The sequence below is a fragment of the Epinephelus lanceolatus genome, chromosome 4 (assembly GCF_041903045.1).
Source record: "Epinephelus lanceolatus isolate andai-2023 chromosome 4, ASM4190304v1, whole genome shotgun sequence".
Lineage (NCBI taxonomy): Eukaryota > Metazoa > Chordata > Actinopteri > Perciformes > Serranidae > Epinephelus > Epinephelus lanceolatus.
In genome coordinates, this window is record NC_135737.1 from 48,740,130 (window position 1) to 48,810,923 (window position 70,794).

The 70,794-nt window shown below is 40.3% G+C and overlaps 7 protein-coding genes and 2 pseudogenes across 7 annotated transcripts; all 9 read left to right on the forward strand.

The window, feature by feature from the left end:
* Window positions 1–8,961: 8,961 nt before the first annotated feature.
* Window positions 8,962–9,909, forward strand: LOC117259242 (olfactory receptor 52K1-like). Its single transcript, XM_033630489.2, has one exon. It carries the CDS (start codon window positions 8,962–8,964, stop codon window positions 9,907–9,909), a length of 948 nt encoding a protein of 315 aa, XP_033486380.2.
* Window positions 9,910–15,167: 5,258 nt separating this feature from the next.
* LOC117259240 (olfactory receptor 52E4-like) lies at window positions 15,168–16,303 on the forward strand. Its single transcript, XM_033630485.2, has one exon. It carries the CDS (start codon window positions 15,356–15,358, stop codon window positions 16,301–16,303), a length of 948 nt encoding a protein of 315 aa, XP_033486376.1. The 5' UTR covers window positions 15,168–15,355.
* Window positions 16,304–21,392: 5,089 nt separating this feature from the next.
* On the forward strand, window positions 21,393–24,904 carry LOC117259239 (olfactory receptor 52K1-like). Its single transcript, XM_033630484.2, has 2 exons — window positions 21,393–21,401; window positions 23,957–24,904. The coding sequence occupies exon 2, from the start codon at window positions 23,957–23,959 to the stop codon at window positions 24,902–24,904; it is 948 nt and encodes a 315-aa protein (XP_033486375.2). The 5' UTR covers window positions 21,393–21,401.
* Window positions 24,905–28,029: 3,125 nt separating this feature from the next.
* LOC144462694 (olfactory receptor 52K2-like) lies at window positions 28,030–28,710 on the forward strand. Its single transcript, XM_078166813.1, has one exon. It carries the CDS (start codon window positions 28,030–28,032, stop codon window positions 28,708–28,710), a length of 681 nt encoding a protein of 226 aa, XP_078022939.1.
* A 4,111-nt stretch (window positions 28,711–32,821) lies between these two features.
* On the forward strand, window positions 32,822–33,769 carry LOC144462695 (olfactory receptor 52E8-like). Its single transcript, XM_078166814.1, has one exon. It carries the CDS (start codon window positions 32,822–32,824, stop codon window positions 33,767–33,769), a length of 948 nt encoding a protein of 315 aa, XP_078022940.1.
* Window positions 33,770–35,326: 1,557 nt separating this feature from the next.
* Window positions 35,327–39,390, forward strand: LOC144462696 (olfactory receptor 51F2-like; annotated as a pseudogene).
* A 4,010-nt stretch (window positions 39,391–43,400) lies between these two features.
* On the forward strand, window positions 43,401–44,348 carry LOC144462697 (olfactory receptor 52K1-like). The gene has a single exon (XM_078166815.1). It carries the CDS (start codon window positions 43,401–43,403, stop codon window positions 44,346–44,348), a length of 948 nt encoding a protein of 315 aa, XP_078022941.1.
* Window positions 44,349–45,920: 1,572 nt separating this feature from the next.
* LOC144462698 (olfactory receptor 52N2-like) lies at window positions 45,921–49,917 on the forward strand (annotated as a pseudogene).
* A 1,571-nt stretch (window positions 49,918–51,488) lies between these two features.
* LOC117259272 (olfactory receptor 52K1-like) lies at window positions 51,489–53,943 on the forward strand. The gene is given in 2 exon segments (XM_078166816.1): window positions 51,489–51,497; window positions 52,984–53,943. A coding segment is annotated over 1 exon segment (960 nt). The 5' UTR covers window positions 51,489–51,497.
* The last annotated feature ends 16,851 nt before the right edge of the window (window positions 53,944–70,794 follow it).

Genomic DNA, 70,794 nt, shown 5'->3' on the forward strand with positions numbered 1-70,794 from the left:
ACACCCTGAAATAATGCAGCTGTAGCCAGCTAAATGTGACACACCTTATTTTACACATTTGTCTAGATCCAAAACTATACAGTTCATAAGCTTAAATCATTTATAGGATATGAATTAATGTTTAACTGGGGAAATGTGACTCCTGAAATTGACGTTAAGCGATCAGCTCGAGAGAAGACCTATCAATGTGCTGGAGTTGTGGGAACTACAAAAACACACGACTGTACAGGTGTTACAGAGTGGAGCTTCTTCTCTCACAAATGATCTTTGGCTGTGTACAAACAAACTGACCACAGAAAAGTTTGCTTTTGGCATGTTGTTTAGTAACTCGCTGATATGACATGCCATTGGCAACGTTTGCCATTTTAAGCGGAGGAAGCGGCTGTCTGTGCTGGCTAAAAATGAGAAGCTATTATTTGAGTGCTCGGTATACTGCTCTTTGCTAAAAAAGAAGAGAGATAACAGATTTGTTAATGATTAGTTACAATCCATGTTTTGCCAACCCGGGTGTCATAGTAATTTTTCACATTCACACATTCTAATTTTCACTCAAATATACAAGCAAAATCCTCACAAGCTGCTGTAAAGGACAGCAGCATTGTAACACTAGCAAGCTGAGGTGGACAAAACAAAGTAGAGCACAGTAAAGAAAAGATCATACTGATCCATTAAAATAGGTTCCTATCAGCTCCTGTACTGATCCTTTGGATCTGCTCAGGACATTCCTATAATGTACCTGAGAGTATGCCTTTAAGATGGAAGAGATCTTCTGGGCACATCGACCAGATTTTCCCTGCATCTCTTTGGCTATAGCCAGCAAACGATCTGTGTGTTGATCCAATGCAGCATACAGTTCAACTCTCAGCTGCTGGTTGGTGATGCGTTGGTATTCTGCGCGAACCTGATAAAAACAAAGTGACCTCAACCACTCCCCCTTAACATCAAAAACATACCAATAATATTTCAGTCTGTGTATCTCAGATGATTGCTAGCTACAACACACAATGTGACAAATACATGAGAAAACACAGTGTGACAAGTACAAAAACTAACAATCAAATGAACTACATTCCATAGCTCTAATACACTTTAAGTACCTGGTGTTCCAGGAAAAGAGCTGGCCATCTTTCCTGAACATGCTCCACAGAGGGACTTGAATTTACAATCTCCAGCCTTCTTGCAGCAAAGGTCTTGCTCATGCTGGCGTCTATCACTGAGAAATCTATGCTGTCTTTATCCGTTTTCTCCATTTCCATCAACATGTTGACTATGAGCACTTCCAAAGTGTCCAGCGTTTCCCCCTGAGGAAGCTGCGGCACATAATTGACATGTTGCTTGGTTTGAATTAGTTTATAGAAGAAATTTCAACACAGACTATTTACATTATTTACAGTAAATAAGTGAGAATTGTTTTAACCTGCTAATGGTAATTATGTAATATTACTATGGACAGTGCAATAACTGCTTTTATTTTGAAGTTGAAATTGTTAGTTTGATATTACCTCCGGTGAAAAAGTCCGTTTGTTTAACATTACCTTGTGCTTTTAAAACCTGCAACATACTGGCAGGTTAAATGTTCCGTTTGAATGACACCCGTTTGATTATTACTCGAAGCTTCCACTACACAACACTCATTAGCCTCGAGTAACACGTTATCACTTCACCTGGTTCGCTGTCGCTTTGTGTGTGTGTCGGACGGTGAAACTCCGACACAGAGAGCAGACGAGAGGACAGAGGCAGCGCGACCACAAATGACAGTAAAACGTGTCTCAGCTAGTTTAGCTAACGTTAGCAGCTTCAGTTCATTAACTTATAGTGGACGCGCTCTGCTGCATGCATGCCAAGGCAGCTGTGTGGCGCCGCGTCCATGTCCCATGTATTTCGTGTTCATCATGATTTTGATTCACAAAGCACATTCTAACCTACTAACTATTCTCTGTATATCTGTGCGCCTTACACATGCAACAACACTTGAAACACTTGCTAGCATTCGTCAAGTTAGCACAGCGTCAAAGGGGCTAACGTTAGTTTGAGGTCAAGAAACTAAGTTTAGCCATACACTGTAATCAATTTAAAACATAATTATAGCAACCTTACCGTTTTCCACGATGAGAGAGCCTCTCCCCCTCTGGCAGAATCTACAATGATCGCGCCGAAATGTCAACGTCGGTTAACGATCGTGTCCTGCTGGCTCTGATTGGCTGGCAGCGGCAGGATCAGACCTTTCGTCATCAGCCTCCTCGGTTACCTATTGGTGCTTGGCTGAAACTTGAACTTTAGAAGAATGCGCGGCTTTCCTTAGAAAAATAACCTATTTCCATGTAATATCTAACGTTACATTGCATATTATGCATAATAAATGACATGAACATTATGTTCTATTATGTTTGGTAGTTGAAAGTTACTTTCACAGAGTTTGTACATTCATTTAGATATAGTCTGGCTCAGTCTGTTTTTATGCAGGGTCTTCTCAATGCCAACCACATTATTTCCAATAAAGTAGATCATTTTTAGTGGAGTGGAGTTCACAGAAAATACCACCTCACATGCACATATCAAAAATTCCTATAGGCTAGTCCATACTGTATCCATACTGTATCTATTTGTTATTTCATGAATCAGAATCAGAATCAGAATCAGCTTTATTGGCCAAGTATGTGAACACATACAAGGAATTTGACTCAGTTTTTTTACTTCGCTCACAATGTACAGACGTAAACATGAACATAATCATAACATAACAAACATTCAACTTGAAGAACAAAAGAGTGGTATAAAAAATTAAATAAGTAAGTAAAGTGTCAAGTGTTCAGAGGCCCTGTCTATTATAAATATGTATTTAAGTATATATACAATATGTTATTTACAGTGTGGCTTTGTAGTGCAATTTAGTCTGTATGTAAAAGTCTGTGGGTGGATGGAGTCAGGGGGTCAGGGGGTTACTGACACTGGGTGACTGATATAGTGTTCATCAGTGTGACGGCCTGGGGGAAGAAACTGTTCTTGTGTCTGGCTGTTTTGGCGTACAGTGTTCTGTAGCGCCTGCCAGAGGGGAGAAGTTCAAACAGATTGTGTCCAGGGTGTGATGGGTCTGCAGAGATGTTTCCTGCCCGTTTCCTGACTCTGGATGAGTATAGGTCCTGGATGGTGGGCAGTTTAGCACCAATGATTTTTTCTGCAGTCCTGATTGTCCGTTTCAGTCTGTTCCTGTCCTGTTTGGTGGCTGATTGTTATTTCATCAGGTTTAATAATATTCTCATCTCAGCCTCATTCAGCCCACTGTCAACATTAACTGTCATCATCATGTTGGCTGTTATAGACTATAAACAATACTATGCCCTTAAATTCACACATTCTTATGTTACTACTCAGATGGTTACTGCTTTCATTCACCAAATTATTTTTGTCCTGTCCATAACTGTCAACTTACTGACATATTGACAGTATGCTTATTACCTATTCACAGTATGTTATACTTACTTATATCATAATCAACACTTATGTTGACTATCCCACATCGACATCCTCCTGGATCCATATTTTTCATGTCTACATACTATCTATAATTTTGTCACCCATGATTGTCCACTGTGATTTTATGTTGGTCTATTCTGTACATGCAACAGTCGTTATAGTTTTTGATGCTTGTCGTGTTTGTGGCAAATGTGCTTACTTGCAGCCATAGCGGAAGATTGTTTTGGTTTGTGTTATGCGATGTACTGTATGGTCAGCCTACCTGCTTACCTTTTGTTATAATTGGTTAAGGTCAGTAATATTCGATGTTTTTCAGAATCACGAGAGAAAATTGAAACACAGCCTCCAACTCACCAACAGAAAGGCAGTGGGTCCTCACAACATGGTGCATTACCACCCAAAATTTAACATTGCCTGATGTCAACTTCACATTCTCTATAGATTACGCTTAAAAATATGATCCAAACTAAAATTAACTAAAACTTACAACAACATAAAATATGTATGTTAATTGAAATGACAAATGCTGATCATTAAATGTATTCAGCTCATTTTTGCTAATGTTATGTACCAAAAAGTTGTCAGTTATGACAATAAAAATCTGAAATACTAGTATCTTATTCTAATGGTGATATATGAAATAACACCTTAAAGATACTGAATGTTTAACATGAGTTTAGTATTTATTGGCACTATTTTTGTTACATTAATTAATTACATTAATATAGGAATATAAGTGACAGTCAACCCATATACATTAAGTGGCTTTAAAAAATGTTTCAAGTCCAACGAACCATTAAATTGTATGCTCTGCGCACAATTTGTTTGTTGTTTACAATATACATTATTTTGACATTAAAAATTTAGGTCATGTTGCCATAAACATTGTAACACAAATTTGGGTATAAACAACTATTAAAATGTATACATAGTGCACAATTTCTATGCTGTCCATTGAGCTTAACAATATATGCCATTTCAGCATTACATATCTAAGTTGTATTGACATAAACAGTATAACACAAATGTAGGTTTTGTTTCTACTCAAAGATTTTAAGTTACACAAACAAAGAAATGGAAGTTGTACTCAACCTTTAAATTTAACATTGCTTTGACTAATTTTTACTAAATTATGTGTACTAGAAAATAATAAGTTGGTAAAAACACAGCAAATTGTGGCAGTTTTATGTTAAGACAGCAAAAAATTTTTGTGTTCACCATAACTGTGAAACTCTTGTTGATATTACATGTTTTTGTTATGTAAAGTGAACACACATTTTTCATTTTATTGAACAAGAAAGTGACTGCTTGTCATATCAACATAAAAACATTGAATACATATTTTTACAACCATTTGCAAGTTCATTCAACTACTAAAATGTATATGTAGTGCACAATGTCTATGTTGTCCACTGAGCTTAACAATATATGCCATTTCAACATCAAATATTTAAGTTGTATTCATATAAACAGTATAACACAAATTTAGGTTTTGTTTCGACTCAAAGATTTTAAGTTACACAAACAAAGACATGGAAGTTGTACTCAACCTTTAAATTTAACATTGCTTTGACTAATTTTTACTAAATTATGTGTACTAGAAAATAATAAGTTGGTAAAAACACAGTAAATTGTGGCAGTTTTATGTTAAGACAGAAAAACATTTTTGTGTTCAGCATAACTGTGCAACTCTTGTTGATATTACATGTTTTTGTTATGTAAAGTGAACACACATTTTTCATTTTATTGAACAAGAAAGTGACTGCTTGTCATATGAACATAAAAACATTGAGTTCATATTTTTACAACCATTTTTTAGTTCATTCAACTTTCAAAATATATGCTAAGTACACAAAGTATGTGTTGTTAATTGGCCTTAAAATAAATAGGCTACATCGGCTTTATAAATTTAAGCGAAATTAACTCAAAAATCAAAAATTGCTGACTTAACATAAAAAAATTATGTTGTGCTCACAAGGGATGAGTGTTTGTGTCAAGTGAACATAAAGTTTTTATGTCATTTTGACAGTTCTGAACATTTGTGTGGACTTTACAATAAAATTTTGTGTCATGGATGGATTGGGGTTTACAGTGCTCCCATGAAGCCAGATGACACTTGAATGTGAAGCAATGTGAAGAAATGTGGTAAATGTTGTGGTGTTTCTGTTAGAAGTCTTTTTTCAACACAGACATCCTCACAAACAGAATAACAATTAGCGCCCTCTGTCCTTGGACCCCAGATTAGGATCAGGAAACACTCAACCTTTTTTCCTGTTAAAGGATTTAACCTAGGAAGAGCAACAGAGCAGGGTTCCCTCCACCAGGATATCGTCTCCACAAAATAGACAGATGGAGCATGAATACAATCACATTATGGAGAAACACAAAGTGAGTGTTTGGTAAATAGTAATAATTTAAAGAGTTTTAGGAAGAGTGTTTGTAAAAGTTTTTAGAGTGAAGACTGTGAGTCAGAGAACACCAGAACATGGCCCCAAAAACAGGATCAGGCAACATCACCAAAAGGTACCGACAGACTTTAAATGACAAGATAATCCTTATGAGTTTGGGTCTTATGATATCGCAGACCTGTTAGTTTTTCTGCTGAATACGTCCAGAATTTTGGCAGGTGTCACAGCCGTGCCTCGCTCTCTGTTTTTGCTAATTAAAACTACAGAACTACAGCTAATGCTGAATTGTTTGAAGAGTAGTAAGCTTATTGTTTCAGCTAAGCTTTGGGCCAAATAAAAGTTGCAAAGGCTTTTGTTAAAAAAAAATTGTTGGTCACATAATAGGCAGCTGAGCTGCAAGGACGGTGAGGAGGAAGTTTAGATATAAAATCCATGATCCAAATATTAAAAATCAACAGGTCATCAATGCAACACAAAAGATTTCATTATAGCAAGTGAAAAAAAATCTTCAAAACATGACCTTAAAACCAAGTAAGTCAAATCAGCAGGCTGACTATGACTGAGCATGAACATCATCTGTATTGAAATGGGACAGATTTATACCCATTACAGCGATTGTTTTAAACGTTTTAAATATTTTTTCTTTTTTTTATTTATTTATTTTTTTTTGACGCAGTAAAACACAAAATGATTGTGATTGAATGAATGCAATGTGATTTCCTAAACAAAAAAACAGACCTTGAAAAGGTCACTTGGCTATGTGCCTGCTAAAATGTTACAGTTCTATTCATATAATGACACAAGACATTATAAATGAAAAGTCACCATTATGTGATTATGTATTTAAATGTATTTCTTTACTCAACATTGTAATTCTAGGACTGGTCCAGCTGTCTGCTCTGTAAAGACAATATCAATGCTCAGTCAAGGAATACAGACTGTTGTTCATTTTACATGATAGTGTTAGTGTTGGCAGTAGCAAAATTAACAACAGTCACTGACTATGTCTACATGCACACTAATATTACTGCTATTATTCTAAATAATTTTCTGAATTTGATACAGGTCTTGTAAAAAGAAATATTCTGCTTAGCGATTCTAAATTAGGATTTATTTAGAATGTAGCATTTTCCAGTTAAGACATGCAAGATATGCTGATATTATTCAGGCTTTAACAGTGTTCTTTGGACATCTTTACTGTATAATGAATTCAGAATATGTTTCTTAGGTGGTGTTTTTACTGTGACACACGGCCTCTTGTCTGTTTCCTGTCAGCCCTAAATCACAAACTAACTCACCAACAGTTTTTCAGGCTTGTGAAGAAATGCATGGTCGGAAGAAAAGCCCACATATCTGACTGGAAAAAGAAATGCACCTACTTTTAAACATGATGAAAGACTTGGATAGTAACAGGTTTCTGGGTATGTGCACATATCAAAGCGCCAACCTTTTGGAGAAGATGGTCGGAGGCTGCATTCACACAGTCCAACAAGTTCACCACCTGTGGAAAACTGAAAAAATCCTATTTTGATACAAAGAAGCAGAATGACACAAGTGGCTTCAGCTTTTCCACTTTACTATAGTTTGATGTGACAAACGACATTTTAGGACATGTTAATCAGAGTATGTACAGCTGCATACAAACAGGAATATTAGTGGAATATTCACTTACACGGCTTTACAGTTAAGTAGGAATGTTACCTTTTTCAGAATAAGGGCAACAAAACAATAATTTGTGCATGCAAATGTAGTCAGTGAAACTTGTTAGGGAGCTGCAGGTGAATCTGTGGCTTCAGCTGTGTGTGAGACACATTCAGGAAAATTGTCACGTCAGTGTCAATCAACTGAAAGTTACATGTTATTTATGTTGGATTGACACGAAAAGCACAGGTGTCGTCACAGAGCTCAGGTCCACTCCAGGAAGCAGGTTTAACAAATTCTGAGTCTAACCCTGAACCCTGAGATGGAAAACTCAGTTTTCAGTTTCATAACAGCTGATCTTGTTCAGTTTGGTCTCTGAGTATGGTGACTCTGAGTTAAGCTTGTGCACGGTGAAAAAGAAAAGCTATCATCAGTGGAGCTCCGATTCTAAGATTCAGCATGGCAGCGGGTCAATAACAGGCAGAGCCTCCATTTTAATCCAGACCACATAGTGATATTAATAACTGGGATCGCAAGCTCCATTGCTGGAGCTTGGCAGAATTATGATGAATTTGACATATATTTGTCAGCAGATATACAGACTGTGCACATTTATCTTTTTTTTTCTTTTTAAACTGAGTCAGAATGCAGAAAAGTGTCGATAAATAAGAACAATAAAGTTAGATTCCGTGTCCATTAATTCATCATTTAGGCTTCAGGCTACATTATATCTTAAATCTTTAAGTTCAGCTTTAATTTGACGGGGACAAAACACAGGGGCAGAAACTGAAGATGGCAAAAATGGTAAAAAGTTTTAAAAAACATATAAATCAAAGACACAGAGACATATTTATAACCGGGTCCAGGATATAATGTGGTTGATGATTTGTAATTGAGGAACAGGATACAGTAGAGCCTTTGGCTACTACAACAGATGTAGTAAATGTCAACATTTAAATGAAATGCTTCTAAAACATATTCAGACTATAAACGCAATCTATTTAACAAAACCTCACATTCATATTCTGCAACTGCGCCACCATCCTGCTCACTCAGAAATAGCCTGTTAACATATGATGTTCATCATTAGTGATGAAGAGAATTATTAATTGATCCGATGTGTCAGAAGCTTCTTACCGATTTTTACAGTTCAAACTAAGATGACAAATTATGTGCAATAAACACTTTAGTGTAACAGCTTTACCAAACTGACAACTAACTCAGAGTTTCCCTTATCTCAGGGTTAACTAACTCAGAGTTTTTACTGAACCCGCTTTCTGGAATACACCCCTGGACATGTTAATGTTTGAATGTGTATTTTGTTTATATTCAGATTACAGACTGTGTCTTTGAAGAGGTGACAGAACTTTGAGAAATGTTTCTCTGATTCCAGGTAATCCAACTAAAACCCTGAACAAGGAGTAATGAGGAGGGGAGGATGGAGAACGTCTCTTCACACAAACATTTCGTCCTCGATGGCTTCAATGAACTCGGAGTTCTGAGGCCCGTCCTCTTCATCCCGTTCTTCATCATGTTTGTTGTGGCGCTGTCGGCCAACTCCATGCTGCTGTACGTCGTCATTTTACAGAGAAGTCTCCACTCGCCGATGTACATCCTCATTGCCGGTATGGCATGTGTGGACCTAAGCGTCCCACTGGTCATTGTCCCCAACATGCTGCTGAGCTTCCTGTTTGACTGGAGGGGAATCTCTCTGATTGGCTGCCTGGTTCAGATGCACTTCATTCACTTTGTTGCATCTTTTCAGTCCACATTGCTGGTGTGGATGGCACTGGACCGCTACTTTGCCATCTGTACGCCTCTCTACTATCATGAACGCATGGCGCTACCACAATTCCTCAAGTTTATCATCCCGCTTGTGGTCAGAAATGTCTTTTTGGTCACACTGTTTGTGTGTCTGGCAGGATCGTTGTCATTCTGCGCTTCAAATGTAATGAACCACTGTTTCTGTGAGCACATGGCCTTAGTGGAGCTGGCCTGTGGAAGCACCGCCATCAACAACCTGGCTGGTTTACTGACCATATTTCTCAACCCTGTGGCCGACTTTGTCTTTATCGCAGCTTCCTATGTGGTCATATTCAGCTCTGTGCTCAAGTCCAACAGGTCTGGGGTCAAAGCACTTCACACCTGCATCACCCACATCGTGGTCATCACCGTCAGCCTTACCATCGCACTTGTTGCTTTCCTGTCTTATCGTATCAGAAATGGACTTCCTGCCGCCATTCGGGTTTTCTTTAGTACCATGTACGTGTTGTTCCCGAGTTGTTTCAACCCGATCATCTATGGCATCAGAACTGCAGAGATCCGACAGTACATCCTGAAGACCCTGACGTGCTGTCGCTTTGTCCAAACTGTTCCCCATTCCTAAGGAACGATTAAAAATCTGTAATGTAAAATGTATCATATCATCATATTTTTGTCACATGGAATTAATACAAGGTACAATTCCAATAAAATATCATCCTTTGACTTGTGCACTGTGATTTAGTTCTTTTTTATGTTTTCTTACATTGTTATCTGCTGCCTTATTCTCCAGGATTCTGCATGGTTTCTGGTTGTGGACTAATTTAACTGTCCACAAATCTCAACCTCAACAAGATGATGCGCATGGTCACTTCCACTGAACACGGCAGTGCTGCTCCGCAGTGATCTCCACACTGTGAAATATTATGATGGTTATCCATGGCAGAAACAGGACAGCACCTCACATTCCCGCCAACACACCACTCCTTATACGGCATAAAACTCACTCCTCCTCTCCATCTCTCATCAGAGTCCTCTGCTTCGTCGGATCTGCATATAGAAAGGAAGCCACCTGGTTGAACAGAGCTGTACAGGATTTAGCCAAGTTTCAGTCAATCAAAGGATATTACAATTCCTGATTAACCCCTGTACAGTGGCTGGCAGGATGTTAGTTCAGCTGGTGCTAATCTACATCTTTTCCTCAATGCTTATTGACGTTTACATTTGGAAACATGGACTTGGCTAGCTAGCAGCTAGAAGTCAGCAGGAGGAAAGTTTACAGACTGGTGAGTTGATTTCCTCATCCTGATGAGGACCTACAGCTACACGCCATTAACTAAGGCCAAATGGCTTACAGGACAAAATGGCTGACCAGAGACAACTACAAAGATGTCCAAATCAAAGCAGGGAGGGTTCTTCCTCACCACATGAGATCATTCAGAATAGAGCATGTGAGAGTGGAAACTATAGGCTCCCTCTCTACATGTGTAGCTGCCTGTAAAAGCCAAACTGGTATGTATATTTGTGATCTGTGCTGTACATGTTTAGTTGCATGTAAGACTGTCTGTGTGAAGCGTTGGCTAACTAACATCAGCTTAGCTTTGGCAAAGCCAGATAACCAATGACCTGAGTACAAAGAGATCACAACAAGACACTCATTGGAAAACATTAAATCAACATGTGTTACGCATACATTGACAAAATCTAACAGTCCTATTTAGCTTGCACTGCTGAACCAAAGCTGAGCCCAGTTGTTACGTTACCAGTCCATTAATGGAGTGAGAGTTGATTGTTGTGATGCTTCTTAGTCGGCAGTTATCTCTTTTGATGAGCCTTGTTTAGATGAGTTTTGGTTCCAGTGCTGTCATTGCTGTGCTGTATGCCAATGGTGCAGATCACAGGAATTGAATTGCACTGTGTCTCCTTACAGAGTTAACAATTTGTCACTAACTCGGCTTTGTTCTGCTTTGCTTGGAAAGTTAGCCAGTAAACTTTGTGTCTGTTTTGAGCAATAACTCGTCTGGTCTCTTCTATCATCCAAAAGAGTTTTTGTGTCTTTTTGAGCCAAGTTCAGAGAGCTATTGTTTGATGCTTCATATAGCAGAGGTGGGAAGAAGTGGGGGATGGGCGTAGAAACTCTATTAACTGTGGACTTCAAGTCCTGACAGGGTGGAGTTTGTGCCGTGAAATGCTGAAATACTGGAGTGCAATGTACAACTAGTGAAAAAAGGCCGATTCACTAAAGCCAGACTGTTCTCATAGACTGTTCTTACATATGCTATGAGAAGTAATGCACCTGAATTCGTATATGACCTACCTAATCAGGTAGGCTGCAGTCAGGTGACCACTGTGCTGATGGAAGTAAAGAAAGTTGGAGTGGGGGATGGGTCAAACGAACACAGGACTTTCCCCCAGGAGACCTGTGGTCATGTCCTGTGAAACCAAGTGAACTCTGAGTTATTTTAAGGTTCGTCATCACCATCTTTCTCTCTAAACCTTTACGTTTAGTATGTGACTTTACATTAAGTGCGAAACATGGGGCCCTAATTCATTCATATGAACAGCTATATGAGGATATGGTGCTAAACTACAATGGCTCGCACTCACTATCACTTAGTACCGTACACAGCAGAGTCAGAGAAACTGACTCCCTTGTGTGATGTCATTTGATGGGGTGAGGGCCAAAAAGCATTTTTAAGAGCATTGCTCACCCTCTTTGTCATCTGAATTGCTGCCCTTATGTCTTGCAAAAAAAAAATAAAATAAAATAAATAAATAAATAAATAAATGCCTGGATTCTCTGTTTAAAAGGAAATTTTCAAGAAACTTTACATTTATTTAAAGAATTCGACTTGTAAGTTTGTCTGTGTGATGCTGCTGCACTCTGGGATTTTCAGTCCGTCACACCAACAGCATGACTAGGTGTTGGACCTCGACTCTGTAGCCAATGACCCTCAGCCAGAGGGTATTAAAGTGCTGAGTCAGCGTTCAGCAGAGACAGATGGATGGAGGAGAGTCAGCGGCTGACATCATCAACCTACAGACAAGATTTACTGACGAACTCCCAAACACCAAGAACAAGTTAAACCTGCTAATATGTTTGGTTCAGAGCTGAACTGTCAGCAGCTCATGTTTGAGTCCTGAAATCAGATTTCTTCAAAGCAGCAGAACAATCACAGCAGGGGGAGATCATTTAACCTCAGCTTGTTTTCAGAGGTTTTCTAAAATAATGTTAATATCATATATCTGGATTCTTATGTGTATGTTGCGGGGGCCTGGTGTTCTCTTTTACTTTTTGATGCTGACATCTCTGGAAAACCCTTTAAACGAGAGAACCTGAACTGAGCACAAGTTGAATTATTTCACTCCATTTACTACATTTTTCTTCACTTCAGTGTGTTTTCAGTTTTCTCTTCGATGTGAAACCGTGAAGAGTGAAGAGCCACCTCCGCTCTTTGTCAGGTTTGTTTGCTGTAATAACTAATGGTCCTGGTGTGATTTTTCCCTGACAAATATTTGCTGTGAAATATTTCAAAGCTTCCATGTACGGACTGGTGAATGTTAGTGCTGTGTTTGTGGTCGACATGATTTCTCAGCCTCCTCTGTGTCACCTCCTCTGTGTCTGTTGTTCTCATGTTGCTCATAGTTTTCTTCCACTAATGTTTCCACAGTTGTTTGTGGCCGCTCATGTTGGTTATTCAAACTTCAAAAATAATCCTGCAAAGTAAGGTGAGCTTTCAGGTGGGGGTCAAATCTAGAAAGTGGACTCATTTAATGTCACATAAATGTCCTTTAAATGCTACTTTGCTGATTTAAAAAATACAAGGGGAGATAAAAGATCATAATGTTGGAGGTTAGTTAACCTCAAACTGGATTTCCCACAGTCAGAACCAACCTGAGCTGTGAGGTACAGTCTCAGAGGTAGTAGTACTAGTGTTAGTAGTAGTGGTGTTACCAGCAGTCAGTGAGGCCTGTTAGGTGAGATAGAGAGCTGCGTGTCCGGAGCTTTTTCTCATCAGTGTCAGTCAACTAAAAGTTCCATTTTATTTCTGTTGGATTGATGCCAAAATCACAGGAGTCCTCACAGAGCAGAGCATCAAAACTGTGATACTGTTTTTTTTTTTTAAGCGCCTGAGCCTTTATTTGAATTAAATGTTACACTTGTGTTAATATTCATGAGGGAAATTATTTAGAGAAGCAAATTTATTAAAGTAGGAATTTACTGCATTGCGATACCCAGAATAGGTCTCCCAGTACACAGTCTCATTCAGTGGTTCCTAAACTTTTCCCTTTAGGGACCTTTTACTAAGTGACATATTTTATGGATATTTCATATTAAATTCAATGCACAACAATAACAGTACAAAATAACCGATATACTGTGAAATTAACAGAAGAAGTGAATGCATAACTGCACAGTGTTTGTGTAAAACAAGCAATTTGGATGCATTTTGAGTTTTCCTGATATTTTTAGAAATGTTTTAAACAATTCTTTCTGTTTATTGTGTTTTGTTTTTCAGCAACCATACTCGATATGTTTCCTGTTTTTTTTTGACAAATTCATAGTTTTTTTCTCCCTGATGCTCGGCCATTGCTCTATCAGGTCTTTGGTTGTTGTAACTGTTTTAACTTTCCTGATGCAGGACACTTATATCTTGGAAGTTTACATCTTGAATAATAACCTAAACTTTAAAAAACAAGTTCATTTTATTTTGTTCACAAAAGCGAATAAAATACTGAGATGTAGGCACACTGTATTTTGAATTATATATATGATTTTATATATATATAAGGCCTCATGACCCCCACTGTAGCTTTGGGGACCCCTCCCTGGGGGTTGGGACTCCCAGGTTGGGAACCAGTGGTCTAATAACTTTTATTCAATTTTTCTCTGCAATGTTCATCCTTGTTTTCAAACCTTTTTGGACTTTACATATGCTTGTAATTTATATGAAGTTATTGTTTAATGTTCCGTCATGTGTTCGGCTCCATTATTCTGCCCTAACAATATTAACCACAGTAAGTACACTGAAATTGAGGACAAATGGCTTAAAGATGTTTGACTGTTCAGACAAACATGTTATAGGTAGAAAAGTGATAATTCACTAATTACATATGTGTTTATAAAGTAATTTTTATGCCTAAAAACTATGATTGATAATTTGTCCTATGACCCAAAAAATTAACCAAAGCAGATGTTGCTGCACTCTGCCTGTGTATGACCTTAACCAGCTGTATGGGTAATACAAAAGCAAAGAACAGAAACTACAATTTGAAAGACTTATTTTTTCATGATGAAGAAAATGATTTTCATGTCTACTTATTCATGTTTTCACTTTTTTTTTAATCAACATCTGTTTTAAAAAGTGACAGAAACTTTTAAGCAACCCTCAAGTATTACTTTGTGATTGTATTTACTTTGTAAAGTTTAACCTTAAATAAGATTACTTGACATCATCATCATCTTCATCACTGATCTTGCTATGGTTATTGTGATGTTATTGTTTTGTTGTTGACATCCTCCTCATTCTCACATTGACCGATCGCTGTCACATATTCCCTGAGGTTTTCCCGACAGAATCCCAAATCTCTGGGAACACAAGGCAGAGTGTCGTCATGACACTTACTACAGTTTTGGTTCATTTTTGTTGTTACTCCTTTTTTTTTTTTTTTTTTTTTTTTTTACACCATATTTCCTCTAAAAAAGAACAAGACTGAACCAGAAATTCTGTCGGAAGAAAAGTTTTAATTTTTTAATGTCATCACTCAGTTTTGACCAAAGTTGCAGTGACTGCTGTTAGTCTTTGTAGGGCAGTATTGTTTTTGTACTTTTGGTGGTGGGTCTGCTCTTTTGTTAATGTTTAGATGCGGATGTACCTTTAAGAATAAAAGATAAATGTAGTGTGGGTCCTCAAAGCAAGCAGAATAATTTCTAAAGTGTCTGTGTGCAACTTCAACATACCTTACAGAAATTCACTTTGGAAAAGTGACTGAAGTATTTAAATCTTTGTCTCTGTTTTCAGGTTGATCAAAGTAAAACCCTGAAGAGGACATTTTAAGAGGAGGGGAGGATGGAGAACGTCTCTTTACACACACATTTCATCCTCGATGGCTTCAATGAACTCGGAGTTCTGAGGCCCGTCCTCTTCATCCCGTTCTTCATCATGTTTGTTGTGGCGCTGTCAGCCAACTCCATGCTGCTGTACGTCGTCATTTCACAGAGAAGCCTCCACTCACCGATGTACATCCTCATGGCCAGCATGGCATGTGTGGACCTGAGCGTCCCGTTGTTCTTCGTCCCCAACATGCTGCTGAGCTTCCTGTTTGACTGGAGGGGAATCTCTCTGATTGGCTGCCTGGTTCAGATGCACTTCATTCACTTTGTTGGAACTTTTCACTCGACTCTATTGGTGTGGATGGCACTGGACCGCTACTTTGCCATCTGTACACCTCTCTACTATCATGAACGCATGGTGTTACCACGATTCCTCAAGTTTATCATCCCGCTTGTGGTCAGAAATATCCTCTTGATCACACCATTTGTGGGTCTGGCAGGATCATTATCATTCTGTGCATCAAATGTGATGAACCACTGTTTCTGTGAGCACATGGCCTTAGTGGAGCTGGCCTGTGGAAGCACTGCAATGAACAGCCTGGTGGGGCTCTTGGGTGTGTTTCTCATCCCTGTGGCAGACTTCATCTTTATCTCTTCTTCCTATGTGGTCATATTTACCTCCGTGCTGAGGTCAGGTAGGTCTGGGATCAAAGCACTCCACACCTGTGTCACACACATTGTGGTAATGACTGTCAGCCTGATCTTTGCACTTGTTGCTTTACTGTCTTATCGGATCCGAAACGGTCTTCCTGCCGCCATTCGGGTTTTTTTCAGCACCATGTACCTGTTGTTTCCAAGCTGTTTCAACCCGATCATCTACGGCATGAGAACCACTGAGATTCGACAGCACATTGTAAAGACCTTGACATGTTGCCACTTTGTCCGAACTGTTCCCCATTCTTAAAAGAAACTGTAATCTGTCATGTAAAATGTCATTTTCATGAGGAAAACAAAAATAGATCGGCTTTCCATGCCTCCAAAAAATATGCCCTATTCATTCAGTGTTTACCCAACACACTCAATACATGGACATGCAATGACAATTTGTCATTAACTTATTACGTTGTAAAAAACGATGAAAATATGGCCTTACCCATGTTTAAAATGACCTGTTGAAGTGAAAAAACGAGTACTGACGGGAACAGACGAGTGTAGTCGATGTTTAACCGGCGCGAAGAGTGCAGGAGAAATGCACTGCCTGTGTGGACAGTCAAGCGCCTGCGAGTACACTCGCAGGACTTCCGCGGCACTAACGCGCTCGGTGTGTCCTTAGCGTTAATTATAACAGCCAACTTATTGAAAAATGTCGGGTTTAAATCGGGCTCGGGCCCATAATTACAGTTAATTGGACAGGCCAGTCCCGGACATAACGTGCACGGGCTCGGGCTGGGTCGGGCTGAATTTTTTGGGCCTGATCTAAGCTCTAGTTGAGTTGGATAAGGTGGTGGGGGAGGCTGCCAGACGGACCTGGTAAACTCAAATGTCTTATAAGGGTGAGTTCCTCCAATTCTCCAACACCATCTCTGGAAGATTTTTCCCTTAATCTTTGGGAAGGCTAGAGATATGGAATCAGATTGGTCAATGTTTTAACTCTCCACTGTGAAGGAAGCTGCTGGCAACTGAGGTCATAAGGTTATTAATCCCTTTTGTTGGGGTAACCTGAGAACCTGCAAAGAAGAATCTCTAGACTTCTCCTCAAGTAGCTGAATAGTACCAGGACATTAGAGGGGCTGCAGCTTGATAATCACTGAAACAACTCCTGCATGTGGAAGGACTTCAGGGAAGCCATGGAGAAGGGAACCAGGAAACTGCTAGACTTGACTTGGGGCATTGAAAACATTGGGGAACTTCTGAACCAACATGAAGAAAAGCAGATTTGGAGGACTCAGGGAAAGCCTTACCCAGAGATCAGTCAGGTAGTTGTCAAGCCCTGGAATTGCCAACTGCCAAGGGTGGATGATATATATATTTTTTTAAGATTATTTTTTGGGGCTTTTTGCCTTTAATGGACAGGACAGATTGAAATGGGGTGAGAGAGAGTGGGGGTTGACATGCAGCAAAGGGTTGCAAGCCGGAGTCGAACCTGCGACCGCTGCAGCAAGGCATCGCCTCTGTACATGTGGGGCCGGCACTATCCACTACGCTACCGACGGCCCAGGGTGGATGATATTTGCCCTTGCCCATGCTGAAAGGCCAGGGTGATGTTGGGCTGTCTCAGGTGACTTAGGTGACCTTTTTAATGTTTTGTGGTGGATGGGGATAGTAAATTTGGAATGGCAGGGATCGGGAGGGTCTGCTCTGATTATCGAGGTATCACGTTGCTGAGTCCCCTCTGGAAAGTATATGCCAGGTTGCTGGAAAGGACCCTGGCATGGCTTGTTGACTGGGATAAGACTGTGTCCCTTTGAGTTTCTCCTTAGAGACTGCATCTCTGCTTTTAAAAATTCATCAACCTGTGACCTCCAGCAGGAATGAATGAATTTCAGCCTGAGTGCACGTTTCTCCAATCATTGTTGAAACAGAGCAGCTAATGTTGCTGCAAGAAGTTAGCGGAGTGGGTGCCAGCCAAACAGGAAACATTACATGATGTTCAATCTCATTACAGCATTTTTTACAAACATCACACTGCTGATTTATTCCTCAGTAAATATCCTTAACCTCATTGTTTTTTTCTTGGCTGTTTGCCGCCTACCTGCAGCTGTTTGACTGTGGCCGATTTTCAAAATAAAGGCATATCCAAGAGATGAAGATATGGTTGAATGTTTTCACTTTGCATCCATAATATTAGATTGTTGATCAATAAATTGATGTATTGATCCAGATCAGTGGATTGTTACCAGTGTTAGGCAGTAATGCGTTATTAATAACGCGTTACAGTAACGCTGTTAGTTTTGGCAGTAACTAATACTCTAACGCATTCGTTTTTAAATTAAGTAACTCAGTTACCATCACCAAACGGTGTGTTACTCCGTTATTTTTGGCCAGGTTTTAAAACGGCGCACAGCATGCAGTATTCCTTCACAAACTGAAGTTCCTTTTCACTAAAACATTTAGCCCTAAACAATAAATGATAGTCAAGTCTAGAGATGGGGAGTCATTGTTACTTGGACTCAAGTCGACTCGAGTCGCCGTTCTGATGACTTGTGACTTGACTTGACAAAAAATAAAAGACTTGAGACTTGACTCAGACTTGGAAGTTAATGACTTGGGACTTGACTTGACTTGAGACACACTGACTTGAATGACTTGAGTGTTATTCACATCATGTTTTCGGTTAGAATATAAAATTAATGAATTAATTTAAAAAATAATGTCGATTACCCGGTAGGAGCGCAGGCTGAGAATGGCGTTGTTGTGATTGGATCACTACCCTGTCAATCAGTCATGCCCTCTCTACGTACCGTACGTGTTTATTGGAGAAACAGGCCCTCTTATATAAGATAGGCATCAACATGTCAGCGGGAGGGGTACCGAGAGTCATCGTCTTCGGCTTTCAGAATTACCATTATTACGGCAAAAGACGAACAGCACAGTGCAAGACATGCGGCATAAACATCTCGGACAGCCAGACGACAACTTCAAACTTTGTTCGTCATTTTGTTTTTTAATTTATTTGCTAACATTAACCCCAGAAAACATGAGCGAACATTGCGACCGGTTCATCACAAGACCGGCTGTACGTTTTATGAACGCTGCAAAGTAAACATTGCAGCGATGAAGTCACCTAAAATTTAGTTAAAACTGAGTAACCCAAGTAACTTAGGTTGTAAAGTTGAGTGAATACTGTTTGAGATGGACTAAATGAAGAATTCAGATTTTTATATGTTTGCCTTTTTTTTTCTTGGCAACTAAAATATTTCAAACACTGTTAGCAGAAGTGAGGCAGAAGTGATCTTGTTTAGATTGAAAGCCATCAATAAATAATTTTATGAAGTTATTTTTTCTGTTTTGTTTGATTCCATGATGTATTTTACTGAATATCAGTAATTACAATGCAAATCCAAATTATTGTCATATTTTTAAAAACAGGTTGGACACATTGGCCAATGGTGTTTACTGACAGTTACTTATATCTTGTCTTTTCACTTTATTAAGATCAGATTCTGCAGGTAAAATTACAATAATAAGGTGACTTGACTTGGACTTGACCTATTACAGGACTTGACTTGACTTGACATAACCTGTGACTTGACTTGACTTGACTTGACTTGAGACTTGCACATGTGTGACTTGGTCCCATCTCTGGTCAAGTCAGATAGAGGTATATGAAGCTTCTTAATGAAACACGTCTCTCACCATCTCTGAAGTCATTGTCGACCTGCTGGCCTCACCACAGTGCTGTAATGTTACATTAAGCCGTAGCGCTTCTATAGATTTTAAGTCCCAGTAACGTTATATCCAGTGACGTGATATCCATTGTTATCCTGAGGAAGCTTTTGTTGTGGACAGACAGTGTCTGCGGTGGGCGACGGATTCGACATCATCATGTAGCTCTTCAAATGTTCTCTTTAGCTCATTTTCCATATTTGTATCCAAGCACCGTAGTTGTAAAATGTTTAGCTGCCTGACAGCGAGTGACTCCACTGTAGAAGACATGTTGCATGTTTCCTGTACCCTTCAATTGTTTTGTCAAGTTGTAGTCTAACAGTGCCTTGGTTAAACTCCATCCGCTGTCGCTCAGGCGATGCAGCTATGAGCCAATACAGTTAGGAAATGTTTTGGTCTGCAGGGCTGAGTTCTTCTTCTTCTTCCTCTACTGTTTATTGGCAGTTGGCAAACAACAAATTGGTGCATTACTGCCACCAACTGGAATGGAGTGTGGATGAAAATTACTATTACACCCATAGATATCATATACAGTAGATACTTCGTTGACAGCTTTCGCCCGTTTCAGCGATGCATCAATGTCGCCGCCATCTTGGGGAGGGCACGGCCGGCTGGCTAGTACTGTTGTGTATGGAGATAAGTCTTCAGCAAACTTGGCATGCTCACTCAAAAGTCTCAAAGTGTAATTGGGTGCCGGTCCAAAAAATTACAGCAAAGCAGAAAAACCCGACAGCACTCATTAATAAGTATAATACTTTTTGATATAGTGGATTGCACAGCAGTGGTCGAACGGACACGTTTCAGCTCATAGCCATCCTCAGCCATCCTCAGGGTCCTCAGTCCAGGGCTGAGTTTCACAAAACATGATCCTTCTTAGCAACGTTGTCTTCTTTGTGGCTTAGAAAAACTACACTGCAAAAAAGAAAAGCACCTAGCGCCCTCTAGCGTCCCCACTCAGTCATCTACAGCCAGGACATACTCAGAGTTATAGATGACACTAGTGTGCGTGTGTCAAGGTCATGGCTAAAGGCGAGCCAAGACGAGAGTCCTAAGTTGAGTTCATAACTAAAAAGTTACTTTTCTCAGTAACACATTACTTTTTGGTTTAAGTAACTGAGTTACTAACTGAGTTACTTCTTAATGAAGTAACTAGTAATGGTAATTAGTCACTATTTTTCGGTAACTAGCACAACACTGATTGTTACACATGTGTACAGTACTACAGCTGATGAATACCTTGTTAACAATCATGACTTGTAGTTCTTAGATTTTTTCATTGAATTGGCTGAAATGGAATGAGGAGTTGAACGTCATCTCTGCAGCCTATGGCAGCATCAGACAGAGGGTATTAAAGTGCTTAGTCAGCGTTCAGTAGGGACATGTGGTCGAAGGGATGGATGGACATTAACACCTGGCAGACAAGACAAATTGCCAAACACCAAGAACAAGTAAAAGCTGCTGATTTCTTTTCGACAGAGCTGAACTGTCAGCAGCTCCTCTTGTTGAACTTTTCATGGTTGAGTTCCCAAATCTGATTTTCTGACAGTGGGGGAGATATTTCACCTGGATTGTTTCAGACATTTTCTAGAGTTGATGATATGATCAATGATATGCTCTTTGATGCCATTTTTAGATACTGTGAAAATGATTGTCTGAGTCTTCTAATGAATTTGAGTGTTTTCAGTGTTCTCTGTGATGTCAAACCAAACACTCTGAGGAGAGATGAGCCAGCTCTGCTTCTGGTGAGGTTTGTTTGTTAAAATGTGTGATGGTGCAGATGTGTTGTTCCTTTTAACAAGTATATGCTTTTGAATCCTTTCAAAGTTTCCCTTCAGCTAGCAGATGCATTAACTGATAATGTTCTTGCTGTTTTTCTGATAGAAGTTATTTCTCTGCAGTCACTCCTGTGCCTGTTTTCTTGTCACTCGTATTTTCCTCTCCAACAAAACAGTCAAACCCTTGCAAAATGTGAAAAGGTGATATAAGGAGACAGATTTGACTTCTGTGGGTCTAGACAAAGGCAGCTAAGTCACAAAGATGGTCAAAAGAGAAGATATTAAGAATTTCAGGAGGCAGTAACTACTCTGACTGCAGGCCTGAATTTCTTTTCTTTTCTTTTCTCCATCCCTGATGAATTTGATGCTTTGTTCTGTGGTCACTGAAGAAAAGAAGTTTTTCGGCAGAAAGTTTAGTTATCGTGGATAAAAATACAGGTCTTACAGATTTTGAAATACTTGAATATTAGTGACAATATTTCAGGGTGTAGGATAGAAGTCTTACAGGTACAGTCACTACTGAAAATGTCTACAAAAGGGTAGCCCCATAAACAAACTACAAAACACAAAACTCACTATTTCAACCAGTCATTTTAAATTATTTTCTAAAACAAATTAAATGCAAGAGAATCTTGACCAAAAGTGTGTGTTTAGATTTTGCAGTAAGAGAGTAAATTCCAGATGACTGAAATTTAACCAAGAAACAGAAAATAACTAGTATTGTGTCTGGTAGCTGATAAGAATTTCAATATGTTTACCCTGCTTTGTTTACTAACAGTACTGATGTAAAAAAAAATGTATATTAAAAATAAATTAAAGTGTCAGGAGCATTTTACTGTTTTATAGAGGGAGAGCGTGGGACATTTTGTATATTATATTTCTATGTTGTTGCAGACATAGTAGTAGTAGTGTTAGTAGCAACAGTATTAACAACTAAATGGTTAAAGACAACCTACTTTCAATTAAAATAAAATAAAAATATATCATATCAAAATAAAATAGAATCTTTCCGAATGTGCAGATGGACCCTTTCTACATGTTTTGAACCTTTAACACAAATGTACATATCTTTATAAAACATGTTCATCAGTTTTTCTTCACTTTTGTCTGGAGAGATTGAGAGCTGCATCTGTATCTGTTGCTCTAGATTCCACTACATATTTCAATCAACCAGCTAAAAATTACATTTGATTTTAAAAATGTTGGCATTTAACATTTCTGTAAACCACAGATAAGTTACAGTTGTATGTAAATTTGTAGCAGATACATTGAATCTTAATGCTTCTTAGCAACGCTGAGGTTAACATGTGGTTAGGTTTAGGCAAAACTAGAATTATATATTTGCACAAAACAAGATCTAAGTACAGGGCCAGTTTCACTTGATGGTCAGTATGTTGAAACTGTGGAAAACTTTAAATATCTCAGTACGGTTCTCCACTCTCAAGTGAAACTTTGTGGCCTCATTGTTAGCCAGCAGATTGTAGACATCATGTAGTAAATTATGGTTGAGAGTGTTTTCACCTTTCTGCTTGTTAAGGTCATTTTATCTCTATATCTAGGAAAAAAAAACTTTCTAGGACTGCATCAATTGAAAGCACAATATCTGCCAAACCATAAAAGCCCTTGAGCCAACTCGTTACAGAGAGGACAAAGAAGAAAGCGAGAAGTATTTTAGCTGGTAGCTGCCATCCTGTCTTCAGCCAGTTTGAGCTCTTGAGCTTTGGAAGGCATTGCAGAGTCTCTTTGGCAACTAAAAATGTATTAAGGAAGTCCCTCATTCCAAATGCCATTAATATTCTTAACTCAGTGACATGACCAATAAGTTAAGAACCACAGACAGACACAGACATGAACTGATTTAACGTGTTAAGTGTTTCTAATTATCTTGTCTATATTACACTTTATTTTGAAAAATATTGGTATTTTATATTTCTGCCAACCACAAATAAGTTACAGTTGTACAGTATTTTGTTGTGGATACGCTGAATCATGATGCTTCTCAACAACACTGTAGTTAAAGTTTGGTGAGGTTCAGGCAAAGAGACCTTTAGGTTATGGTCAAGAAAAGTTCACATTTTGACGTAAAATACCTACATTTGAAAAGCAGGGACGAGTCAGTGAAAAACACAGAGGTTCTGTGGCTCAACACCAATGGAAACATCACAAAGGGTTGCCAACAATCGGTTTTCTTGTTTGTTGTCAGCAGTGGTCTGCAGTTTGGCAGGGGTCATCTAGGATTCATAGAACCTTAGTTACAGATGAAATACAAAAATGTAACATGTTTGTGTTTGCTGACATTTTCTTCTGATGACCGGGCTGTTTGATGTGTGTACGTGTGTTTTGACTTCATTCAGATCACAGATTGTGTCTTTGAGGGGGTGAAGGAACTTTTAAAAATGTTTCTCTGTTTTCAGGTAATCCATTTAAAACCCTGAATGAGGACGTTTTAAGTGGAGATGGAGAATGTCTCTTCACACAAACATTTCATTCTCAATGGCTTCAAGGAACTCGGAGTTCTGAGGCCCGTCCTCTTTATCCCATTCTTCATCATGTTTGTTGTGTCACTGTCGGCCAACTCCATGCTGCTGTATGTCATCATTTCACAGAGAAGCCTCCACTCACCAATGTACATCCTCATTGCCAGCATGGCCTGTGTGGACCTGAGCTCCCCACTGGTCATTGTTCCCAACATGCTGCTGAGCTTCCTGTTTGGCTGGAGGGGAATCTCTCTGATTGGCTGCCTGGTTCAGATGCTCTTCATTCAGTTTTCAGGGGCTTTTCATTCCACATTGTTGGTGTGGATGGCACTGGACCGCTACTTTGCCATCTGTTCGCCACTCTGCTACCATGAACGCATGGCATTACCACGATTCCTCAAATTTGTAATTCCACTTCTTATTAGAAACATCTTCCTGAATACATTAGTGGTGAGTCTGGCAGGATCATTGTCATTCTGCTCTTCAAATGTGATAAATCACTGTTTCTGTGAGCACATGGCCTTAGTGGAGCTGGCCTGTGAAAGCACCGCCAAAAACAACCTGGCTGGGCTTTTGGGTGTCTTCCTCACCCCTGTAGCAGACTTCATTTTCATCAGTTCTTCCTATGTGGTCATATTCACCTCCGTGCTGAGTTCCGGTAAGTCGGGTGTTAAAGCGCTCCACACTTGCATCACTCACATTGTGGTAATGACCGTCAGCCTGACCTTTGCGCTTGTTGCATACCTGTCATATCGAATCAGAAACGGTCTTCCTGCTGCTGTACGGGTTTTCTTTAGTATCATGTATGTGTTTTTCCCAAGCTGTTTCAACCCGATCATCTATGGCATGAGAACCACTGAGATTCGACAGCACATCATGAAGACTATGACATCCTGTCGCTTCGTGCGAACTGTTCCCCATTCTTAAAAAAAAACTATTAAAAATCTGAAATGTAAAATGTCAATTTAATGAGGAAAACAAAAATAGGTCAGAATTTTGTCGTGTCAAAAATGAAAATGCTCATGGAACGTAGAAATTAAGATGAACTGTTTTAAAATTATGTGATGCTTGATTCTGTTGATTCTTGATTCATCATCAAATCACCAGCTGTAAGTCTTACAAACTTGGCTCAAGAGAGGAGTGGGGCTGTCAACTGGCCAACACCTGGTGTCCATTTAATGGCAACAGGAAACAACATGGTTTATGCTTTTCATAAAATACCAAAAATCTCAAGACCTTGATGATGCTTTCAGATGAAAATTATGAGCTTTTATCTAATGGGTTTGATATGGCACAGCGGCCATTTTGCATGTTTCATCATAAAACAGGAAGTTGTAAATTAAGCAAACATTTTCCAATCTGCCCCAAACTTGGCATGCTTCTTCACAATCCTGGCCTTGTGGCACCTGCATGCCAGAATGGTTATAGCTCCACCTACTGGCCACAAGAAATGACATGTTTTTCACTTTGATGTACACCTTCCAGCCCCTTCCTACCCCATCCATATCAAAGTCAAGACTTGGATGATGCTTACTAATGAAGATTGTGAGTTTACATTGAATTATGTTACCTTGGCGAAACAGGAAGTTCATGTAACTTCTGTGTACCTTGTCCAGCCTGCCCCAGATTTCATTCGTTTCATATGGCCCCAGGCGTGAAGGCATCAACATGCCAATTAGGTTTATTTATACCTGAATTTTCAAACAAATGTGCCATGCTATCACAGCCACTGTTCTCATCTGAAAGAGCCTTCTTGATTGCTCATAATCTCTGCTGCCTGGGTAGAATCTTTCTGACCCTGATTTGCACTTGCACATTGTATTAAACTGACTTTCTTATCTAGTTTACACTTGTGCTCCCTGCCAAAAAGATGGGAGACCTCTAATATGTTTAAAGAAATGATACCCATCATTAAACTCCACCAACTTCTTTGGAGATTCCCCATTCTTCAACAGATCATCACTTGGCTTTTGGGATGTACAACCCCTCATTTGGGACTTCCGGTTAAGTGACGAGGCATGGCGGACTGATCAAGCTCTCCACGCCATCAATCAAACAAACAATCAAACAAACAATTTGATGCTTTGTACAGACAAGTAATCTTGAGACTAATTATGGGCGAATAAACTTAAGTGAACAAACTCAAAGAAAGCCGACCCATATGAGTAAAGTAAATACCAGAAGATAACAGCGAGAAAAAGAGAAGAACATGAGCTCGGACACACCTGCTCTTGCTGAAATAAAGACAGTGCTTGCTGACCTAAAAACAGATATGAGGTCGGATCTGAGGTCTGAAATGAAATCACTTTGTGGTGAGATGAAAAATGGATTTGAGTGACTGGAAGAGAAAGTGACAACGCTGAATGGAGCAGTTAAAAAACTTGATGGCTGACGAGGTGGAAAGTCGGATAAATGCTTCAGAGCTACGCAACGCTGCCTCTGAGAGATAGATATCCTTCCTCTTGCAAAGTAATCAATATTTACAAGAAAAATGTCAAGATTTGGAAACCGAGAGCAACGCAACAACCTGAGGATTTATGGAGTGGCGGAGGACACGGAGGCTGCAGATATGCTGAAGTTCATAGACCCGTTCATTAAAGGGCTCATAAATTTACCACCCAACAGCAATCTGGGGATAGAAAGAGCGCATAGGTCACTCCAGAGTAAACCAACGAACCCGATGGACCCTCCGAGATCAATTGTTGTGAAATTTTCAAGCTCTCAAATTAAAGAAAGTGTCCTACACAGGGCTTGGAATAAAGAAGAAACTGGAGTTCAAAGGGAAGAGGATTTTTCTCGATCATGATCACTCTAATTCCCTGCAGAACAAAAAGAGAGAATACATCGAGATTAAGAAGCAATTAAAACGGCAAGAAATCAGATTCCAGTCACGCTATCCCAATAAGCTTAAAGTTTTCCTGGAGATGGGAGCGGTGGTGTTCAACTCAGCTTGGGAAGCAGCAGACGGCCTACGCAGGCATGGGATTAACTGTAAGGTGTCTGAAGCAGAACTTGCCCGAAAATAACTGCATGGACTGAGCCGGTCGGCTATGTGGGACACAAGGTTCAAGCCTGAACTGAAAGGCCAGACCATTAAAGACAATGTCGCACTTTTTGGGAAGGAATAACTCCAGACCGATCATCTGACAGACTGGTATTTGCATAAACATGCACGCACAGTGCTGACGCACACACACACACACACACACACACACACACACACACACGTGCATGCATAACGTTATACAAGCGTGCTCATGTACGCCCATATGAACACACACACAGTGATTAACAGGATGCTTATTTCCGTTTAGATGAAAAAAACAACAACAAAAAAAACAAAACTAGCCTAAATATGAAATATGATTGATTTCTGTCTGGTACTGCGGGCTCTCTGTGGCCTTTGCTTTGCCCCCGCCATTGTTCCGATTTATTATCAGGGTGGTGGAGGGGGTGGAGTGGAGGCTATAGAGAGCCTGTAGTATTATGAACTCAGTTTTTCAAGGTGTGTGGATATAATTTTCATTTTGTAGTGCTTGTCTTAAGTTGATTTCTAAAAGGCCAGTTCAATGGGTTGGCTTATTACCTACTTTTTTACATATGCACATTGATAACTGTACTCTATAATGAATGACTATATTAAAAGGAACTTATACCCTAGATATTTTGCTATAATTGTAACTGTAGCATTCATTTTGTCTGTATTGATTTTTTTTTTTTTTTTTTGATGGTGGTTTTTGACGTCACGGTCACTTTTCCTCAAACCACAAAAACGTTTAAAGTACTTATTAACTAGATGCAAATATTCTTTGGGGCTGTTTTTAAAATCTTGCAGCTCTGGGTCTTTACTAAAGATCCTAGCATCCATGCATGGACACAAGCATGGAAGACTGTGGATAGCTACTTTATGTATTGTAGCCCAAGTGGAAGTCATAATTTGTTGTCTGTTTTTTTTATATATATTTTCGTATGCATTTTTGGTTATCGAAAGAATTCCGAGAATGGATAAAGTACTTTCGATACAATTAAGGCACTTAGGTCTACAGGATATAATGCTGAATGAATTTGGTAGACTTGTGAGTACAAGCAATAGAACTGCAAACAGAATACAACACATCCTCATGGCCAGCATGGCATGTGTGGACCTGAGCGTCCCGTTGTTCTTCGTCCCCAACATGCTGCTGAGCTTCCTGTTTGACTGGAGGGGAATCTCTCTGATTGGCTGCCTGGTTCAGATGCACTTCATTCACTTTGTTGGAACTTTTCACTCGACTCTATTGGTGTGGATGGCACTGGACCGCTACTTTGCCATCTGTACACCTCTCTACTATCATGAACGCATGGTGTTACCACGATTCCTCAAGTTTATCATCCCGCTTGTGGTCAGAAATATCCTCTTGATCACACCATTTGTGGGTCTGGCAGGATCATTATCATTCTGTGTGTCAAATATGATGAACCACTGTTTCTGTGAGCACATGGCGTTAGTGGAGCTGGCCTGTGGAAGCACTGCAGTGAACAGCCTGGTGGGGCTCCTGGGCATGTTTCTCATCCCTGTGGCAGACTTCATCTTTATCTCTTCTTCCTATGTGGTCATATTTACCTCTGTGCTGAGGTCTGGTTGGTCTGGGATCAAAAGGTGCCAGGCAACATTGGGGATAGTCATTGAGCCCAGTGCTTATTACTGGACAGCTTCATCCAAACATCCAACATCATCAAATCTGCAGCTGTAAGTCTTAGAAACTTGGCTGAAGAGAGGAGCGGGGCTGTCAGCTGATCAACACCTGGTGTTGAGTTGGATGAGGTGGTGGGGGAGGCTGCCAGACGGACCTTGTAAACTCAAATGTGTTATGAGGGTGAGTTCCTCCAATTCTACAACACCATCTCTGGAAGATTTTTCCCTAAATCTTTGGGAAGGCTAGAGATATGGAATCAGATTGGTGAATGTTTTAACTCTCCACTGTGAAGGAAGCTGCTGGCAACTGAGGTCCCTTTTGTTGTGGTAACCTGAGACCCTGCAAAAAAGAATCTCTAGAATTGTCCTCAAGTAGCTGAATAGTACCAGGACATTAGAGGGGCTGCAGCTTGATAATCACTGAAACAACTCCTGCATGTGGAAGCCCTGGAATTGCCAACTGCCAAGGGTGGATGATATTTGCCCTTGCCCATGCTGAAAGGCCAGGGTAATGTTGGGCTGTCTCAGGTGACTTAGGTGACCTTTTTAATGTTTTGTGGTGGATGGGGATAGTAAATTTGGAATGGCAGGGATCGGGAGGGTCTGCTCTGATTATTGAGGTATCACGTTGCTGAGTCCCCTCTGGAAAGTATATGCCAGGTTGCTGGAAAGGACCCTGGCATGGCTTGTTGACTGGGATAAGACTGTGTCCCTTTGAGTTTCTCCTTAGAGACTGCATCTCTGCTTTTAAAAATTCATCAACCTGTGACCTCCAGCAGGAATGAATGAATTTCAGCCTGAGTGCACGTTTCTCCAATCATTGTTGAAACAGAGCAGCTAATGTTGCTGCAAGAAGTTAGCGGAGTGGGTGCCAGCCAAACAGGAAACATTACATGATGTTCAATCTCATTACAGCATATTTTACAAACATCACACTGCTGATTTATTCCTCAGTAAATATCCTTAACCTCATTGTTTTTTTCTTGGCTGTTTGCCGCCTACCTGCAGCTGTTTGACTGTGGCCGATTTTCAAAATAAAGGCATATCCAAGAGATGAAGATATGGTTGAATGTTTTCACTTTGCATCCATGATATTAGATTGTTGATCAATAAATTGATGTATTGATCCAGATCAGTGGGCTGTTACACATGTGTACAGTACTACAGCTGATGAATACCTTGTTAACAATCATGACTTGAAGTTCTTAGATTTTTTTCATTGTGAATTGGCTGAAATGGAATGAGGAGTTGAACGTCATCTCTGCAGCCTATGGCAGCATCAGACGGAGGGTATTAAAGTGCTTAGTCAGCGTTCAGTAGGGACATGTGGTCGAAGGGATGGATGGAGGACATTAACACCTGGCAGACAAGACAAATTGCCAAACACCAAGAACAAGTAAAAGCTGCTGATTTCTTTTCGACAGAGCTGAACTGTCAGCAGCTCCTCTTGTTGAACTTTTCATGGTTGAGTTCACAAATCTGATTTTGTGACAGTGGGGGAGATATTTCACCTGGATTGTTTCAGACATTTTCTAGAGTTGATGATATGATCAATGATATGCTCTTTGATGCCATTTTTAGATACTGTGAAAATGATTGTCTGAGCCTTCTAATGAATTTGAGTGTTTTCAGTGTTCTCTGTGATGTCAAACCAAACACTCTGAGGAGAGATGAGCCAGCTCTGCTTCTGGTGAGGTTTGTTTGTTAAAATGTGTGATGGTGCAGATGTGTTGTTCCTTTTAACAAGTATATGCTTTTGAATCCTTTCAAAGTTTCCCTTCAGCTAGCAGATGCATTAACTGACAATGTTCTTGCTGTTTTTCTGATAGAAGTTATTTCTCTGCAGTCACTCCTGTGCCTGTTTTCTTGTTGCTTGTATTTTCCTCTCCAACAAAACAGTCAAACCCTTGCAAAATGTGAAAAGGTGATATAAGGAGACAGATTTGACTTCTGTGGGTCTAGACAAAGGCAGCTAAGTCACAAAGATGGTCACAAGAGAAAATATTAAGAATTTCAGGAGGCGGTAACCACTCTGACTGCAGGCCTGAATTTCTTTTCCTTTCTCCATTCCTGATGAAGTTGTTGCTTTGTTCTGTGGTCACTGAAGAAAAGATGTTTTTCGGCAGAAAATTTAAATTATCGTGGATAAAATTACAAGTCCGGTTTTTAAATACTTGAATTTTAGTGACAGTATTTCAGGGTGTAGGATAGGAGTCTTACAGGTACAGTCACTACTGAAAATGTCTACAAAAGGGTAGCCCCATAAACAAACTACAGAACACAAAACTCACTATTTCAACCAGTCATTTTAAATTATTTTCTAAAACAAATTAAATGCAAGAGAATCTTGACCAAAAGTGTGTGTTTAGATTTTGCAGTAAGAGAGTAAATTCCAGATGACTGAAATTTAACCAAGAAACAGAAAATAACTAGTATTGTGTCTGTTAGCTGATCAGAATTTCAATATGTTTACCCTGCTTTGTTTACTAACAGTACTGATGTAAAAAAAAATGTATATTAAAAATAAATTAAAGTGTCAGGAGCATTTTACTGTTTTATAGAGGGAGAGCGTGGGACATTTTGTATATTATATTTCTATGTTGTTGCAGACATAGTAGTAGTAGTGTTAGTAGCAACAGTATTAACAACTAAATGATTAAAGACAACCTACTTTCAATTAAAATAAAATAAAAATATATCATATCAAAATAAAATAGAATCTTTCTGAATGTGCAGATGGACCCTTTCTACATGTTTTGAACCTTTAACACAAATGTACATATCTTTATAAAACATGTTCATCAGTTTTTCTTCACTTTTGTCTGGAGAGATTGAGAGCTGCATCTGTATCTGTTGCTCTAGATTCCACTACATATTTCAATCAACCAGCTAAAAATTACATTTGATTTTAAAAATGTTGGCATTTAACATTTCTGTAAACCACAGGTAAGTTACAGTTGTATGTAATTTTGTAGCAGATACATTGAATCTTAATGCTTCTCAGCAACGCTGAGGTTAACATGTGGTTAGGTTTAGGCAAAACTAGAATTATATATTTGCACAAAACAAGATCTAAGTACAGAGCCAGTTTCATTTGATGGTCAGTATGTTGAAACTGTGGAAAACTTTAAATATCTCAGTACGGTTCTCCACTCTCAAGTGAAACTTTGTGGCCTCATTGTTAGCCAGCAGATTGTAGACATCATGTAGTAAATTATGGTTGAGAGTGTTTTCACCTTTCTGCTTGTTATGGTCATTTTATCTCTATATCTAGGAAAAAAACTTTCTAGGACTGCATCAATTGAAAGCACAATATCTGCCAAACCATAAAAGCCCTTAAGCCAACTCGTTACAGAGAGGACAAAGAAGAAAGCGAGAAGTATTTTAGCTGGTAGCTGCCATCCTGTCTTCAGCCAGTTTGAGCTCTTGAGCTTTGGAAGGCATTGCAGAGTCTATTTGGCAACTAAAAATGTATTAAGGAAGTCCCTCATTCCAAATGCCGTTAATATTCTTAACTCAGTGACATGACCAATAAGTTAAGAACCACAGACAGACACAGACATGAACTGATTTAACGTGTTACGTGTTTCTAATTACCTTGTCTATATTACACTTTATTTTGAAAAATATTGGTATTTTATATTTCTGCCAACCACAAATAAGTTACAGTTGTACAGTATTTTTTTGTGGATACGCTGAATCATGATGCTTCTCAACAACACTGTAGTTAACGTGCGGTGAGGTTCAGGCAAAGAGACCTTTAGATTATGGTCAAGAAAAGTTCATATTTTGGCGTAAAATACCTACATTTGAAAAGCAGGGACGAGTCAGTGAAAAACACAGAGGTTCTGTGGCTCAACACCAATGGAAACATCACAAAGGGTTGCCAACAATCGGTTTTCTTGTTTGTTGTCAGCAGTGGTCTGCAGTTTGGCAGGGGTCATCTAGGATTCATAGAACCTTAGTTACAGATGAAATACAAAAATGTAACATATTTGTGTTTGCTGACATTTTCTTCTGATGACCGGGCTGTTTGATGTGTGTACGTGTGTTTTGACTTCATTCAGATCACAGATTGTGTCTTTGAGGGGGTGAAGGAACTTTTAAAAATGTTTCTCTGTTTTCAGGTAATCCATTTAAAACCCTGAATGAGGACGTTTTAAGTGGAGATGGAGAATGTCTCTTCACACAAACATTTCATTCTCAATGGCTTCAAGGAACTCGGAGTTCTGAGGCCCGTCCTCTTCATCCCATTCTTCATCATGTTTGTTGTGTCACTGTCAGCCAACTCCATGCTGCTGTATGTCATCATTTCACAGAGAAGTCTCCACTCACCAATGTACATCCTCATTGCCAGCATGGCGTGTGTGGACCTGAGCTCCCCACTGGTCATTGTTCCCAACATGCTGCTGAGTTTCCTGTTTGGCTGGAGGGGAATCTCTCTGATTGGCTGCCTGGTTCAGATGCTCTTCATTCAGTTTTCAGGGGCTTTTCATTCCACATTGTTGGTGTGGATGGCACTGGACCGCTACTTTGCCATCTGTTCGCCACTCTGCTACCATGAACGCATGGTGTTACCACGATTCCTCAAATTTGTAATTCCACTTTTTATTAGAAACATCTTCCTGAATACATTAGTGGTGAGTCTGGCAGGATCATTGTCATTCTGCTCTTCAAATGTGATAAATCACTGTTTCTGTGAGCACATGGCCTTAGTGGAGCTGGCCTGTGAAAGCACTGCCAAAAACAACCTGGTTGGGCTTTTGGGTGTCTTCCTCACCCCTGTAGCAGACTTCATTTTCATCAGTTCTTCCTATGTGGTCATATTCACCTCCGTGCTGAGTTCCGGTAAGTCGGGTGTTAAAGCGCTCCACACTTGCGTCACTCACATTGTGGTAATGACCGTCAGCCTGACCTTTGCACTTGTTGCTTTCCTGTCATATCGAATCAGAAACGGTCTTCCTGCTGCTGTACGGGTTTTCTTTAGTATCATGTATGTGTTTTTCCCAAGCTGTTTCAACCCAATCATCTATGGCATGAGAACCACTGAGATTCGACAGCACATCGTGAAGACCATGACATCCTGTCGCTTCGTGCGAACTGTTCCCCATTCTTAAAAAAAAAACTATTAAAAATCTGAAATGTAAAGTGTCAATTTAATGAGGAAAACAAAAATAGGTCAGAATTTTGTCGTGTCAAAAATGAAAATGCTCATGGAACGTAGAAATTAAGATGAACTGTTTTAAAATTATGTGATACTTGATTCTCTTGATTCTAGAATCATCATCAAATCACCAGCTGTAAGTCTTACCAACTAACTTGGCTCAAGAGAGGAGTGGGGCTGTCAACTGGCCAACACCTGGTGTCCCTTTAATGGCAACAGGAAACAACATGGTTTATGCTTTTCATAAAATACCAAAAATCTCAAGACCTTGATGATGCTTTCAGATGAAAATTATGAGCTTTTATCTAATGGGTTTGATATGGCACAGGGGCCATTTTGCATGTTTCATCATAAAACAGGAAGTTGTAAATTAAGCAAACATTTTCCAATCTGCCCCAAACTTGGCATGCTTCTTCACAGTCCTGGCCTTTTGGCACCTGCATGCCAGAATGGTTATAGCTCCACCTACTGGCCACAAGAAATGACATGTTTTTCACTTTGATGTACACCTTCCAGCCCCTTCCTACCCCATCCATATCAAAGTCAAGACCTGGATGATGCTTACTAATGAAGATTGTGAGTTTACATTGAATTATGTTACCTTGGCGAAACAGGAAGTTCATGTAACTTCTGTGTACCTTGTCCAGCCTGCCCCAGATTTCATTCGTTTCATATGGCCCCAGGCGTGAAGGCATCAACATGCCAATTAGGTTTATTTATACCTGAATTTTCAAACAAATGTGCCATGCTATCACAGCCACTGTTCTCATCTGAAAGAGCCTTCTTGATTGCTCATAATCTCTGCTGCCTGGGTAGAATCTTTCTGACCCTGATTTGCACTTGCACATTGTATTAAACTGACTTTCTTATCTAGTTTACACTTGTGCTCCCTGCCAAAAAGATGGGAGACCTCTAATATGTTTAAAGAAATGATACCCATCATTAAACTCCACCAACTTCTTTGGAGATTCCCCATTCTTCAACAGATCATCACTTGGCTTTTGGGATGTACAACCCCTCATTTGGGACTTCCGGTTAAGTGACGAGGCATGGCGGACTGATCAAGCTCTCCACGCCATCAATCAAACAAACAATTTGATGCTCTGTGCAGACAATTAATCTTGAGACTAATTATGGGCGAATAAACTTAAGTGAACAAACTCAAAGAAAGCCGACCCATATGAGTAAAGTAAATACCAGAAGATAACAGCGAGAAAAAGAGAAGAACATGAGCTCGGACACACCTGCACTTGCTGAAATAAAGACAGTGCTTGCTGAACTAAAAACAGATATGAGGTCGGATCTGAGGTCTGAAATGAAATCACTTTGTGGTGAGATGAAAAATGGATTTGAGTGACTGGAAGAGAAAGTGACAACGCTGAATGGAGCAGTTAAAAAACTTGATGGCTGACGAGGTGGAAAGTCGGATAAATGCTTCAGAGGATCGCAACGCTGCCTCTGAGAGATAGATATCCTTCCTCTTGCAAAGTAATCAATATTTACAAGAAAAATGTCAAGATTTGGAAACCGAGAGCAAAGCAACAACCTGAGGATTTATGGAGTGGCGGAGGACACGGAGGCTGCAGATATGCTGAAGTTCATAGACCCGTTCATTAAAGGGCTCATAAATTTACCACCCAACGGCAATCTGGGGATAGAAAGAGCGCACAGGTCACTCCAGAGTAAACCAACGAACCCGATGGACCCTCCGAGATCAATTGTTGTGAAATTTTCAAGCTCTCAAATTAAAGAAAGTGTCCTACACAGGGCTTGGAATAAAGAAGAAACTGGAGTTCAAAGGGAAGAGGATTTTTCTCGATCATGATCACTCTAATTCCCTGCAGAACAAAAAGAGAGAATACATCGAGATTAAGAAGCAATTAAAACGGCAAGAAATCAGATTCCAGTCACGCTATCCCAATAAGCTTAAAGTTTTCCTGGAGATGGGAGCGGTGGTGTTCAACTCAGCTTGGGAAGCAGCAGACGGCCTACGCGGGCATGGGATTAACCTCTAAAGTGTCTGAAGCAGAACTTGCCCGAAAATAACTGCATGGACTGAGCCGGTCGGCTACGTGGGACACAAGGTTCGAGCCTGAACTGAAAGGCCAGACCATTAAAGACAATGTCGCACTTTTTGGGAAGGAATAACTCCAGACCGATCATCTGACAGACTGGTATTTGCATAGACATGCACGCACAGTGCTGACGCACACACACACACACACACACACGCGTGTATGCATAACGTTATACAAGCGTGCTCATGTACGCCCATATGAACACACACACAGTGATTAACAGGATGCTTATTTCCGTTTAGATGAAAAAAACAACAACAAAAAAAACAAAACTAGCCTAAATATGAAATATGATTGATTTCTGTCTGGTACTGCGGGCTCTCTGTGGCCTTTGCTTTGCCCCCGCCATTGTTCCGATTTATTATCAGGGTGGTGGAGGGGGTGGAGTGGAGGCTATAGAGAGCCTGTAGCATTATGAACTCAGTTTTTCAAGGTGTGTGGATATAATTTTCATTTTGTAGTGCTTGTCTTAAGTTGATTTCTAAAAGGCCAGTTCAATGGGTTGGCTTATTACCTACTTTTTTTTTTTTCAACATATGCACATTGATAACTGTACTCTATAATGAATGACTATATTAAAAGGAACTTATACCCTAGATATTTTGCTATAATTGTAACTGTAGCTTTCATTTTGTCTGTATTGATTTTTTTTTTTTTTTTTGATGGTGGTTTTTGACGTCACGGTCACTTTTCCTCAAACCACAAAAACGTTTAAAGTACTTATTAACTAGATGCAAATATTCTTTGGGGCTGTTTTTAAAATCTTGCAGCTCTGCGTCTTTACTAAAGATCCTAGCATCCATGCATAGACACAAGCATGGAAGACTGTGGATAGCTACTTTATGTATTGTAGCCCAAGTGGAAGTCATAATTTGTTGTCTGTTTTCTTATATATATATTTTCATCTGCATTTTTGGTTATCGAAAGAATTCCGAGAATGGATAAAGTACTTTCGATACAATTAAGGCACTTAGGTCTACAGCATATAATGCTGAATGAATTTGGTAGACTTGTGAGTACAAGCAATAGAACTGCAAACAGAATATACTATGTTTTAGTGTATGAATATCAATTTAATTTCATTTAATGTTAATGGTTTAAACAAGCCAATTAAGGGGAGTAAAGTGCTCGCACAAATGAAGTCTCAGGGAGGAGATATTGTATTCATGCAGGAAACACATTTGTCCAAAATGGAACATGAGAAATTAGCTAAATTGTTTAAAGCCCAAGTTTATTATTCGTCTTATCACACATCCAGAAGAGGTGTTATAATTATGATTAGGAACTATATTCCATTTGAAGTAGAGAATACAGTATGTGATAAAGAGGGCAGATATGTTTTTGTGGTCGGGAAGATAGATGGAGAATACATTACATTATTAAACATATACAACCCTCCCGAAGAAGGTCCAAGTTTAATTGAGAAGATTATTGATTTAATTACAGTGCAAAGTAAAGGGATAATTGTATTAGGAGGAGATTTTAATTTACTGATGAATGAAAAGATGGATTCACAAAGTAGTACAAAACATAATGCATAAAAAGATGCACTTTTGATGAGAAAATTCTCTAAGGATATGGGATTACTTGATGTATGGCGAACCTTAAATCCAACTCAAAGGGATTATACATATTATTCCCCAGTTACAGGAAATTACTCAAGGCTTGACTATTTTTTTATGTTCTCTAAAGACCTATCTATAGTTAAAAACATCAAAATTGGCCAAATATATCTTTCAGATCATGCACCTCTACAGATGACAATAAAGAGTAGTATGGAGGAAGGTGCTGGTATCTGGAGGTTTAATAATTCCCTTATTTTAGAAAAGGAATTTAAAACAAAGATAAGAAGTGTGCTACAAGAATATATAAGGTACAATGACACAGAGGATGGAAATCCATTAATATTATGGGAAGGGGCAAAAGTTGTTTTAAGGGGGGAAATAATAGCATATGGCTCATTTAGGAAAAAACAAAAAGAAAAGGCAAGGATTTCACTTGAAATGAAAATTGAGGAATTAGAGAAAGCACACAAAGCCTCTGGGGAAACCTCAGTATTGGAGAAACTCAAAGAGGCAAAAGCAGTAATGAATGATCTTTTAAATATGGAGACAGAAAAATCATTGTCCGTTTTGAGACACAGGACATATGACGGAGGCCCCAGAGCAGCTAAGGTGTTAGCCTATAAACTTAAAAAACAGCAAAAGAGAGTATCGGTAACGCAACTTAATGGAAAAAATACAAATGTAGTAATCAAAGGTCGAAATGAGATAGCAAATCAATTTGCAAAATATTATCAAGAATTGTATGACGCTGCCCAAAATCCCATGAAGATAATTTTATTAAGTTTTTTCAAAAGTTGAATTTACCTAAAGGGACCAAAGAACAGAATATCACACTTACAAAGCCAATAACAGAGGAGGAAATTCATAATCATATTAAAAACTTAAATTATATAAGTAGCCTTGAAGCGATGGATATACAAAATCATTTTTAAAAGAATTTCAGTTGTGTGTAAAACATATAATTGGGCATTGGATAATGACACATGGGCAGCGACATGGAACTCCGCTATCATAACAGTGTTGCATAAGCCAGGTAAAAATCCAGCAGATTGGAGAACGTCTCTTTACATACACTTTTCGTCCTCAATGGCTTCAATGAACTCGGAGTTCTGAGGCCCGTCCTCTTCATCCCGTTCTTCATCATGTTTGTTGTGGCACTGTCGGCCAACTCCATGCTGCTGTAGGTCATCATTTTAGAGAGAAGTCTCCACTCGCCAATGTACATCCTCATGACCAGCATGGCATGTGTGGACCTGAGCGTCCCGTTGTTCTTCGTCCCCAACATGCTGCTGAGCTTCCTGTTTGACTGGAGGGGAATCTCTCTGATTGGCTGCCTGGTTCAGATGCACTTCATTCACTTTGTTGGAACTTTTCACTTGAGTCTATTGGTGTGGATGGCACTGGACCGCTTCTTTGCCATCTGTACACCTCTCTACTATCATGAGCGCATGGTGTTACCACGATTTCTCAAATTTATCATCCCGCTTGTGGTCAGAAATGTCCTAAATGGTGTGTCCTCACACCGTTTGTGGGTTTGGCAGGATCATTATCATTCTGTGTGTCAAATATGATGAACCACTGTTTCTGTGAGCACATGGCGTTAGTGGAGCTGGCCTGTGGAAGCACTGCAGTGAACAGCCTGGTGGGGCTCCTGGGCATGTTTCTCATCCCTGTGGCAGACTTCATCTTTATCTCTTCTTCCTATGTGGTCATGTTTACCTCTGTGCTGAGGTCTGGTTGGTCTGGGATCAAAAGGTGCCAGGCAATAGACGGACCTGGTAAACTCGAATGTGTTATGAGGGTGAGTTCCTCCAATTCTCCAACACCATCTCTGGAAGATTTTTCCCTAAATTTTTGGGAAGGCTAGAGATATGGAATCAGATTGGTGAATGTTTTAACTCTCCACTGTGAAGGAAGCTGCTGGCAACTGAGGTCATAAGGTTATTAATCCCTTTTGTTGTGGTAACCTGAGACCCTGCAAAGAAGCTTCTCTAGACTTCTCCTCAAGTAGCTGAATAGTACCAGAACATTAGAGGGGCTGCAGCTTGATAATCACTGAAACAACTCCTGCATGTGGAAGGACTTCAGGGAAGCCATGGAGAAGGGAACCAGGAAACTGCTAGACTTGACTTGGGACATTGAAAACATTGGGGAACTTCTGAACCAACATGAAGAAAAGCAGATTTGGAGGACTCAGGGAAAGCCTTACCCAGAGATCAGTCAGGTAGTTGTCAAGCCCTGGAATTGCCAACTGCCAAGGGTGGATGATATTTGCTGAAAGGCCAGGGTAATGTTGGGCTGTCTCAGGTGACTTAGGTGACTTTTTTAATGTTTTGTGGTGGATGGGGATAGTAAATTTGGAATGGCAGGGATCTGGAGGGTCTGCTCTGATTATCAAGGTATCACGTTGCTGAGTCCCCTCTGGAAAGTATATGCCAGGTTGCTGGAAAGGACCCTGGCATGGCTTGTTGACTGGGATAAGACTGTGTCCCTTTGAGTTTCTCCTTAGAGACTGCATCTCTGCTTTTAAAAATTCATCAACCTGTGACCTCCAGCAGGAATGAATGAATTTCAGCCTGAGTGCACGTTTCTCCAATCATTGTTGAAACAGAGCAGCTAATGTTGCTGCAAGAAGTTAGCGGAGTGGGTGCCAGCCAAACAGGAAACATTACATGATGTTCAATCTCATTACAGCATATTTTACAAAGGTCACACTGCTGATTTATTCCTCAGTAAATATCCTTAACCTCATTGTTTTTTTCTTGGCTGTTTGCCGCCTACCTGCAGCTGTTTGACTGTGGCCGATTTTCAAAATAAAGGCATATCCAAGAGATGAAGATATGGTTGAATGTTTTCACTTTGCATCCATGATATTAGATTGTTGATCAATAAATTGATGTATTGATCCAGATCAGTGGGTTGTTACACATGTGTACAGTACTACAGCTGATGAATACCTTGTTAACAATCTTGACTTTTAGTTCTTAGATTTTTTCATTGTGAATTGGCTGAAATGGAATGAGGTGTTGAACGTCATCTCTGCAGCCTATGGCAGCATCAGACAGAGGGTATTAAAGTGCTTAGTGAGGGATATGTGGTCGAAGGGATGGATGGAGGACATTAACACCTGCCAGACAAGACAAATTCCCAAACACCAAGAACAAGTAAAAGCTATTGATTTCTTTTCGACAGAGCTGAACTGTCAGCAGCTCCTCTTGTTGAACTTTTCATGGTTGAGTTCACAAATCTGATTTTCTGACAGTGGGAGAGATATTTCACCTGGATTGTTTCAGACATTTTCTAGAGTTGATGATATGATCAATGATATGCTCTTTGATGACATTTTTAGATACTGTGAAAATGATTGTCTGAGTCTTCTAATGAATTTGAGTGTTTTCAGTGTTCTCTGTGATGTCAAACCAAACACTCTGAGGAGAGATGAGCCAGCTCTGCTTCTGGTGAGGTTTGTTTGTTAAAATGTGTGATGGTACTGATGTGTTGTTCCTTTTAACAAGTATATACTTTTGAATCCTTTCAAAGTTTCCCTTCAGCTAGCAGATGCATTAACTGATAATGTTCTTGCTGTTTTTCTGATAGAAGTTATTTCTCTGCAGTCACCCCTGTGCCTCTTTTCTTGTCACTCGTATTTTCCTCTCCAACAAAACAGTCAAACCCTTGCAAAATGTGAAAAGGTGATATAAGGAGACAGATTTGACTTCTGTGGGTCTAGACAAAGGCAGCTAAGTCACAAAGATGGTCAAAAGAGAAGATATTAAGAATTTCAGGAGGCGGTAACCACTCTGACTGCAGGCCTGAATTTCTTTTCTTTTCTTTTCTCCATCCCTGATGAATTTGTTGCTTTGTTCTGTGGTCACTGAAGAAAAGAAGTTTTTCGGCAGAAAGTTTAGTTATCGTGGATAAAAATACAGGTCCAATTTTTAAATACTTGAATATTAGTGACAATATTTCAGGGTGTAGGATAGGAGTCTTACAGGTACAGTCACTACTGAAAATGTCTACAAAAGGGTAGCCCCATAAACAAACTACAAAACACAAAACTCACTATTTACACCAGTCATTTTAATTTATTTTCTAAAACAAATTAAATGCAAGAGAATCTTGACCAAAAGTGTGTGTTTAGATTTTGCAGTAAGAGAGTAAATTCCAGATGACTGAAATTTAACCAAGAAACAGAAAATAACTAGTATTGTGTCTGTTAGCTGATCAGAATTTCAATATGTTTACCCTGCTTTGTTTACTAACAGTACTGATGTAAAAAAAAATGTATATTAAAAATAAATTAAAGTGTCAGGAGCATTTTACTGTTTTATAGAGGGAGAGCGTGGGACATTTTGTATATTATATTTCTATGTTGTTGCAGACATAGTAGTAGTAGTGTTAGTAGCAACAGTATTAACAACCAAATGGTTAAAGACAACCTACTTTCAATTAAAATAAAATAAAAATATATCATATCAAAATAAAATAGAATCTTTCCGAATGTGCAGATGGACCCTTTCTACATGTTTTGAACCTTTAACACAAATGTACATATCTTTATAAAACATGTTCATCAGTTTTTCTTCACTTTTGTCTGGAGAGATTGAGAGCTGCATCTGTATCTGTTGCTCTAGATTCCACTACATATTTCAATCAACCAGCTAAAAATTACATTTGATTTTAAAAATGTTGGCATTTAACATTTCTGTAAACCACAGATAAGTTACAGTTATATGTAAATTTGTAGCAGATACATTGAATCTTAATGCTTCTCAGCAACACTGAGGTTAACATGTGGTTAGGTTTAGGCAAAACTAGAATTATATATTTGCACAAAACAAGATCTAAGTACAGGGCCAGTTTCACTTGATGGTCAGTATGTTGAAACTGTGGAAAACTTTAAATATCTCAGTACGGTTCTCCACTCTCAAGTGAAACTTTGTGGCCTCATTGTTAGCCAGCAGATTGTAGACATCATGTAGTAAATTATGGTTGAGAGTGTTTTCACCTTTCTGCTTGTTATGGTCATTTTATCTCTATATCTAGGAAAAAAACTTTCTAGGACTGCATCAATTGAAAGCACAATATCTGCCAAACCATAAAAGCCCTTAAGCCAACTCGTTACAGAGAGGACAAAGAAGAAAGCGAGAAGTATTTTAGCTGGTAGCTGCCATCCTGTCTTCAGCCAGTTTGAGCTCTTGAGCTTTGGAAGGCATTGCAGAGTCTATTTGGCAACTAAAAATGTATTAAGGAAGTCCCTCATTCCAAATGCCATTAATATTCTTAACTCAGTGACATGACCAATAAGTTAAGAACCACAGACAGACACAGACATGAACTGATTTAACGTGTTACGTGTTTCTAATTATCTTGTCTATATTACACTTTATTTTGAAAAATATTGGTATTTTATATTTCTGCCAACCACAAATAAGTTACAGTTGTACAGTATTTTTTTGTGGATACGCTGAATCATGATGCTTCTCAACAACACTGTAGTTAACGTGCGGTGAGGTTCAGGCAAAGAGACCTTTAGATTATGGTCAAGAAAAGTTCACATTTTGGCGTAAAATACCTACATTTGAAAAGCAGGGACGAGTCAGTGAAAAACACAGAGGTTCTGTGGCTCAACACCAATGGAAACATCACAAAGGGTTGCCAACAATCGGTTTTCTTGTTTGTTGTCAGCAGTGGTCTGCAGTTTGGCAGGGGTCATCTAGGATTCATAGAACCTTAGTTACAGATGAAATACAAAAATGTAACATATTTGTGTTTGCTGACATTTTCTTCTGATGACCGGGCTGTTTGATGTGTGTACGTGTGTTTTGACTTCATTCAGATCACAGATTGTGTCTTTGAGGGGGTGAAGGAACTTTTAAAAATGTTTCTCTGTTTTCAGGTAATCCATTTAAAACCCTGAATGAGGACGTTTTAAGTGGAGATGGAGAATGTCTCTTCACACAAACATTTCATTCTCAATGGCTTCAAGGAACTCGGAGTTCTGAGGCCCGTCCTCTTCATCCCATTCTTCATCATGTTTGTTGTGTCACTGTCAGCCAACTCCATGCTGCTGTATGTCATCATTTCACAGAGAAGTCTCCACTCACCAATGTACATCCTCATTGCCAGCATGGCGTGTGTGGACCTGAGCTCCCCACTGGTCATTGTTCCCAACATGCTGCTGAGCTTCCTGTTTGGCTGGAGGGGAATCTCTCTGATTGGCTGCCTGGTTCAGATGCTCTTCATTCAGTTTTCAGGGGCTTTTCATTCCACATTGTTGGTGTGGATGGCACTGGACCGCTACTTTGCCATCTGTTCGCCACTCTGCTACCATGAACGCATGGCGTTACCACGATTCCTCAAATTTGTAATTCCACTTTTTATTAGAAACATCTTCCTGAATACATTAGTGGTGAGTCTGGCAGGATCATTGTCATTCTGCTCTTCAAATGTGATAAATCACTGTTTCTGTGAGCACATGGCCTTAGTGGAGCTGGCCTGTGAAAGCACCGCCAAAAACAACCTGGTTGGGCTTTTGGGTATCTTTCTCACCCCTGTAGCAGACTTCATTTTCATCAGTTCTTCCTATGTGGTCATATTCACCTCCGTGCTGAGTTCCGGTAAGTCGGGTGTTAAAGCGCTCCACACTTGCATCACTCACATTGTGGTAATGACCGTCAGCCTGACCTTTGCAGTTGTTGCATACCTGTCATATCGAATCAGAAACGGTCTTCCTGCTGCTGTACGGGTTTTCTTTAGTATCATGTATGTGTTTTTCCCAAGCTGTTTCAACCCGATCATCTATGGCATGAGAACCACTGAGATTCGACAGCACATCGTGAAGACCATGACATCCTGTCGCTTCGTGCGAACTGTTCCCCATTCTTAAAAAAAAAAAAACTATTAAAAATCTGAAATGTAAAATGTCAATTTAATGAGGAAAACAAAAATAGGTCAGAATTTTGTCGTGTCAAAAATGAAAATGCTCATGGAACGTAGAAATTAAGATGAACTGTTTTAAAATTATGTGATGCTTGATTCTGTTGATTCTTGATTCATCATCAAATCACCAGCTGTAAGTCTTACAAACTAACTTGGCTCAAGAGAGGAGTGGGGCTGTCAACTGGCCAACACCTGGTGTCCCTTTAATGGCAACAGGAAACAACATGGTTTATGCTTTTCATAAAACCCCAAAAATCTCAAGACCTTGATGATGCTTTCTGTTGAAAATTATGAGCTTTCATCTAATGGGTTTGATATGGCACAGGGGCCATTTTGCATGTTTCATCATAAAACAGGAAGTTGTAAATTAAGCAAACATTTTCCAATCTGCCCCAAACTTGGCATGCTTCTTCACAGTCCTGGCCTTTTGGCACCTGCATGCCAGAATGGTTATAGCTCCACCTACTGGCCACAAGAAATGACATGTTTTTCACTTTGATGTACACCTTCCAACCCCTTCCTACCCCATCCATATCAAAGTCAAGACCTGGATGATGCTTACTAATGAAGATTGTGAGTTTACATTGAATTATGTTACCTTGGTGAAACAGGAAGTTGATGTAACTTCTGTGTACCTTGTCCAGTCTGCCCCAGATTTCATTCGTTTCATATGGCCCCAGGCGTGAAGGCATCAACATGCCAATTAGGTTTATTTATACCTGAATTTTCAAACAAATGTGCCATGCTATCACAGCCACTGTTCTCATCTGAAAGAGCCTTCTTGATTGCTCATAATCTCTGCTGCCTGGGTAGAATCTTTCTGACCCTGATTTGCACTTGCACATTGTATTAAACTGACTTTCTTATCTAGTTTACACTTGTGCTCCCTGCCAAAAAGATGGGAGACCTCTAATATGTTTAAAGAAATGATACCCATCATTAAACTCCACCAACTTCTTTGGAGATTCCCCATTCTTCAACAGATCATCACTTGGCTTTTGGGATGTACAACCCCTCATTTGGGACTTCCGGTTAAGTGACGAGTCATGGCGGACTGATCAAGCTCTCCACGCCATCAATCAAACAAACAATCAAACAAACAATTTGATGCTTTGTACAGACAATTAATCTTGAGACTAATTATGGGCGAATAAACTTAAGTGAACAAACTCAAAGAAAGCCGACCCATATGAGTAAAGTAAATACCAGAAGATAACAGCGAGAAAAAGAGAAGAACATGAGCTCGGACACACCTGCTCTTGCTGAAATAAAGACAATGCTTGCTGAACTAAAAACAGATATGAGGTCGGATCTGAGGTCTGAAATGAAATCACTTTGTGGTGAGATGAAAAATGGATTTGAGTGACTGGAAGAGAAAGTGACAACGCTGAATGGAGCAGTTAAAAAACTTGATGGCTGACGAGGTGGAAAGTCGGATAAATGCTTCAGAGGATCGCAACGCTGCCTCTGAGAGATAGATATCCTTCCTCTTGCAAAGTAATCAATATTTACAAGAAAAATGTCAAGATTTGGAAACCGAGAGCAACGCAACAACCTGAGGATTTATGGAGTGGCGGAGGACACGGAGGCTGCAGATATGCTGAAGTTCATAGACCCGTTCATTAAAGGGCTCATAAATTTACCACCCAACGGCAATCTGGGATAGAAAGAGCGCATAGGTCACTCCAGAGTAAACCAACGAACCCGATGGACCCTCCGAGATCAATTGTTGTGAAATTTTCAAGCTCTCAAATTAAAGAAAGTGTCCTACACGGGTCTTGGAATAAAGAAGAAACTGGAGTTCAAAGGGAAGAGGATTTTTCTCGATCATGATCACTCTAATTCCCTGCAGAACAAAAAGAGAGAATACATCGAGATTAAGAAGCAATTAAAACGGCAAGAAATCAGATTCCAGTCACGCTATCCCAATAAGCTTAAAGTTTTCCTGGAGATGGGAGCGGTGGTGTTCAACTCAGCTTGGGAAGCAGCAGACGGCCTACGCGGGCATGGGATTAACTGTAAGGTGTCTGAAGCAGAACTTGCCCGAAAATAACTGCATGGACTGAGCCGGTCGGCTATGTGGGACACAAGGTTCGAGCCTGAACTGAAAGGCCAGACCATTAAAGACAATGTCGCACTTTTTGGGAAGGAATAACTCCAGACCGATCATCTGACAGACTGGTATTTGCATAGACATGCACGCACAGTGCTGACGCACACACACACACACACACACACGTGCGTGCATAATGTTATACAAGCGTGCTCATGTACGCCCATATGAACACACACACAGTGATTAACAGGATGCTTATTTCCGTTTAGATGAAAAAAACAACAACAAAAAAAACAAAACTAGCCTAAATATGAAATATGATTGATTTCTGTCTGGTACTGCGGGCTCTCTGTGGCCTTTGCTTTGCCCCCGCCATTGTTCCGATTTATTATCGGGGTGGTGGAGGGGGTGGAGTGGAGGCTATAGAGAGCCTGTAGTATTATGAACTCAGTTTTTCAAGGTGTGTGGATATAATTTTCATTTTGTAGTGCTTGTCTTAAGTTGATTTCTAAAAGGCCAGTTCAATGGGTTGGCTTATTACCTACTTTTTTTTTTTCAACATATGCACATTGATAACTGTACTCTATAATGAATGACTATATTAAAAGGAACTTATACCCTAGATATTTTGCTATAATTGTAACTGTAGCATTCATTTTGTCTGTACTGATTTTTTTTTTTTTTTTTTTTGATGGTGGTTTTTGACGTCACGGTCACTTTTCCTCAAACCACAAAAACGTTTAAAGTACTTATTAACTAGATGCAAATATTCTTTGGGGCTGTTTTTAAAATCTTGCAGCTCTGGGTCTTTACTAAAGATCCTAGCATCCATGCATGGACACAAGCATGGAAGACTGTGGATAGCTACTTTATGTATTGTAGCCCAAGTGGAAGTCATAATTTGTTGTCTGTTTTTTTTATATATATTTTTGTATGCATTTTTGGTTATTGAAAAAATTCCGAGAATGGATAAAGTACTTTCGATACAATTAAGGCACTTAGGTCTACAGCATATAATGCTGAATGAATTTGGTAGACTTGTGAGTACAAGAAATAGAACTGCAAACAGAATATACTATGTTTTAGTGTATGAATATCAATTTAATTTCATTTAATGTTAATGGTTTAAACAAGCCAATTAAGAGGAGTAAAGTGCTCGCACAAATGAAGTCTCAGGGAGGAGATATTGTATTCATGCAGGAAACACATTTGTCCAAAATGGAACATGAGAAATTAGCTAAATTGTTTAAAGCCCAAGTTTATTATTCGTCTTATCACACATCCAGAAGAGGTGTTATAATTATGATTAGGAACTATATTCCATTTGAAGTAGAGAATACAGTATGCGATAAAGAGGGCAGATATGTTTTTGTGGTCGGGAAGATAGATGGAGAATACATTACATTATTAAACATATACAACCCTCCCGAAGAAGGTCCAAGTTTAATTGAGAAGATTATTGATTTAATTACAGTGCAAAGTAAAGGGATAATTGTATTAGGAGGAGATTTTAATTTACTGATGAATGAAAAAATGGATTCACAAAGTAGTACAAAACATAATGCATAAAAAGATGCACTTTTGATGAGAAAATTCTCTAAGGATATGGGATTACTTGATGTATGGCGAACCTTAAATCCAACTCAAAGGGATTATACATATTATTCCCCAGTTACAGGAAATTACTCAAGGCTTGACTATTTTTTTATGTTCTCTAAAGACCTATCTATAGTTAAAAACATCAAAATTGGCCAAATATAGATCATGATCAATTCAGATCATGCACCTCTACAGATGACAATAAAGAGTAGTATGGAGGAAGGTGCTGGTATCTGGAGGTTTAATAATTCCCTTATTTTAGAAAAGGAATTTAAAACAAAGATAGGTACAAGGTATAAGGTAGGTATAAGGTATAAGGTACAATGACACAGAGGATGTAAATCCATTAATATTATGGGAAGGGGCAAAAGTTGTATTAAGGGGGGAAATAATAGCATATGGCTCATTTAGGAAAAAACAAAAAGAAAAGGCAAGGATTTCACTTGAAATGAAAATTGAGGAATTAGAGAAAGCACACAAAGCCTCTGGGGAAACCTCAGTATTGGAGAAACTCAAAGAGGCAAAAGCAGTAATGAATAATCTTTTAAATATGGAGACAGAAAAATCATTGTCCGTTTTGAGACACAGGACATATGACAGAGGCCCCAGAGCAGCTAAGGTGTTAGCCTAAAAACTTTAAAAAAACAGCAAAAGAGAGTATCGGTAACGCAACTTAATGGAAAAAATACAAATGTAGTAATCAGAGGTCGAAATGAGATAGCAAATCAATTTGCAAAATATTATCAAGAATTGTATGACGCTGCCCAAAATCCCATGAAGATAATTTTATTAAGTTTTTTCAAAAGTTGAATTTACCTAAAGGGACCAAAGAACAGAATATCACACTTACAAAGCCAATAACAGAGGAGAAAATTCATAATCATATTAAAAACTTAAATTACATAAGTCGCCTGGGAGCGATGGATATACAAATTCATTTTTTAAAGAATTTCAGTTGTGTGTAAAACATATAATTGGGCATTAGATAATGACACATGGGCAGCGACATGGAACTCCGCTATCATAACAGTGTTGCATAAGCCAGGTAAAAATCCAGCAGATTGGAGAACGTCTCTTTACATACACTTTTCGTCCTCAATGGCTTCAATGAACTCGGAGTTCTGAGGCCTGTCCTCTTCATCCCGTTCTTCATCATGTTTGTTGTGTCACTGTCGGCGAACTCCATGCTGCTGTAGGTCATCATTTTAGAGAGAAGCCTCCACTCGCCGATGTACATCCTCATGACCAGCATGGCATGTGTGGACCTGAGCGTCCCGTTGTTCTTCGTCCCCAACATGCTGCTGAGCTTCCTGTTTGACTGGAGGGGAATCTCTCTGATTGGCTGCCTGGTTCAGATGCACTTCATTCACTTTGTTGGAACTTTTCACTCAACTCTATTGGTGTGGATGGCACTGGACCGCTACTTTGCCATCTGTACACCTCTCTACTATCATGAGCGCATGGTGTTACCACCATTCCTCAAGTTTATCATCCCGCTTGTGGTCAGAAATGTCCTAAATGGTGTGTCCTCACACCATTTGTGGGTTTGGCAGGATCATTATCATTCTGTGTGTCAAATATGATGAACCACTGTTTCTGTGAGCACATGGCGTTAGTGGAGCTGGCCTGTGGAAGCACTGCAGTGAACAGCCTGGTGGGGCTCTTGGGCATGTTTCTCATCCCTGTGGCAGACTTCATCTTTATCTCTTCTTCCTATGTGGTCATATTTACCTCTGTGCTGAGGTCTGGTTGGTCTGGGATCAAAAGGTGCCAGGCAACATTGGGGATAGTCATTGAGCCCAGTGCTTATTACTGGACAGCTTCATCCAAACATCCAACATCATCAAATATGCAGCTGTAAGTCTTAGAAACTTGGCTGAAGAGAGGAGCGGGGCTGTCAGCTGATCAACACCTGGTGTTGAGTTGGATGAGGTGGTGGGGGAGGCTGCCAGACGGACCTGGTAAACTCAAATGTGTTATGAGGGTGAGTTCCTCCAATTCTCCAACACCATCTCTGGAAGATTTTTCCCTAAATCTTTGGGAAGGCTAGAGATATGGAATCAGATTGGTGAATGTTTTAACTCTCCACTGTGAAGGAAGCTGCTGGCAACTGAGGTCATAAGGTTATTAATCCCTTTTGTTGTGGTAACCTGAGAACCTGCAAAGAAGAATCTCTAGACTTGTCCTCAAGTAGCTGAATAGTACCAGGACATTAGAGGGGCTGCAGCTTGATAATCACTGAAACAACTCCTGCATGTGGAAGCCCTGGAATTGCCAACTGCCAAGGGTGGATGATATTTGCGCTTGCCCATGCTGAAAGGCCATTGTAATGTTGGGCTGTCTCAGGTGACTTAGGTGACCTTTTTAATGTTTTGTGGTGGATGGGGATAGTAAATTTGGAATGGCAAGGATCTGGAGGGTCTGCTCTGATTATCGAGGTATCACGTTGCTGAGTCCCCTCTGGAAAGTATATGCCAGGTTGCTGGAAAGGACCCTGGCATGGCTTGTTGACTGGGATAAGACTGTGTCCCTTTGAGTTTCTCCTTAGAGACTGCATCTCTGCTTTTAAAAATTCATCAACCTGTGACCTCCAGCAGGAATGAATGAATTTCAGCCTGAGTGTACGTTTCTCCAATCATTGTTGAAACAGAGCAGCTAATGTTGCTGCAAGAAGTTAGCGGAGTGGGTGCCAGCCAAACAGGAAACATTACATGATGTTCAATCTCATTACAGCATATTTTACAAAGGTCACACTGCTGATTTATTCCTCAGTAAATATCCTTAACCTCATTGTTTTTTTCTTGGCTGTTTGCCGCCTACCTGCAGCTGTTTGACTGTGGCCGATTTTCAAAATAAAGGCATATCCAAGAGATGAAGATATGGTTGAATGTTTTCACTTTGCATCCATGATATTAGATTGTTGATCAATAAATTGATGTATTGATCCAGATCAGTGGGCTGTTACACATGTGTACAGTACTACAGCTGATGAATACCTTGTTAACAATCATGACTTGAAGTTCTTAGATTGTTTCATTGTGAATTGGCTGAAATGGAATGAGGAGTTGAACGTCATCTCTGCAGCCTATGGCAGCATCAGATGGAGGGTATTAAAGTGCTTAGTCAGCATTCAGTAGGGACATGTGGTCGAAGGGATGGATGGAGGACATTAACACCTGGCAGACAAGACAAATTGCCAAACACCAAGAACAAGTAAAAGCTGCTGATTTCTTTTCGACAGAGCTGAACTGTCAGCAGCTCCTCTTGTTGAACTTTTCATGGTTGAGTTCACAAATCTGATTTTTTGACAGTGGGAGAGATATTTCACCTGGATTGTTTCAGACATTTTCTAGAGTTGATGATATGATCAATGATATGCTCTTTGATGACATTTTTAGATACTGTGAAAATGATTGTCTGAGTCTTCTAATGAATTTGAGTGTTTTCAGTGTTCTCTGTGATGTCAAACCAAACACTCTGAGGAGAGATGAGCCAGCTCTGCTTCTGGTGAGGTTTGTTTGTTAAAATGTGTGATGGTGCTGATGTGTTGTTCCTCTAACAAGTATATGCTTTTGAATCCTTTCAAAGTTTCCCTTCAGCTAGCAGATGCATTAACTGATAATGTTCTTGCTGTTTTTCTGATACAAGTTATTTCTCTGCAGTCACTCCTCTGCCTGTTTTCTTGTCGCTCGTATTTTCCTCTCCGACAAAACACTCAAACCCTTGCAAAATGTGAAAAGGTGATATTAGTAGACAGATTTGATTTCTGTGGGTCTAGACAAAGGCAGCTAAGTCACAAAGATGGTCACAAGAGAAAATATCAAGAATTTCAGGAGGCGGTAACTACTCTGACTGCAGGCCTGAATTTCTTTTCCTTTCTCCATTCCTGATGAAGTTGTTGCTTTGTTCTGTGGTCACTGAATAAAAGTAGTTTTTCGACAGAAAGTTTAAATTATCGTAGATAAAATTACAAGTCCGGTTTTTAAATACTTGAATATTAGTGACAATAATTCAGGGTGTAGGATAGGAGTTTCACAGGTACAGTCACTACTGACTGACTCACTATTTCAACCAGTCATTTTAAATTATTTTCTAAAAAAAAATTAAATGCAAGAGAATCTTGAACAAAAGTGTGTGTTTAGATTTTGCAGTAAGAGAGTAAATTCCAGATGACTGCAATTTAACCAAGAAACAGAAAATAACTAGTATTGTGTCTGTTAGCTGATCAGAATTTAAATATGTTTACCCTGCTTTGTTTACTAACAGTACTGATGTAAACAAATGTATATTAAAAATAAATTAAAGTGTCAGGAGCATTTTACTGTTTTATAGAGGGAGAGCGTGGGACATTTTGTATATTATATTTCTATGTTGTTGCAGACATAGTAGTAGTAGTGTTAGTAGCAACAGTATTAACAACTAAATGGTTAAAGACAACCTACTTTCATTTAAAATAAATGATGAAAGGAAATGATGAACACCACAGGAAAGTCTTTGGCAATAAAAAGGTTTCTCATTATCTTAATTTAAAATAGAATCTTCCCGAATGTGCAGATGGACCCTTTTTACATGTTTTGAACCTTTAACACAAATGTACATATCTTTATAAAACATCTTCATCAGTTTTTCTTCACTTTTGTTTGGAGAGATTGAGAGCTGCATCTGTATCTGTGGCTCTGGTCTGCAGTTTGGCAGGGGTCATCTAGGATTCATAGAACCTTAGTTACAGATGAAATACAAAAATGTAACATATTTGTGTTTGCTGACATTTTCTTCTGATAATCGGCCTGTTTGTTGTGTGTACGTGTGTTTTGACTTTATTCAGATCACAGATTGTGTCTTTGAGGTGGTGAAGGAACTTTTAAAAATGTTTCTCTGTTTTCAGGTAATCCACTTAAAACCCTGAATGAGGACGTTTTAAGTGGAGATGGAGAATGTCTCTTCACACAAACATTTCATTCTCAATGGCTTCAATGAACTCGGAGTTCTGAGGCCCGTCCTCTTCATCCCATTCTTCATCATGTTTGTTGTGTCACTGTCAGCCAACTCCATGCTGCTGTATGTCATCATTTCACAGAGAAGTCTCCACTCACCAATGTACATCCTCATTGCCAGCATGGCCTGTGTGGACCTGAGCTCCCCACTGGTCATTGTTCCCAACATGCTGCTGAGCTTCCTGTTTGGCTGGAGGGGAATCTCTCTGATTGGCTACCTGGTTCAGATGCTCTTCATTTAGTTTTCAGGGGCTTTTCATTCCACATTGTTGGTGTGGATGGCACTGGACCGCTACTTTGCCATCTGTTCGCCACTCTGCTACCATGAACGCATGGCGTTACCACGATTCCTCAAATTTGTAATTCCACTTCTTATTAGAAACATCTTCCTGAATACATTAGTGGTGAGTCTGGCAGGATCATTGTCATTCTGCTCTTCAAATGTGATAAATCACTGTTTCTGTGAGCACATGGCCTTAGTGGAGCTGGCCTGTGAAAGCACTGCCAAAAACAACCTGGTTGGGCTTTTGGGTGTCTTCCTCGCCTCTGTAGCAGACTTCATCTTCATCAGTTCTTCCTATGTGGTCATATTCACCTCTTTGCTGAGTTCCAGTAAGTCGAGTGTTAAAGCGCTCCACACTTGTGTCACTCACATTGTGGTAATGACCATCAGCCTGGCCTTCGCACTTGTTGCTTTCCTGTCATATCGAATCAGAAACAGTCTTCCTGCTGCTGTACGGGTTTTCTTTAGTATCATGTATGTGTTGTTCCCAAGCTGTGTCAACCCGATCATCTATGGCATGAGAACCACTGAGATTCGACAGCACATCATGAAGACCATGACATCCTGTCACTTCGTGCGAACTGTTCCTCATTCTTACAAAAACTATTAAAAATCTGAAATGTAAAATGTCAATTTAATGAGGAAAACAAAAATAGGTCAGAATTTTGTTATGTCATAAATGAAAATGCTCATGGAACGTAGAAATTAAGATGAACTGTTTTAAAATTATGTGATGCTTGATTCTGTTGATTCTTGATTCATCATCAAATCACCAACTGTAAGTCTTACAAACTAACTTGGCTCAAGAGAGGAGTGGGGCTGTCAACTGGCCAACACCTGGTGTCCCTTTAATGGCAACAGGAAACAACATGGTTTATGCTTTTCATAAAACCCCAAAAATCTCAAGACCTTGATGATGCTTTCAGATGAAAATTATGAGCTTTCATCTAATGGGTTTGATATGGTATAGCGGCCATTTTGCATGTTTCATCATAAAACAGGAAGTTGTAAATTAAGCAAACATTTTCCAATCTGCCCCAAACTTGGCATGCTTCTTCATCGTCCTGGCCTTTTGGCACCTGCATGCCAGAATGGACTTATGGTTATAGCTCCACCTACTGGCCACAAGAAATGACATGTTTTTCACTTTGATGTACACCTTCCAGCCCCTTCCTAACCCATCCATATCAAAGTCAAGACCTGTATGATGCTTACTAATGAAGATTGTGAGTTTACATTGAATTATGTTACCTTGGTGAAACAGGAAGTTGATGTAACTTCTGTGTACCTTGTCCAGTCTGCCCCAAATTTCATTCGTTTCATATGGCCCCAGGCGTGAAGGCATCAACATGCCAATTAGATTCATTTATACCTGAATTTTCAAACAAATGTGCCATGCTATCACAGCCACTGTTCTCATCTGAAAGAGCCTTCTTGATTGCTCATAATCTCTGCTGCCTGGGTAGAATCTTTCTGACCCTGATTCGCACTTGCACATTGTATTAAACTGACTTTCTTATCTAGTTTACACTTGTGCTCCCTGCCAAAAAGATGGGAGACCTCTAATATCTTTCAGGAAATGATACCTATCATTAAACTCCACCAACTTCTTCAGAGATTCCCCATTCTTCAACAGATCATCACTTGGCTTTTGGGATGTACAACCCCTCATTTCCTTTTTGTAGTGCAATAGATATATTTGTCACAACCTGTTCAATCTCAAACAATCCTGTTATTGAAATACGGCGACAATGTCAATTGATATGGTCGACTTTTATTCTATGTATAATGTCTCTATGGATATAACACTGGGAAGCATTTGGCTTTGTTTGTATTTTCAGAAAGCAATTTAATATGATTATTCCCTTCAGCTGGTACCACATTCAATATATCATCAAAATATTGATCCAGTGATTCCTGACCAATCTCAACAGGTATAATGCATGTATCCTGGAATATACGATGTTGCTATCTTTCATGAAAAAGCTTATCTTCACATCTGTAGATGCTTCTCCACTTTTTACATTAGTATCACCCTGCTTTCCTAAAACCTCATTATTTTGTTCCCTACAAAACTCACTGAGCCAAGCTTTATTAAACTCTATGTGTTTATGATGCAAATTTGTCGATTTTGAATATTGCAATGCTTGCTTTATGTGCATAGTGTCAACACACTAATAATCATAATGCCCTTTATAAGTTGGCTAATGCTTCAGTTTTACACACAGCAAAGATCTGTTCATATGAGAACAGGGCAACAAATTGTTAGTGTGCACGACATTTGCTGGAACACATCAACAACAAGTCAATATACTCCATTTTGCCCACCTTTGGGTAATGCTAACATTTTCATAAGTCGTATATGTCAGACAATCTTATGTTTCCTAAAGTTATTCAAACATGCCAATTCTGTCAGAATATGATAAACTGTCATATTATTCATATCACATTTAGGTGGTATTGCAGCTTTATCAATCTTGTAGTCATACGTGAAACAAATCAACAGCTGATTTAGGTGTCATGGTGATCCTGCCACCCACTGGCAACAGGAAGTAATTGTTGTCTGACAATTACAATTTGATTTACATTAAATTTCCATGCTTTGGTCTATGATTGATTTAGAGCAACATGATGTATAATTCTTGGGTTCTCCAGCATGGCATGGTGGACACAGGAAGTGGTATCACTGTGAATTAGCTCATTCCAGCACCCACAAATAATAATACTTATTATTAATTACTATTATTATTAGGGCCCGAGCGACGACGAAGTTGTCTGAGAGGACCCTATTGTAATCGCGCTGTTTATTAGGGCCCGAGCGACGATGAAGTCGTCCGTGAGGACCCTATTGTAATCGCGCTGTTTATTATTATTATTATTATTATTATTATTATTAGGGCCCGAGCGACGACAAAGTCGTCTGTGAGGACCCTATTGTAATCGCGCTGTTTATTATTATCATTATTATTATTATTATTATTATTATTATTATTACGAACATTTAATCCCCAATTTCACCCCTTTCCCAAATTCAAAAATTCACCAAATTTGGCACACGCCTTTGGTTGGGTGAAAAATTTGATATTTCGACAGTGTTCTATGTGGACGGGGCCAAATTATTAGGGCCTGAGCGACGACAAAGTCGTCCTTGAGGACCCTATTGTAATCACACTGTTTATTATCATTATTATTATTATTATTATTATTATTAGAGCCCGAGCGACAACGAAGTCGTCTGCGGAGGACCCTATTGTAATCGCGCTGTTTATTATTATTATTATTAGGGCCCGAGTGACAACGAAGTCGTCCGCATAGGACCCTATTGTAATCGCGCTGTTTATTATTATTATTATTATTATTATTATTATTATTATTATTGTTCTTGCGACATTTCGTGTCCCAATTTCGGCCCTTTCCCAAATTTGAAAATGCTTCTAACTCTCCACATTCGTCCGGCCACATCCGAAATTCAATATTTTTGGGCGGTTGCACATGGTTGGCACGAAATGCCGAAATAGCGCCCCCTACAAATTTTCAAAATACCCTCCCCATTGGGGTTAGTTTGTCATAGGTAAACGTAATTTGGTACACACATGTATCATACCGAGACGCACAAAAAAGTCTCTTAACATCATGGTAAAATCCCAACAGGAAGTTGGCCATTTTGTTTTGATATTTTTCGTTATGGCGATTTCCACAACTTACATTTGAACGAACTCCTCCTAGGGATTTCGTCCTATCGACTTCAAAGTTGGTACAGATCATCCTGAGAACATGCTGATCAAAAGTTATTAAAAGCTTTTCTCTATGTCAAGGGGCACGGCCGCTAGGACGTGACAAATTTTGGCAACTTTTTGTTTTCTTGCCATCGAATTTCGAACGGCTCTCCCGCCCACATAGTTGATCTCAGCAGCTTCAAACTTGCTGGACATGATGATGGCTCCGCCCCGAACGCCCCGATATGTTAATATCCCACCTTACTCATAGCACCCCCCGGTGGTAACAGGAAGTGATCAGTTTTTACTTTAATATGTACTGATGACACAAACTTGACCGCATCAACTTCATTCCACTTCTAATGCATGCAGAACAAGTTGGTGAAGCCACCTTATGAACGCTGTGAAGCTACGTCTAATGGTGTCCATGTGGCGGCGTGGTGACTATCGATCTCTCGCCAGCAAATACGTTTGGCATTTTGATGGCTTCAACAACCTACACAGGTCAAGAATAGCGAGCTCTTACATCTGATAGGGGCGTCGCCCATGGGGGCGTGATTTCCACATGTTGTATTGTAACGAACTAGTCCTAGGGATTTCATCCAATTGACTTCAAATTTTTTACAGATCATCCAGAGACCATGCTGATCAAAAGTTATTAAAAGCTTTTCTTTATGTCAAGGGGCGTGGCCGCTATGGTGCTTCCCTCGCCACCAAATACGTTTGGCTTTTTGATGGCTTCACCGTCCCCATATCCTCATGAAAATTGATACACAGGTCAAGAATGGCGAGCTCTTGCATCTGATAGGGGTGTTGCCCATGGGGGGGACAAGATGCCTCTATAGCGCCCCCTTGAAATTTTCAAAAAAACCCTCCACATAGGTTTTTTTTGGAGTTGGAACATGAAAATTGGTACACATGTGTATGTTGTCCAGACGTACATAAAAGTCTCTGGCACCAATGGTCTACTCTAAACAGGAAGTCGGCCATTTTGATTTTGACTTGTCATTTTGGCGTGATTTCCACTTGTTGTATTTTAACGAACTAGTCCTAGGGATTTCATCCAATCGACTTCAAATTTTTTACAGATCATCCAGACACCATGCTGATCAAAAGTTGTGCTCTGCATGTCTGTAGGTCAAAGGGCGTGGCTGCTATCGCGCTGTCATTGTTGATGCATCGCCATGCATATTCAAGCAGCTCTCTCTCCCACATACTTCATCCAAACTGCTTCAAAATTTTTGTACATGATAAGAGCCCCACCCTCAATGCCTCCATATGCTCGTAGGCAATGTTGCTCATGCCGCACCCTTGTGGAAACAGGAAATGCCCTATTATACATTGACATTGTCCGATTTGCTCAAAACTTCACGTGTGTGATGAGGGTCCATCCCTGAAAGCACCTGCCCACACCTAGTTACATTCATAGCGCCACCTGGTGGATGAACGAAACATTGCGTTTTTTTGCTCCTGCCAGATTTTTTCTCCCTTCTCGCTTCACGCCAAAGCCCCTGCATGCCTCAGGCCCCCGCGGTGGCATGGGGGAGTGAGGGCCTGATCACAGCTGCTTGCAGCTTTAATTATTAGGGCCTGAGCACCGGTGCGAGGACCCTATTGAAATGCAAGGATTTTTTATTATTATTATTATTCTTCCTCCAAATGAATTGCCTTTTTGGGAGGCTTAACATACCCGAAAACTCATGAAACTTTGCATACATCTCAGAACTGGTGAAAAATTTGATATTTTAAGGGTCTCGTGTGCAGGTTCCAAAAACTGGCTCAGTAGCGCCCCCTACAAAAGTTTGAGGAAACAGCCCCTGAAGCTAGTTTAACCTACATGCATGAAACTCGGCAGGCTTATGTAACGCCCAGAGACGTACAAAAAAGCCTCTTGGAGGCATGCTCTAAACCCAACTGGAAGTCGGCCATTTTGAATTTACTGTTAGACCCCTAACTTTAGTTTAAAGTTAGGGGTCTCGCCACTAAACAGGAAGTAGTTTATAACTCCAGCATACATGGTCCAATTTTGGCCAAACTTCACAGGATTGATGACAGTCCCGCTCTGAACACATCTACATGTCAATAATTAGAGATAAATAAAGCGCCCCCTACTGGCAACAGGAAATGTCATGTTTTAGTCTTTAATGTACATCTCCTACAGACTTGACCAGATCCATCTCAAATTTGGTGAAAAAAGTCATAAGACGTTCATGATGCTTTATTGTGGAAACTGTGAGTTTTCGTCGAAGGGCGTGGCCACGGCCTGGCGGCGAACTTTGATGTTTCGCCGTGATGATAAACGTTGCTGTAACTTGACTCCACGTGGGAATATCTTGCCAAAACTTCACACATATGATGACAGTCCAGCCCTGAACACATCTACAGAGGAATTTTGAATCACCGAAGTCCTTAGACCTTGATGATGCTTAAAAATGAAGCTTTTGAGTTTTCATCAAACGCTGTCACCGTGGCGAACTAGTCCTACAGATTTTATCCAATCGAGTTCAAACCTTGGTCTGTCCCATCCCAAGACCTTGAAGATGAAAAGTTATTAGAAGCTTGAGTTTTCATCAATGCGTGTGACCGTGGGATGGCGTCAAAGTTAGGGGTCTCGCCACTAAACAGGAAGTAGTATATAACTCCAGCATACATGGTCCAATCTTGCCCAAACTTCACAGGATTGATGACAGTCCCGCCCTGAACACATTTTCATTACCATATTTCCTGATACTCATAATGCCACCTACTGGCGACAGGAAGTAGGTCTCATCAAACACTTATATTTCGATTCATCTGAAAGTTAAATGCTGTGGTGTATATTTGATGTAGAAAAACATGATGTATAATTACTGCGCTCTCCAACTCCCTCTGGTGGAAAGAGGAAGTGATACAAAATGTGAAATATGTCATTCCAGCGCTGTATCAAGGATATGCCAAGTCACTCCTGCATGCAGTGTCTAACTTTGACAGAAATGAACTGACGTGTCAGAAGGCGTCTGGCACTGTACCAACACCATAACACTCATGGAAATGAAATTGATAGGGGTGGTATAGACTGGCCCCTGTAACTCACACACAAAAAATGACCAGCAGGTGGCACTATTTTCAATGCAAAAGCGTTTTTGGCCCACAACTCCGCAAATGTCGCACATTTTGAAACTTTATATCTCAGTGTTCCCTGAATTCAGCTGAATTGTGTGATGTAAGGCACGTCCACTTTTGCATTAAATTTCCATTTGCAAAATTGCGAACAATGAGAAACCTACTATTTCGAACTCCTCCTAGGCGATTTGACTGATTTGCACCAAACTTTGCACGAAGCATCTGTGGACCCTTCTGACAAAAAGTTATTAAAAGAATTTTGATAGTCCTAAAAACGCCCAAAATATAAAACAACAAATTCCTGCATATTGTTTTCAAAACAGACAGCCTTTCATATCTTGACCAAATACAGTCGGATTACCACAACACTTTCACTAGTTGTGTGCCATGGCCCGATGAGGATTTGTGCAAAATTCGGTGCAAATCGGCCAATAGGTGGCGCTCTGGTGGCAGTCTAATTAGTGTGAATGGAAGTAAATTTCCAAATCTCACGACTCCACCCCCGGATCTGAAACGATTCCCCTTTGGGGGTGTGGCTTTCAGATTATGATCCGTTGTGCTGTGTCTACATGGCGGTTGGTAGCACAGCTTTCGCATCAAAATGTAAATATACCATTATCTAATGTCTAGCGTTTTAAGGCCATACGAAGGCCACTCACCATCTGATGTGAGCCAGCTATTTGAATTGTCACCTACTTAAAACGTGGGCGTACCGATCTCTAATTGAGCCGGGGTCATGCTAACAGTAGCTAACGCGGCTCCATTGACTGGAGTCAGCTGTCAGTCAGTGTTGCAGCACGTGTCCCAGCTTGGTAGTGTAAGCGTGTATGTGTGTATGAAGTGTGTGTGTTACGCTAGACAGCCTGGGACGGAGTATTTTACGTGCTACCCCCTGGAGTGTTACCAGAGTTTTTGGAGTGCTCAAATAAACGGGCCTTCTTCCCGAACGCAAGAACAACACCCCGTAACGTTACAGCTTTCTACAGGCTGCCTTTGTCGGACGGCGAGATGCTGAAGTTGTGGCTAACTTAGTTGTGCTACAAATGGATGCTAACACTCCTGTCCACACACTGCGCCTTGCAGACCATTGGGTCCGCAGTGCTCACTTCTCCCAAGATGACGACATCACGAGTAGAGAGAGCTACAGACACAGAGGAGCAAAGCTCATTGTATTCAGACCTTCGGCAGGAGATCATAACCCGTTGGTAAGTAACGTTAGAGTAACAACTGCTAGCTGCTAACAGCCTGCTAACGACGGCTGAATTATTAATATATGTTGTGTGCTGACGTTCACCACGCTATCCCGGCGTGCTTTAGGTAACTTATAATTTGTGATTTATTAGCATTATAAGCGTTCAGCCTCTAATGTGTGTACAGCGCATCTCACTTGGTTAGCACTCGGCTAACTCCTGGGAGCATTCTCGGTGGTCGATGTTAGCCGAGACATGCCGGTGGTTGAACACTCGCTGAGCTAACGTGGACTAATGTTTGACTCCGTGGTCTGTTGTAGAGCATTGTGTTGTGTTTCGTGCACATGCAGGTGTACGGGGGTTGCTGTGTTTGTATATCCGTTATTATTCAATAAACATGCATTTTATCTCGGGATGTCTTGAAATTTTCTTCACCCCTTCTTCGTCCTGCAATGAATGAGTGCACCGGCTTTCTACTGCGCCACCTTAGCGGTTGGGAGGTGTATTGCACATTGGTAGTAAGTGTGAAATCTGTGACTATGCGGTTAGTACATTACATGTTTGATTTGAACGGTGTTCGTTTTCAAGACGTTCATGCAATGAACGTATTAGTCCAAGGCTAGTGCAGTATGTAAACACAGGCCGTGTCTTCACATGTCCGAGCTGTCGTCTCGAGACTGCTTCGCGCATGCTCCCAGAGCGCTGGGCTTTCTGGAAGATGTAGTCAGTGTGGTTGCTTTGGGTCTTCTGTGTTGTGTCTGACATTGTTAAATATGCAAATAATGTGTAGGTAGATTCATGTAATATGTATGGCAACAGTCTTGTTGAGAATGATAGCTGATGGAGAAAATATTAACCAGCGTAAAGACTTATGTTCTATTTATTGTGTGGCAAGTGGAAACAGCTGGCATATGACGCCTGCTTAGGGTGTGTAACCATCTTTATCTATGGAAGCCCATTTTCGCCAGTAATGGAAAAAAAGACATTGCTATTCCTAATCAAAATTGTGAGATAAAAAGTCATTATTACGAATGTAGCCTAGTTTTCAAATTAATTTGTGGCATGTTGTCTTGTAAGGTGTGTGGCATCAGGGTGGCTGCAGATGGGACAGAGGATGAGATGATTCACTGATTCAAGGCAGGACAACTAGTACACTGTGGTGTAGTCAATAGTAAATATTGGTGATTTACAAAAACACCAAAAACTACTTTTACTGTTAATGTAAACGTTGTTACTATAAATAATACAGTACTTTCTTTGTAATATTATATAGAAAATATTCATTTTTACTGTAAAGACCGGTTTACATAAATATTTCTGCTGTTTAAATTTAAAAAAAAATACAGTATTTGTATTTTCAAATTTGGCTGTGATTTTTTTTTAAAATTTTTTTAATTGAAAGCCTCCTTCAAACAGTAGCCTGCCCCTACTTGTAGCCTGGTCCCAAACTATTTTTTTGTTAATAGTGGCCCCGGCTACTATTTGAGGAAATCTGTATTAGGGCTGAACGATATATCGTTATCGTATCTATACCGAGATATGAACATGCAAGATATTAATATCCCAAAAGGCAACGATATTGACGATATAATTTCCCCGTGAGTTTCCCCAGCTTGACCTGCATGTACAGCTCACCCAATCACAAACATCCTTTTTACGCTTGCCCTAAATGTACAGCTACGGCCAGCCAATCACAAACCTCATTTCCTGCTTGCCTTGGATCGACAACAAAGCCAGCCAATCACAAACCTTGAGCGAGGGAGACGTGCTGCTGCTAACAACTTGCTAGTACACACAACACATTTGCGACTAAAAATAGTTTTGTTCGAGCAAATTAAATCATTCAGCACGCTGTGTGAATACAGATTTCAACCAGCAGCAGAAACGAAAGGCAAAACTTACCGGTTGTGGCTTGAACGGGGGTCACGGACGGGAATACGGCAGAGTGCTATGGCCGCCGCAAGATAACGTGGTTTACCGGCATTTTGCCGTATGTGAAGAGCCTGGTGACGCAAGGCTACCGGCGACCGAGAAGCCCGGCTCCAGGTGAATAAGTTGGTGTCATGACTGCCCAGTAGTACCGGAACAGCCGAGCTGTAGCGGCACACAGGTATGTGACGAGTCAGAGGAGAAACAAGCCATTGTTGCACCGAAATCTGTGACCGTCAGAATCTGTGACGGCTGTACAGCCATCAGAATATGTGACCTCTGTGTTTCTATCTCTGTGATGATCCCAAATACAAATATATGTGTCCATATTAATGTGAAAGGATGACAGAAGGATTGAAAACAGTTATTTTGAGGTTTAAACTCATTATTATGCAGATTCAGTGAGGTCACATATTCTGATGTGCATCTAGCTCTTTACAGTTGAACTTTGAAATGAAAATACATCTGTCCAAATATTGAGACTGTGTCGATGTTTACTCATTTATTAAACAGTGCATACATTATCACACAAAACATTGTTATAATAAAAGTAATTTACAGCATCTACCTTAAGGCTATCTACTTTACATTGCCATTGTTGATGGCCACACACACGCAGACAATGTGCAACATCGCCCCCTGCGGTCACAGATTCCGACGGTCACAGATTTCGGTGCAACAGTTCCACAAACCTCACCGCACTTTAGGGACTGTTCTTTACTTATGAAGGGACTGTTCTTTACTTATCAGGGGAGGAGGGTGGCTGGTTGATTTTTATTTTATTTATTTATTTTATTTTGATCCCCCCTATGTTAATCACTGATTGATGCTGTTTTTGAAGTATGAATAAGTCAATAAGTAATTTATTCCATTGAAATATCATTGATGTATTATAGAAAAGTCATTTATCTTTTTATAAATGACAAAAGGCACATCTGCCTCATTTTGGCTGTGGTATCCTGATACTACTCAGAACCGTGATACTTTCACTGGTATCGTACCGTGGGTCCCAATTTTGGTACCGTGACAACACTATCGAGGACTGTATGAACAGTGCCTTGCATTAAAAGACACGGCAGGGACATCTGGGTCCTCCTGTGTCAAGCCCAAGCAAGGTCGGATTGTCGATGCATTCAGTAGCATAATGCCATACCAATCGACATCCAGCAGGCACAAAGACATTACAAATGCTATAACGTACCATATTGCTACACGTGATTCCCGTGTATTCAGTCACTAAAGAGGGCTTCCAGAAAATGGTTTGGACTCTTTTTTTTTTTTTTTTTTGTTATAAAGAATGCTTAGTTTTCACTGAACCCATAGTCATATCGTATCGTATCGGTATCGAGATATCTGGCATAAATATCGAGATATGAAATTTTCTCCATATCATTCAGCCTTAATCTGTATGTATGTAACATACAGTCTCTGGCCACTTTGTGTACACCTGTGTAATCTAATGCAATCCAGTAAAACGACTATACCATGATTTTTTCCCTGAAGCTTATAAATTTTCAGTTATTGTTGACATCGTCTAGAAAGTGGTGACTCTACTTTGTTTATTATTGAGGTCATAGTGAATGGTGGTGGTGTACTGAGGTGGCCTCCTAATGTTGTCTAATTGAGAAGGACAAAATATTAGGAACACTTTTAAATATATTGCACTCCAGTACACCAGCACCACCCACTACAACCTCAATAATAAAGTAGAATAATCACCTTTCTGACAAAAGCTGAAAAAGTAAAAGCTTTGTAAACGTAGATAGTGTGACAGAGCTGTTGTATTGGATTGTATTAGATTGCACAGGTGTACCTAATAAAGTGGCCAGTAAGCCCCACATTTACACCACCAATCCATGCCTGCTCTGGGTCTCCCTACAGCCCCTGGTTGCTCGGCAGCCTCAGCCCCTGAGACCATGCTGATCAAAAGTTATTAAAAGCTTTTCTCTATGTCAAGGGGTGTGGCTACTATGACGTTGCCCTCGCCACCAAATATGTTTGGCTTTTTGATGGCTTCAGCGACATCATATTCACATGAAATTGATACACAGGTCAAAAATGGTGAGCTCATACATCTGATAGGGGCATCGCCCATGGGGGGGACAAAATGCCTCTATAGCGCCCCTTGAAATTTTAAAAATACCCTTCCCATAGGGGTTTTTTTGGAGTAGGAAGATGAAACGTCACACCACGTCAGGGTTAACTTACTCTGAGTTTACACATAACCGCTTCAGTGATGCACGATGCTGCCCCCCCGCGTTGACGTGGGAGAGTGAGGGCCTGGTCACAGCTGCTTGCAGCTTTAATTAGGGCCCGAGCGACGACAAAGTCGTCCGTGAGGACTCTATTGTAATCGTGCTGTTTATTATTATTATTATTATTATTATTATTATTATTATTAGGGCCCGAGCGATGACGAAGTCGTCCGTGAGGACCCTATTGTAATTGCGTTGTTTATTATTGTTATTATTATTATTACGAACATTTAATCCCCAATTTCACCTCTTTCCCAAATTCAAAAACTCACCAAATTTGGCACACGCCTTTGGTTTGGTGAAAAATTTGATATTTCGGCAGTGTTCTATGTGGACGGGGCCAAATGGCGACATAGCGCCCCCTAGAAAATTTCGTGCCTTGAGCCCCACCTGTGAGTTTCACCTACAGGCATGAAAATTGGTGGGCTCATAGAACATGCCAAGACGCACAAAAACTCCTCTTGGAGCCATGCCGTAAACCCAACAGGAAGTCGGCCATTTTGATTTGAATTTTTTACATGTTTGAACAAACTCCTCCCAGGGATTTCGTCCAATCAACTTCAAATTGGCTACAGATTTTTCGTTTTCTCACCATCGAATTTCAAACGGCTCTCACGCCAACATACTTGATCTCAGCAGCTTCAAACTTGCTGGACATGATGATGGCTCCCCCTCAAACACCCCGATATGTTAATATCCCACCTTACTCATAGCGCCCCCCAGTGGTAACAGGAAGTTACCAGTTTTTACTTTAACATGTACTGATGACACAAACTTGACCGCATCAACTTCATTCCATTTCTAATGCATGCAGAACAAGTTGGTGAAGCCACCTTATGAACGCTGTGAAGCTACGTCTAATGGTGTCCATGTGGCGGCGTGGTGACTATCGATCCCTCGCCACTAAATACGTTTATGTTTTTGATGGCTTCAACGACCTCATATCCTCATGAAAATTAATACACAGGTCAAGAATGGCGAGCTCTTACATCTGATAGGGGCGTTGCCCATGGGGGGGACAAAATGCCTCTATAGCGACCCCTTGAATTTTCAAAAAAACCCTCCCCATAGGGGTTTTTTTGGAGTAGGAAGATGAAAATTGGTACATATGTGTATGTCACCCAGACGCACAAACAAGTCTCTGCCACCAATGGTCTACTCCAAACAGGAAGTCGGCCATTTTGATTTAAACTTTTAATTTTGGTGGCGATTTTGTGATTTTGACACCTATTTTGACGAACTCCTCCTACAGATTTTGTCCAATCAACTTCACATTTGGTACAGATCACCCTGAGACCATGCCGATCAAAAGTTATTAAAAGCTTTTATCTATGTCAAGGGGTGTGGCTACTATGACGTTGCCCTTGCCACCAAATCAGTTAGCTTTTTGAAGAAGAAGAAGAAGAAGAAGAAGACTTTATTGTCATTGTGCATTGCACAACGAAATTACGTGTAGTACCCTCGGCAAGATAACAGCACAATAAAAAGGACAGACAGTATATAAATATAAATATAAAAAGACGTCAGTAAGGTATAAAAACAATAAAGTGCGTGAGAGATATAGCAGCAGTATAAAAACTTCGATAAAAGAGGCAGCAGGCAGTGTAAAAACAGCAGCAAGGTGAGGTAAAGTGCAACGGTGCAGTTCAAAGTGCAAAGGTCAGTTCCTCAGTTTGGGGCTGGTGTGTATGTGAGTGCAGGGGGATTGATGGAGGCCACAGCCCTGGGGAAAAAGCTGTTCCTCAGTCTATTTGTCCTTGCTTTGAGGGCCCTGTACCTCCGTCCTGAGGGTAGGGGAGAGAACAGTCTGTGACCCGGGTGGGTGGGATCTGTGGCGATGCTGCTAGCCTTCCTCTGGAGGCGGCCAGCGTACACCGAGTCCAGGTCTGGGAGAGGACTTCCCACAATCCTCTGGGCTGTTCTTATCACCCGGGCCAAGTCCTTTCTGTCTTGTGCCGTGCAGCTGCTGTACCAAACGGTCATGCCAAGACAGAGGATGCTCTCGATGGTGCTTCTGTAAAAGTTTGTCATTAGCCTGGAAGGGAGTCCGGCCTTCCTGAGCTTCCTCAGAAAGAAGAGTCTTTGCTGAGCCTTCTTTATTAAGTGCGTGGTGTTCAGAGCCCAGGTGAGGTCAGCTGTGATGTGGATTCCCAGGAACTTCATGTTGTCCACACGCTCCACTACCTCCCCCTGTATGAGTAGTGGAGCGTGTGCTGTTCTTCTGGTCGTCCTGTAGTCTACAATGACCTCTTTTTTCTTGGCGGTGTTCAGGACCAGGTTGTTGTCTGAGCACTCATTATTGTCTGATATGAGGCCCACTACAGTGGTGTCGTCGGCGAATTTGACAAAGGTGTTGGAGGCATGGATGGGGGTGCAGTCGTGTGTGAAGATGGTGAAAAGGGCCGGGCTGAGCACACAGCCCTGCGGCGCACCTGTGTTAAGGACGAGTGTGGATGATGTATGAGCTCCTATTCTCACCGCTTGCGGCCTGTTGGTGAGAAAGTCACTGATCCATGAACACAGTGGGGTGGGCAGGCCCAGATTGCGAAGTTTGAATACCAGTTTATGGGGGATGAGTGTATTGAAGGCGGAACTGAAATCAATAAATAGCATGCTAACATATGTATTTGGCTGCTCCAGGTGAGAGATGGCTGTGTGGAGTGCTATGGAGACTGCGTCCTCTGTGGATCGGTTCACCCTGTAGGCAAACTGGTGGCTGTCCAGGTCAGGGGGGAGACTGTCCTTGATGTGTTTCAGGATGAGCCTCTCAAAGCATTTCATCACAATGGGGGTCAACGCGACTAGGTGGTAATCATTGAGGCAGGTGACAGCTGACTTCTTAGGCACAGGTACAATGGTGGATGATTTGAGGCAGGTGGGGACTGTGGCTAGCTGCAGGGAGAGATTGAAAATGTCCAAAAATACACCTGCTAGTTGGTCTGCACATGACTTCAATGTGCGGCCTGACACCCTGTCTGGGCCAGCAGCCTTGGAGATGTTGATCTTCCTCAGTGTGGATTTCACCTGATGACGCTGTAGGATGAGAGTCTGCTGCTGCTGCCCCTCCTCAGTCTGTGCGGGTTGGACCATCACTCTGCTGCCTTGTGTGTCAAAGCGTGCAAAGAACTGGTTTAAGGTGTCAGGGAGTGTTCTGTCATGGCTGATATGCACATTGCTGCACTTGTAGTCCGTCATGGTCTTGATGCCTTGCCACATGTTCTGGAGGTTGTTGTTGTCAAAGTGTCTTTCGATGCGCTGCTTGTACCTGTGTTTAGCCTCTCTTATGCCCTTCCTCAGGTCTCTCCGGGCCTTGCTATAAGCCAGTGTGTCACCTGACCTGTAGGCAGCATCTCTGGCTTTGAGCAACATACGCACTGTACTGTCCAGCCATGGTTTCTGGTTTGGAAATGCTTTGAAGGTTTTGGTTGATAAGACAGTATCTGTGCAGAAGTGTACATAGGCCAGGACAGCTGATGTATATTCCTCTAGATCTGCACCCTCCTTGAAAACTTCCCAGTCAGTGTGCTCAAAGCAGTCCTGAAGCATTGAGGTGGCTTCCTCGCTCCAAACTTGCACAGTTTTGACAGTTGGTCTTGCCCTGCAGATGAGAGGTTTGTAGGCTGGGGTCATTTCCAAAGAGATGTGATCGGACATGCCAAGGTGTGAGGATGCTGCAGCCTTATATGCCCCTGGGATATTAGTGTAGACCTGGTCCAGTATATTATTGCCTGTGGTGGTATGTAAACAGCTATGATCAGGATGGCAGAAAATTCCCTTGGCATGTGAAAAGGTCTACACTTCACCACTAGATACTCTAAATCTGAGGAGCAGTGCATGGCTTCAGCGACCTCATATCCTCACGAAATTGATACACATGTCAAGAATGGCGAGCTCATACATCTGATAGGGCCGTCGCCCATGGGGGGAACAAAATGCCTCTATAGTCCCCCTTGAAATTTTCAAAAACCCCTTCCCATAGGGATTTTCTTGGAGTACTAAGATGAAACGTCACACCACGTCAGGGTTAAGTTACTCTGAGTTTTCACATAACCGCTTCAGTGATGCGTGCTGCTGGCCCCCCGCGGTGGCGTGGGAGAGCGAGGGCCCGATCACAGCTGCTTGCAGCTTTAATTTTTATTATTATCATTATTATCATTGTTATTATTATTACACACAGTACTACACTATAGTACTACAGCAGCTGATAGATACATTGTCAGCAACCATAACTTGTACAGGGGCGTGCAAAAGTTTGGGCACTCCTGGTCAAAGTTTCGTTTACTGTGAATAGTTAAGTAAGTAGAAGATGAACTGATCTCCAAAAGGCATTAAGTTAAACATTTCTTCAACATTCTAAGCAAGATTACTTTTTAATTTTGATATATTACAATTTCAAAATAACAAAAAATATTGAAGCAAAAGTTTGGGCACCCTGCATGGTCAGTGCTCAGTAGCGCCCCCTTTGGAAGGTATCACAGCTTCTAAACACTTTTTGTATCCAGCTCAGAGTCTTTGTAGAAGCCATCCTCTCTTCATCTTCAGCTTTTTTATAGATGCTGTGATGTCTGGAATTTAACTGAATCCATTCTTCCCTCTACCTGTGAAATGTTCCCCGTGCCACTGGCTGCAACACAAGCCCAAAGCATCATCCATCCACCCCCGTGTTTAACAGTTTGTTCTCCAAACATACCTTTGCTCATTGTGTCCAGAAAGTTCTGTTTCACCTTCATCAGTCCACAGGACTTGTTTCCAAAAAGCATCAGGCTTGTTCACATGTTCCTTTGCAAACTTGTGAGGCTGAATGTTGTGGTGAGGACACAGGAAAGGTTTTCTTCTGATGACTCTTCCATGAAGCTCATATTTGTCCAGGTGTGTCTGCACAGTAGAACAGTTAACCACCACTTCAGAGTCTGACAAATCTTCCTGAGGGTTTTCTCGGTCTTCTAGACCTCAACTTGACCTCCACAGTTCCTGCTGACTGCCATTTCCTAATGACATTACCAACTGAGGAAACAGCTCCGTAAAAACACTTTGCTATCTTCTTATAGTCTTCATATATAGAGGGAGAGGGAGACCGTGGAACATTTTGTATATTATATTTCTATGTTGTTGCAGACATAGTAGTAGTAGTAGTGTTAGTAGTAACAGTATTAACAGCTAAATGGTTAAAGACAACCTACGTTCATTTAAAATAAAATGATGAAATATGAACCTCACAGAAAAGTCTTTGGCAATAAAAAAGTTTCTCATTATCTTAATTTAAAATAGA

Bases quoted from the DNA above. Each gene is read 5' to 3' on its own strand.
- LOC117259242 (XM_033630489.2), top strand. From the start codon at position 8,962: ATGGAGAACGTCTCTTCACACAAACATTTCGTCCTCGATGGCTTCAAT.
- LOC117259240 (XM_033630485.2), top strand. From the start codon at position 15,356: ATGGAGAACGTCTCTTTACACACACATTTCATCCTCGATGGCTTCAAT.
- LOC117259239 (XM_033630484.2), top strand. From the start codon at position 23,957: ATGGAGAATGTCTCTTCACACAAACATTTCATTCTCAATGGCTTCAAG.
- LOC144462694 (XM_078166813.1), top strand. From the start codon at position 28,030: ATGCTGAATGAATTTGGTAGACTTGTGAGTACAAGCAATAGAACTGCA.
- LOC144462695 (XM_078166814.1), top strand. From the start codon at position 32,822: ATGGAGAATGTCTCTTCACACAAACATTTCATTCTCAATGGCTTCAAG.
- LOC144462697 (XM_078166815.1), top strand. From the start codon at position 43,401: ATGGAGAATGTCTCTTCACACAAACATTTCATTCTCAATGGCTTCAAG.